We start from the raw sequence: 72,089 nt of genomic DNA, 5'->3' as shown, positions 1-72,089 counted from the left end.
TGGCTACAAAGGAAAGCTACACAGCTTTCTCGGAAACTTCGCAGTTGAAGAAAAATAGGACGAATTTTTCTTCAACTGCGAAGTTTCCGAGAAAGCTGTATAGCTTTCCTTTGTAGCCGTATGGCTGCATTTGGGTGGATGTCAAAACTTTTCTTTACAGAAACTTACTCCACCTTGGGGATTTCCCCTAAATCTGGTCGATTAACGCATTGAATGAGAAGTGAAGAAAGAGAAGTGGATAGGGGCCCGGAAATGAAGGGTGTCTATATTCACTGCAAAAGAATAATCTTGAACCTAATGTTTTTTGGGATAACGCCATCAGCAGTGCTTTGGTTTCTCAGTGTAAATTAGCTGAATGGGAAGAATAAAGTAGAGATGATAACCCCACAAAACCATAAAATGACTCTAGAAAATCCTTAGATAAGTGTCAACAGAAATTATGATGACTTTTACTGAATGGTACAGGTTTCAGTGACACAGATTCAACGTTCACCTTCCTGATGCTTAGGATTTGAACATACTAGAAACGTCTAATAGTCATCAGTGGAGAATAAGTGGTGATGAGTTTGTTAAAACAACAACGCTAAAGCGACGCAGTCGTCCCATGCCCAGGTGATTGGCATGGATATGTCTTCGGGGAACGCCGATATGAATTTTAAAACATTTGCTTGATGGCCAAGCCCCGCGACAGTGGATGGCCAGCGAACGTTTTTGACATTCGACATGAATAGGGCAAGTAATTTGGGTTAACTGTACAAGAAAATTTTATCTCTCGCGAGAATCGGTGGCGGTAATCTTAAAGACAGACATACACGCAAACATTTGTGCATGGACTCTACTGATATTGTAACTAGGGCTTATTTATGATAACGAATCCACTTATTATTCATTATGTCGAATGTATCGCATGCTGAAGATAATGCATGTGTGTACACATTTGCATGTATATCCATGTGCGCATGGGTAAATATATGCTTATGTGTTAGTATGTAATCGTGTGTATTCTGCATATATACATAATTGTATGCATGTATGTGTAGTATTTGTACACAAACGTTGATGCGTATTTGCTTTGCTTCTTTGTCCCAACGTATAGCCGATAATTGTCTTTTCCGATGTCAACAAATTTGCATACGGACACCCACGAGCTTCGGCTATAGGCGCAGCTTTTTTTAATATATTTTATGGGCAGTTATGAGCATTTGAAACACGATCGCAAAAATATGACCAAGAACACACAAACAGTACTATCTCTTTACACGCAAGTCCTATTGACACTTAGCTTAATTACAGTAAAAACGCGAGAAATGTGGCTTTCGAAATATACCAATACCGCACCATTATTGGGTTTCCACGAACGGTATTCGGCAATTTTGCGTGTTCTGGTACATATTTTGATGTTCGCGTTTCATTTGTTCACAAATGTATTACCTCAACAAATAAACTCAGGCTCAAACTTGCTCTGAATTCATATACGAAGAATGAGACGCGTAAGCCTGAGGTCAACATTGTGCTTTGAAGGGCGTGGGACTTTGGCTGTGAACGAGTTATAATATCTCACACATTAGGACGTTCGGTTTCCAAATCCGTCTGCTTGGTCTCTTTATCAGGAGCACACTACGTCACACTATACGTTATACATTCACAGGTACATAGCTGCAACGCGAATGGTGATAAGCATTTGTTTTGCCGATATGCATTTGGTTTTGGTGTTTTTTTTTTTCATTCTTATCGACTCTGCCACTCTCACCTTTTACAGAAAGTTTACGCTGTGGCGCGAGCCGCAATATGCGTTTGCTTTGCCAGTAAGCTTGGTCATTGCAAGCTACTTTCAAACTTCGAGGTTTTCCAAGTCCCGATAACACCACACAGTCCCGGGTTGTAGCCATTGCAGCTCCATCCAAAAAATACATAGCATCAAATGCTCTGGTTCGAAAAAAAAAGAGCTGTATGGTTTTCATTTATTTTCGGGTCTCGTTTTATTCGTTAACCGAAGCGAATTCATCAAGGGCGTATGACTCGTGAGATAAACATTCTGGGTATCAGCCCTTTTGTACATAGTGTTTTTTTGCCTCAATACTGGAACTTAACACGAACGAAGAAACAGAAATGTTTTCCAGTCCTTCCCTCTTGAATCTTGTGAAATTTTCTTTGTTCTTCAGCATTTAAAAGCCACCATGAAAAATCAATGACAGTTATCAGGACGTATATATGCATTTGAGAAGAAAAGTTTGAACAACTTGCTCGTTTTAGGAAAAGCTGTCTAAAAAAGCAGTTTATGCGCGTTGGGAATGCGCTTTGTGGTGAAGATAAAATGCAAGACAAGCAGAAGAAGCATGCCACATCCAGGAGCTCTGTCTTGATACACTGAGATGGTAATTGGGTTTCCGAGATTTTCGCAAGCTCATCGATGCGCAAAGCTTTGGAGGAAAACTTGAATTGAACACACCAGTAAATCGTATTTCAGGAGCCTTAGGGAAGACGGTAACAATAATACATTCACTCGACTTCTTTATAAAGGTATTCGTCCCAGCCGTTAAATCGATATATTTCTATCGTGAAAGAATTTTCAGGCTCTACTCCAAGTAATAAATGTCAAAAAACGAACCATTGCGGCAGTGGGCGTTGCCAATCGAATGAGGGCGTCCTAGTATATACAACGCACACTAAAGGGAGCACATTGCGAATGCCTGTACTCATAGCCACAAGACTCAACACCTTAAAACTAACGAGATCAGGCACATAGGCTGAACTACTTAATAGTGCGGTTATATTTTTAATTTACTTTTATTTGATTTTACTTCTTGGCGAAACCCAAGACGAGGCTGAGACTAAAGACGTAAAGGGGGATTTTTAGAAGGCTGCCGTAATGGCCAAGTTAACTAAAAGTATCTAAATCTTGAAAACTCTATTCCCCTGCGGTCTGTCGAAAAAGACTGCCAGATACAAATTAGAACAGCTGAAATTCCAGCGGGCACTTCGGAAACGACCAGCAAAAATCTGCATCGAACAATAAATCGAAACTATAGTTCATAAATGTACCCACCTTTTTCGTGCAGCATAAACTAGCAGCGTCAAAATCGGACAGCCTACACCGAATACGTCCCGGAAAATAAATTGTTCGTTGTAAATATAGGGGGTGAAATACAACCATTAGTCTGCGTTCTGGTAACTGTTGTGAGACATGCGGTTGAAGTTTTCAAGAAGTCACCAGCCGAGATCTATTTTTTTATGTTCCTTTTTTGTTTTAAGCCCTTGAAGTTTCAGGAGCTGAACTATTCTATTGTTTTCTATACCTACACGCCAACAGTAAAGTGACAGCCTCAGCCGAATGCTCATCTGTTCCAATGCACCTGCCACTCAGATGAGTTGCCTAAGGATCCTCGGATTTTGCTAGTGAATCATGAGATAATGTTATAGCCGGACTCTCTCGTGCCTCGGTTGCGCAAAGGGCTGGAGTTTTGATGGAAAAATAAAGTTAGCTGCGCCAGAAAAGGACACTGGATGACGCACACATAATTTTTTTGTTCAGGAATTACCCCTAATCTTACAGCTTCGTCCCAATACACCAGAGTAGTATTTATTCGGAATCTTCGGGTACTCTTCTTGGCAGGCGAATTTCGCCATTTCCCTTGTGGCATCACGAGTAGGCAGGGGGCCTTAGCGGCTGGGCACACTGTCGACGCCTCTGATGAAAGCGCAGTGCTCGAAAGACGTACGCCCAAGCTCGGCACCCTACTATTCGTAGAAACGTCGTGACTCGAGGCTAGGTGCGAATGCGAGCTGTGGTCACCCGCTCCCTCTCAGCCTACCGGCTGATACCTTTATGCTCTCGCACTGAATCGCATTTACCGAAGCTATGCAGTCCTTCAATACGCGCCACTGATGTGATCAACTCGCGCTGCAGGCGTGCGTTATTTTTCCGGTTAGCCAACCTATCTTAACGTTGAGCATTCGACTGGACCCTTTGCGAGTGTTTCCATTTCTGGAGATAGCCACTGAATGCGACAGTACAGGAAAGGATTTCGGACGCTATTTTCAGCATATCCCCGTCATAATACTTGTGCATGTGGTAGCTTGCCTGTGTTTTTTTCCGGTTGTGATACAGCCTCCTCGAGCTCAATCACTTCCACTTCAGAAGTTTTGATTAGGGATTTTTGAAGCCGCAAATTATGCCACTGCCAAACGATTAAGATTGCGGGAAATGAATGAGCTGTGAAGATAAATTTCGTCGACGACGTTTTTTTATGTTAATTTCAGCTCGTTTTACCGAAACGTCAGTTATCTCTCACAACTGTTTCCACTTTTGGCACATAACTACAGGTGAGATCCCTGAGTTTTTGTTAAGCCTAACTGCTGCACTAAGGAAATTTTTTCGGAGAATTCTTTTCGAAGCTCGAAAACCATCTTCAGTGCACGAGTATGCAAACACAACTAGTTATTAACCAAGGGAACATTTTTCCTTCGGGCACTTTGCAGCCTCTCTTAGGGTAACTTACAAGCCTCCGTGACTAATACTTTAAGGTATAAACATGCAGCTGTCTGTGTACTTTTCAGGGCCATGTCATCTCAGTGCATGACCTTAGAGTATTTATTTATTGAGAAGTAGTTCTTTATTGGTTAAGTCACATTCCGGCCTCGTGCTGTAGAGATGTCACACATTATTGTGTTACTTATCTATTTGTGATAATAATTTGCTCTGTTCGATTGCATACAGGGCAAGCAAACCGAGATATGCTTTGCTGACACCATGTGTAGGGGGTTTATGTCCTTCCTCAGCTCGTCTGCGCTTTTAGTCCCAGTCTCCTTTCGCTCAAACAAGAAATTAAGGTTTCTTCAATTAACTAAAATGGCCGACAGCCCAAAAAAGTAAAGCAAGAGAGATAATGCTTTAATTGACGCCAGATTTCTCGGAGAGCTCCTGTACAGAACTTACAGTAAACGAGATGAATGAACTGGGTATAGTTTAGTCCATTAAAGGTTCGAACCTGGGACCATTGGAACGCAAGAGGGGCACGCATTCCTGGCACGGCCCTAAATGAATTGCTGTAGAAGTGTAAAGATAACGCTGAGTAATTTTCTTTCTTTTTGCCTGCTTGGGGTACAACAAAACCAACTGTACAGTGAACAAAGAAAAACTGCAGCTTCCAGTAGTAGTAAGTGGATGACGTAAAACTTGTTAAAGGGGTCATGAAGACAAAATACAAGTTTAGTTCATTACATATGCTTCGTTGCGTTGGTAACAACAAAATTAATTTTATCGCAAACTAGTAACAAATAATGGATATAAAATGTAGTTCCCTTTCACTCTGTGAAGGATTACCTGCAAGGCTGGACGCAGTCCACGAATTGCATGGAACGAAACACGTTTGTTTGCAATTTGTTACATTTCATACTTCCAAGCCAATTACCTTAATGCAACTTGAAACGACCCGATCTTTATTCTAGCGGACAAACATGCAGCTGTGTGGTTCCCTCCCGCGTCTTAGGTATCTTAAGTTTGTGTAACACGCCAACCCAATCCGCTCGACCACTGAGCAGACCGAACAGATGGCATTCGGCCGTTTGACATCCTGGTTTGAACCTCCCGCCAGCACAACGAACATGTCATCAGTTAGCGCATGAAATCTATAGCTGCGTGTTCGTGCCCCCTCTCTCCTATTTCTATTCCCAACCCATTCTCTTCGGACTTGTAAGTCGGCATGTGTATCGGTTGGCGATCGTCGTTGTCGGATTTTGAGGACGTCGCTGTCGAACCACAGTCAATCGCACATTTCGCAACTGACGTCGAAATGCCAATCCAGTAAAACGCGTTTCAATTTTGAATGCACAACTTTAAATGCGTTTTTCCGGCCTGGCGGCTTGGTAACGGTGCATTCTCGCGGCATTGTCGGTGTCGCGTTATTGTGCGTCGCCTTGATAGTGCAATCTTCGGCGCGTTGCGTCAACTTCCCGGCTCTGATTGGTTCGTGTTTTTTGCCTCGTCTTGGGCTGTCAGAAAGACTGGTTATGTCATGCTTAGGATCCGGCCTTTATTACATCAAACACACCCACACGTCTGTATGTCTGCCATGTGGCGTGATCTATAAGATACCGTTGAAATGTAATATGTGTATATCGGTCAGCCAAGACGCTGTTTGAATATTCATGAACGCGAGCATGAAAGGGCTGTGAACACTGGTGTGTTACATCTTTTGTACTGTATATATTTTGTGTTTTTTTAATAAAGGTGTAGTTGATAGTAGCGCTCAATCCCGTTTTATTTGCTCCTCCTAATTGTTGTTCTATGCGATCCGTTTCCCCATAAACACTTCATTGATTGATTGATTGATTGGTCAATTGATTGATTGAATAATTGATTAATTAATTGATTGATTGATTGATTGATTGATTGAGTGATTGATTGATTGATTGATTGGTTTATTGATTGATTGATTGATTTATTGATTGATTGATTGATTGATTGTAAGGTTTAACGCGCCGAGGCAACGCAGGTGATGAGGTGCGCAGTAGTGGAGGGCTCCGGATTAATTTTGATCCCCTGGGGATGTATAACGTACGCCGAAATCTCGTACACACGGGGATTTTTGCTTTTCGCCTCCATCAGAAAAGCGGCCACCACGGCGGGGAATCGAGCCCGCAACCTCGTGCTCAGTAGTGCAACGCCTTAGTCACTGAGCCACCGCGGCGGGTCACCATGAAAACTTACTAACTTGCCCAGTTTTCTTTGTTACCCCACAACATGCAACGCGATGTTTTCGATTTCGGAAGCGATTTTGTCGATCGCCATTTCGGGGCCACTTTGGAAGCGCCCTGTTTTTCCATAACGACGTCATCAAAATAGGAAGCGCTAAAAATTTAAGCGTAACGGAGGCGGCGGTTCGGGTTCTGGTCAATCGATTCCCGCTAAGCACTTTCACTGTTGAATAGTTCATGTTGTGGGGAACCTGCGAGCCATGAGGCGGCCACGAGTCGTTCGCTTCCTGGAAGAACAGAGACCATTTGATGAACAAGGCCGTGAACATGGAAGGGAGAGTTAACGACGCCCAAGAGAATCACGAACCGACCAGCAACGGGAAGCCGAGGCAAAGTGCCGAAGGTTGAGCCATCAAGGCAAGGAGCAATAACGCAACACCTATAACGCAGCGACAATGCGCCGTTACCATGACGCCAGGCATGAAAACGCGTTCAGAGGTGCGAATTCGAAATTCAAACACATTTTCCTCGATTGCCATTTCAACGTCAGTAGCGAAATATGCCATAGACTCTGGTTCGACAAAGATGTCTGCAAAATAAAAAACAAAAAAGATTCAGGCGGAAAGGAGATCGCCCTTCTGGTGCTGGCTTATAACTTTCCGCAAAGGCTTCCAACGGTAAGAAGTTCATTTTGTGCGGAACGTCCAAGGAGGCCCTACTAAATAGTGTCATTCCCAAGTACGCAAGAAACTGTCTAGGTATACCCTCCGCGCCCGTCTTATCGCCCTAGCCTGAACGTGGTCGAGAACAGCCTTGTCGCACTCCCTTTCGCGTTTGTGTGCATAAGGCGTCTCTCTTACTGCCGCGGTCACTACGGAATCCGAGGCCAGGTGGTGAACGTTTCAATCGATGTGCAAGGAACCCTGCAGTCCCTCCCTCACCACGTCGACAGTGCGGCGGAGGTTCACATTAAGCGCCGACCTATACACAAGCCGACTTACAAGTCCGGAGTGGTCAATTCCGGAGTGAATGAGTTGGGAGCGGGAAAAGCAGGAGGGGGCAGGAGCACGCAGCGATGGGCTTCACGGGCTTACTGATGACATGGCCGTTGTGCTAGCGGACGTTCAAACGGCTGAATGCCATCTGTACGGTATCCTCAGTGGTCGAGCGGATTGGGTTGGTGTGCTACAAAAAAGTAAGATCTCTAAGACGGGAGAGGAAACCAGACAGCCCAACGTTTGTCCACTAGAATGAAAATGGGGTCATTTTAAGTTGCATTCAGGCAATTGGCTTGGAATTATGATATGTAGCAAGTTGCAAAAAAACGTTTTTTTTTTCATGCAATCCTTGGACTGCGTCCAGGTGCGCAGGTTATCCTTCTTCACAGAATGAAAGAGCACTAAGTTTTTTCCCGCAGTGGGAAATTTTATCCATGTAGGGCACCACCGCGATCTTTGAAAAGTGCGTCAGTACGCCCTCTGTATCTGTGTCGAACCTTGAAGTTGACTATATGGATGCTACTAAAAGAAGGCCCGCTTTTGTCTCGCCTAATTTATGCCGTATCACAATTTGTGTGTTCTCTCTTTTCTTTATGTACATATTTTCGTGTTTTTATTAAAACTTTAGCGCATAGTAGTGGTCCATCCCCTTGTATTTGTTCCTCCTCGTTGTCGTCGTTTTCAAGCCTTTTATTTCAGCATGTTGTGAGGTAGCAGCTTTGTGTTGTTTTGGCGTCCATTCGCGATACTCTGCATGCCGATGCTCCTTTAATCGCCACTGATATTACTCCGAGAGAACGACACGCGTCCGCCGCAGTGCGAGTTAAAACTGTAGTTGCTGATACCGGTGCTAGTGCAATTATCAGCCTATTGAGCAACTTCTGGAAGACGCACCGGCGGTTGCGGGGGGAATAACAGTTGTGAAAGACGGGTCGGCGGTGGTGAGAAGGAGCACCGCAGAGGCGCCGAGTAAATCGGCTTCAGAAAACTGGCGGGATAGACGTACACTGCTTCACCGTAATTAAGAGAATATGTGAAGTAGTGGCGACGTACTTGTGACGTTTCGGTAATTTTTGTATATGAGGTCACAGAATCTTGTTTGTGCGATTGACGGCCCTGGACCTAAACCACAAGACACATGACTGGGAAATTGTAGAGGGGCCTGTAGTTCCATTTCATCGCATGACTTGAAGCCTAATGGGCAGTTAACGCACGGATTAAATACGATTTAGGGCTGGTCCAATTGATTTCATAGACTGGCTCCTGCACGCGTCACTGCAGCGCAAACGTTGAACGTTTTTGGAATGCTTTTTGTGTTCTACCGGTTAAAAATGTTTTAAGTGCAATGCACTTCTTAAGCGACCCTGAACCTGCGTCCACCGGCGATGTCCGCGCACGTGGAGATGGGCGCGCGCAGCCTGGCCGCTGACATGGCACATACCCACGTGGGGGATTGGCCAAGAATCGGGCGTGAGAAGGGCTAATGCACCTGCTTAAAGGAGTACTGACACGAAATTTCAAAGCTGAGATCCGCTCTAGCAATCAAGTACAACGACAACACAAATAGGTGTCTGTGAATAAATGCATCTTTCTTTCTTTGTAGTTGTGTGTGTGTGTGTGTGTGATCTCTCTTTCGCGAACATTACCGAACCGCGCAAATTCAACTCGTGCATTCGCACTTTCACATTCTTCCCCTCGGGGAAATGCGGGGATTTTTTTCCTGGTTTGAAAGAAGCTGAGTGGGATACTGAATTGTAGTTCTTTAAACGAACAAATTTCTATCTTGCCTTCATGGCACCCATAAACCTCGCTACTACACCCAGAGTGGGTTACCACTTATGTTATTTGGGCTTCATTTTATTGACTTCTCGTATATAAGCAACACTATCTATAAAATATTCTCGCGCAGTACAAGCATCTTCATCTGCATGTTTAACTTCCATCCGAGTCTACTACATAAAATGTATACTAAGCGCCATGAGCATATCGTAGCGCACGGTACAACTGGCGGACGCTTTGCGGTCTTCAAATTTGAGACGTACTACTGCACGTACTGAGCGCCATGCTAAAAGAGACGTAGTACCATGTACACGAGCAGCACAGTATGCTCTCGTAAATGTCTCTCTTTCTTGGCGATGCTAACCGAGTATGTGCCCATAAGTTGAGCAAACGGAAACGGATGCTATCGCATCATCTATGTCATCAGACGTGCTTAGGTGTCATCGTAACTTTTATTAAATTTGGTTACAATCATCGTCGTACGCGGGCAAAATGATTAATATAAACGTTGATGAGACAAGCAGGGACTACATGAATAACTGAAAAGCGCGGGTATTTGTGTCGTAATTATGGGTGAGGGAAGGGAATGAATGAACGACTTGACAATCAAAATAATTAGTAAGAATCAAATAAGCTGAATTGCTTCGGAGTTGCTTTTGAGCTCTGAGTCAAAAGATTTAAAATACAGCCCCAGAACAAAAATTTACGACGCATTAGGATTTGTATGGAAGTACATTGGCTACTATAATTGTAGGGAAAAAATTGCGCCGCAAGACAAAAAATCGGTCAACACAACTATATTTACTTAAAGTTTGTTTAAATAAAATATGTGCTTGTGGATAGCAGGATAAATGTGATAGAAAGATTCCCTATGGCTACCATGTAATGACGTGCGAAGGATTCGGTGGTGGTGCTCACGACAGCACGCGATATTCGTATCACCTCACTGTTATAAAATTGAGCCTCTTTTCAAATCTAGAACAACCTGTTGATATATCCCTTTTTATGCAAAAGAACATCACTGACACTCAGCAATGTTCAGCGCAATTCGAAACACAGTCATCAGCAATAACGTAATTGACTATTTCAATGAGTGTGTAAAATTGGGCTTGTTCGTAATGCATTCTCGCAGGATGAGCGCGAGGCAGACACAGGACGAGACAAGAGAAGGGACGAGGACGAGCGCTAACTTCCAGCAAAGTTTATTTCGAGAAACAAACGAATATATACCCGGCCCCAAAACAGTGAAAAAAATACACACAATCATCTAGAGATAACACAATTGCCATGGGCGAATATTTTATAGCCTCAGGAATTTCAACTCCTTATCACAAAGTGCGAGCGAGGGGGGGCTGACACATCCGGCCCCACTCTACGAATCTTTTCGGCTTGATGATTTCGCAAGTAAGCCTACTTTTGCTTTTCCCTATCACAAAACGTTTTTGAAAGTCCGGCCTACAACCCTTTACAACACTCGTACTGCACTACAGTGTGAGGAAACCATCGCGACCATTCATGACATTGCGTGCATTGTCGCGGAGCCTATTGTCACGAAGTAAAAAAGGACGCAGTTGTGTTCAAGGAAAACAAGTTTATTAGAGCGAACATGTGCTCCCGTGACAACTCAAGAATACACAGGCGGCGAAGCAGCAGTCAACAAAGTGACGTGTGTAGGCAAGCTCCGGCGATTCGAATGCCTCGGTGTCTGCTCTGCAGACTTTTATTTTTCGGCGCGAGTGTTTCTGCAACCGTCGATATACATACCGAACAATGTAGATCAAAGAAGAATATTCTGGGCTAGTGACGTTAGGGCGAAACGCTCTGCTTATCTGAATGAGATAGCCCGTGCGGCATAAAAATAAAGAATGGAAGACGCGCTTCGCTTGGGACACAGATAACCGAGCCGAGCAAGCCGGACAGTAAACAAACAATAAATAAACAAACCCATACATGGTTCGCGGCACTATTATTTAAACAGCGACCGGTCTGTCCTACATACTGCCAGAGTCCGTCAAACCATTGACGGACTCTGATACTGCCTACCACAAGAAACAGAGATCTGGCACACCACAATTTTTGCACACGAAACGAAGAGATTTTTGTGCTTCTTGGCACAACCTCGGTTTACTTTTGCGTCTGAAGATTTTATCTTTAATAAGGTGGCCAGTTTTTTCGGGGCTGAAAACACTACTTTTACGCTGGCGCGTGCTCCGTTTTTTTTAGGTTGTGCGATAAGCCATGAATATAGGGAACCAAGGCGCATTTAGGCATGGGTAATGACGTTTCTTGTGGAAGCGATTGTTTTGAGATATGCTTTTTGATTAAAGATGCGCTACCGACATCTGTATGTGCGTAGGTTAAAAAGCATTAGAGAGCCTCAAAGACTGCTCATTGAAAATACTGACCATTAGGTGGGGGCACGACTTATGTAGGGCATTGCGGAAGCAGAGGGTCACAATGACTCTTTTAACAAGTTTTGAGTGAGCTTAATGGAATTGGAAAACAGGTTTACCGCTCCTAGGCTGGTACGCCCAGCAGGTGCGGTTATAGTGAAAGGAGAAAGCTATGTCTAATTGTAGGGTATGGTTGGATGGCAACTCGTGGGTTCGATAGAGGGGCTTAAAACGGTCTCTGATAAAATTGAGAGTGAAAAGAGCGTGTGATTCGCAGGAGCTACCCGCCGCGGTGGCTCACTGGCTAAGGCGTTGCGCTGCTGAGCACGAGGTCGCGGGTTCGATTCCCGGCCGCGGCGGCCGCTTTTTTGATGGAGGCGAAAAGCAAAAACGCCCGTGTGTTCGAGATTTCGGCGCACGTTAAAGATCCCCAGGTGGTCAAAATTAATCCGGAGCCCTCCACTACGGCGCGCCTCATCGCCTGCGTTGCGTGGGCGCGTTAAACCCTACAATCGATTCGCAGGAGCTAGGTTCACAGACAAGAAAAATCAAGTAGTCGTCAACAAATCTAAAAATGCGCAATACTTGCTTGTCGTTGAGGTCACAGGAAACGGTTTGTGCCAAGTTTGGCTGAAAACAGGTCGCTTAAAATTGGATCAATGCAGAAACTTATGCAAATTCCCTCCTTTCGGAGGTAGGGATTTTCCATCCCCTTGGATAAGTGTTGCTCGCAAATAAACCGATACAAGTTCCGAAAAACGCCCGACCGACACGCCAACACTGTTTTGGGAAGTAATGCACCCAAATTTGTCGATGAATAATTCAATACAACTGAGAAGCCAGTCATGAGGGATCGAAAAATGCAGGTTTTTTACATCAATGGAAAATGCGTACATGCATTTAAACGCGGTGAAACAAAACCCAGAACCTCCTGTGAATTTTTGACAAAAAAAGGATCGTCTACTGTAAAGAGTCCAAAGCCTACTTTGTAAGAACAATCCAACGCACTTCTGCCAAGTGTTTCGAACTTAGCCTACAAGAATGCATCACCAACAAGCCCAATTTTACCCTCTCGTCAAATATCTTTCTAGTACAACGGTCCCTTTTATAAGCTCGCTTCAAAACCCTTGCTCCACCGTCGCACTGATCGCCTTGACCACTTGCTGTGCGCGTGGGTTGACTTTCTGCTGTCGGAACAATATGCTCCCTAAAGATGTTTCGCGTATTTTTGGTGGGTTCATCCCATCCGTCGGCCACGGCACAAGAGTGTGCAAGGTCCTGATGTCAGAGCGCATGCGACAAGCAAGGCTGCTTAGGTAGTGGCTATCGGCTCAAGTACTTGACAACATGGACGTCTCCGTGGGCAGAAGACCACTTCGCGATTATCAGCGCTTCACTAACCAGACAATAGAAGGCATCTGGACCTGCGAATTGGTGCGCCTGAGGACTGGCAGCAAAGCAAGGTCAACGCAAGAAGAGAAAGGTAAGTGTGATATTCACAAGCTTGCCAGCGTACGTGTAAACTTGCCAGCGTACGTGACAGAGACACTCTCACTTGGACGAAAGTTCGCGTTTGAGCGTATACTTTCTGCGCCTGAAAGGCTGTCGCTGGTGGGTGAAATTTCTAGGAGGTCTGCGGACTCTGAGCAAGGCGGCTTTGTTTCCGCAGGTGTCCACGTTCTTCTCCGTTCGAAGCAGCACAACCTCTTCAATTCACGAGCAAGTGAAGCTCTTTCTCCCGTATTGTAATATTATAAGAATGTAGTCATTTCCAAGGTAAAATCCTAGGCGAAAAAACTTTGCGTAAAGTTTAACCTCACTAAACTGGTTAGCAGTATGGCGAACTCTAAAAAAAACTTTTTAGAAGTTTTTTAATGCAAAAACCCATAAGACAGAGAAACCATTTCGAGTAATCATGTCCGAAAACGGCACTTGCCAGAAGTACGTCGCACTGTCCTCTTGACAGTGGACGATCTGTTTCTTGTCAAAAATTCAGATGAGGTTCTAAATTTTGTTTCCCCGCGTTTTCATCAAAGCATGTACGCATTTTCGATTGATGTAAAAAACCTGTATTATTCGATCCCTCATGACTTACTTCTTAGTTGTAAGTGCATTGACAAATTTGGGTGCATTAATTGCCGAAACAATGTTGGTGTGTCGGGCGGGAGTTTTTTGGAACTTTTATCCGTTTATTTTCGAGCAACATTTATCCAGTAGGATGGAAAGCTCTGCTTTAAAAGGAAAAAAAATTTGCATAGGTTCCTGCATTCCTCCAATTTTAAGTGACCTGTTTTCAGCCAAACTTGACAGAACCTTCTCCTGTGACCTCAATGACAAGCACGTATTGCACATTTTTAGATTTGGTGATGACTCCTTGGTTTTCTTGACTGTGAGCCTAGCTCCCGCGAATCCCACGCTCTTTTTACTCTCAGTTTTATCGAAGACCGTTTTAAGCCCCTCTCTCTAACACACCAGTTGCCTTCCAACAACACTCTACAATTTTTGGACATAGCTTTTACTATTCACCAGAACCGCACCTGCTGGGCGTACCAGCCCAGGAGCGGTAAACCTCTTCTCCCTTTCTATTCAGATAACTCAAAACTTGTTAAAAGAGGCATTGTGAACCACTGCTTCCGCAATGCCATACATAAGTCGTTCCCCCACCTAATGGTTAATTATTCCAACGAGCAGTCTTTAAGGCTCTGGAATGCTCGTTAACCCACGCAGTTACAGATATCGGTAGCGGAGCTTTAATCAAGAAGCATATCTCAAAACAAACTCTTCCACAAGAAACATCATTACCCCCGCCTACATGCGCCGTGGTTCCATATATTTATGGCTTATCGCAACAACCTAAAAAAGATCGGAGCACGGGCCAGTGTAAAACTAGTGTTTTCAGCCCCGAAAAAACTGGCTACCTTATTTAAGATGAAATCTGCAGACGCAAAAGTAAACCGAGGATGTGCCAAAAAGCTCAAAAATTCCTTCGTTTCGTTTGCAGAAAATGTGGTGTACCAGATCCCTGTCTCTTTTGGTAAGCAGCAAGTAGGACAGACCGGTCGCTGTTTAAATAATGGGCTCCGCGAACACACACGCAATGTCATGAATGGTCGCGATGGCTTCCTGACACTGCACTGCAGCACGTGTGTTGTAAAGGGTTGTAAGCCGTACTTTCAAAAAAGTTTTTGATAGTGAAAAGCAAAAGTAAGCTCACGTGCGAAATCATCGAACCGAAAAGATTCGTAGAGTGGGGCCGGAATGTGTCGGCACCCCCTCCCTCGCACTGTGTGATAAGGAGTTGGAATTCCTAAGGCTATAGAATGTTCGCGCATGGCAAGTGTGTTATCTCTAGATGATTGTGTGTATTTTTTTAACTGTTTTTTTAGGGGGTGGGTATATATTCATTTGTTTCTCGAAATAAACTTTGTTAGAAGTTAGCCCTCGTCCTCGTCCTTTCTGTTGTCTCGTCCTGTGTGTGCCTCTCGCTTAGCCTACAAGATTGACTATTTCGTTCGATCTGTTAGCACCTCAGGCCTAGCGATGGCGATAGCCCGCAGGGTTATTCCAGGTACTCCAGAAAAACACAGGGTATTTATTAGCACCGCTTCACTGCCCGTTGAACAGGTGAGGGATTACTGGCCCATGCGAAAAAATAAACCCACTGCTACAGTGAGATAAAGGTGTCTCACCATTATAAAGCGGTCAAATGGATCAAGTTTAAGGCTTTAAAAGTCTTCCAACTTGCCTTCTCTGGTGTTTCTTCATGAAAAAAAGCCTTTGCGCAAGCCTGGACGACGCTGCTGTACGCGAGCTATTATAGCATGTGTTGTGCAGTGATGTCTTTTCTTCACAGGTGCTGGTGAGGCTCGGCGGAGCCTTGTATATGGTAGCAAACGAGCGCAAAGCTATGCAAAGCTAGGCTGGGGTTGCTAGGCAACGCGAGGTGATGTCATCGCTCCGCGAAGTTTTTTGGTGCGATAAACGAATGACGCTTGGCTTAAACAGTTCTTCTGTTAAAAATCAGCACCACTTTACCTTTCAAGATATTACTAGGGCCGCTTCTGTTTTTCAAGCTGTCACTTTGAAACTTGATAGTTGGGAGATGGCGTAGTTCAGTTGTACTTCGTAAATATTACCAATGTCGAATGGTCTCAAATGCTTAGGTGTGATAAATATGCCCCCATGTTTTAACGAAGATTTCTGCGACACTCCCTAAGGCTGGGTTGAACGCATATGTGTAGCGCTCAGTAAGCGCCGTCTAGGATTTGCAAGTTAGGACGAATGCCGACTCAGCAATCCCATATATCTTAGCAACGTGAAAACGTCTGTCTTGTGTCTTGTAGTTTGCACTGTGGTTCAACCCTATAAAATTTTGAAATCCCTAACTTTGCCAAGGATGTTGTTGTGTCCGCTATTCACGAAGTCCCCTCAAAAAGGGGCGCGGTGTTTGCTCTGCCACATAATCCGCATGTTGTTTGATAAGGAGCATATTCCAACAGACAGGAAATTGGGCGCAGTCTTCCCTCTGCACAAGTCCGGGCGGCTCACAATCCCCCAAAACAATAGGCCAATCGCTGTTACGCCTTCATTTCCCAAAGCCTTCAAAAAAAGTCGTTCATGTAGGCCTTTTGGCAGCAATACGTCCTGTAATTCGTTTTAACCAACACGACTCTATGCCCGTATGACCAGTGCAGTACAAACTTGCCTTTTTTGCTGAGGGACATTGGCTCTTCTAAGCTCTCACACCCGAAAATTGAAAAAAGTATACTTCCATGTAGCAATGATGATTTGTAGATTCTTAAATTTGTCTTATGTGGCCTGTCCAACACGCTTTGCCAGTGGTTGTGCAGTTAACCGAATGGCAGGTGTAATTGTGTTTGTTATGAAGGCGCTACCACCGTGCCTTTTGCAATGACTTGAGGGTAGCTTCCAGGCTCGGGGCTAGACTATCTTCCCTTGAACGTTTTTGTCAACGACATCCGTATCTTTATTAGGCACTCTTTACTTTCTCCCTACGCCGAAGATATGAGGCTTTATCGCGCGGTCTCTTCTTTGGAACGATAGTCCGGCTGAACGATACCAATGCAATTTCGGCCTGGTATTTCTACCAGGCAGAAATTGCATTATGTCCAGGAATCATTTAAAACTGGATCTTTTCAAAACTATCGTGATACCACAAATTCGCAGGACTTTCCCTCTCATTTTTGCATACTCTCTGGACGGTGGCCTCGTAAAATGCGAAGCTGCAACGCAGGGTTTTGGATGCAGGATAAAAAACGGCTTTTCATCTCGCACCTAAACTTTCTGACCAACTCTTGTTTTGGCATGATCTCGTCTTGGCATGAACAACTCTGCTTCGCGTCATTTCTTGGGAGACCGGGTGAATCACTGAAGCCACTGAGTGATCGTTCGTGCTTCGTCTCACTCTACCATGCCCTAATTTTACATAATCTCGAATTTGCCAGTGCAACTTGGAATTGTTTAAGCCTTTCGTTATTTCTTTGACTGGAAAAAGATTCAAAGGCGCTTCCCAAAAATTGTATTGATTTGTTACTCACCACAGAGCCATTGTGCACACGGAGAACTTCTCAAGCTCCGGCATCTGGATCACATTTCTACCAGGTGCTCCAGGCGCGATCTGATTGTTTTTTTCAGTTGTGTTTATTCGATATTTTACTTCCCTTGTTTTTTTAGTTCAGTTCATCTTCGAACGGCAAGCAGACCACTGCACCCGCATGGCTACTTTAATGTAGATAGCACACTGAGTCTACCACACAGCCGATGCTACCATTCGTTTCCCAGCTTATTTTTGCATTTTATTGACACTATCTGTGATGACTCAGTTTTATTTGGGCACTCCTCGAAAGATATCATATCTACGCATGTCGGGGCATGGCCGTATCTGCCCCTTTCCCTCTGTTCTTGTGCGTCTTACACCAAAATTAACCCGCCCCCCTCATTTTCTCTCGCCACCCCCAGTCCGATGGGGTGGCTCAATGGCTAAAGCGCTGTTCTGCAGAGCCCAAGGACGAGGATTGAACTCCCGGCCGCGGCGGCGGCTTTTCTGGTGGATGCCAAAAGCAAAAATACATGTGTTTTCAAGATTTAGGTGCAGGGTAAAGATCCACAGGTGCTCAAAATAACCCACAGCCATCCACTACGGCGCACCTCATTGCCTGTGTAGCGTCGGCGCGTTAAAAACCACAAAATCCACCAAAACCAACCTGCTCGTGCATTCCCTAACTTAACTTACGTTTTCTACAATCTCTTCTTTAGAAATCCTTTTTTCCATTTTTGTTAACACTTCACTTTGCCAATATCTGCACATTTATTTTCACCCATTTCTGATTTACTACGCTTTCTTGTATAATGTCTGTTTATACGTCTTATATTTTTCATGTACCCAGTGCATCACCCGAGAAGGTCCCACGATGTTGGTGAGCACTCAAAATAAATAAATATAAATTATAAATAGGTGCACAGCACGCCTAGCGATACTTCACGTTTCCCTACTTCGTTTATGCCGACTCTACAATTTCTCATACCGGAGCACCGGCGGTGCAGTGCCGTTAGCACACATTTCCCGTTGCGTTCGCATTAATGAGCCCGTAACTCAGCAAGCTTGAACTTGTTTCTAGGACATGCAAAGCAAACTTTGAAAACGCCGCGCTGACCCTTTACCAGGAAGAAAGACTGGAGAGATACAAAATGCACGCACCCGAAAGCGCAAACAGCAATTACTTTTAAAGCGAAGCTTCGTTGTTCGCACTGATGTCGTTGTACGCCATCACGCAATGCAGGAAAGTCAAGTTTGTCTGACGAATATGATCAGTGATCGTGGGGGAAGGGAAAGAAAAAAAGGATTCCTGAGGGCGGAATAGCACCGGGGTATCTCGATTTATGAAGCCGGCGTCTATTCGATTGCTCCATTTCGATATTTTTTTTGTTACTGCATGGAAAACTGCACCTAATACAGCCTACTAAATCTATCAGTCATCCCAGAAGATGCAAATCAATGCAGCTAAAATAAACCGTCAGTCATAACTCCAGCAAGCAGACGCACGCTTACAATAGTTGCAGCCATTTAGGTGGGTTACTTTACGCCGCATAAATGCTCCTCACAAACGTAGCCGGCCCCCGAAAATTCAACTTCGTTCTTAGAGGGGGTTCCGCGTGCTTGTCAGTCATGCGGCACTTCCACAAGCTATACAATCCCATCACAACAAATATACCATAGGGCACTCCAGTAGCATCTAGAAAAGGCAAGCACCGAATTGTATAAGGGGTAATGTCCATATCCTTTTTAAGAGTTCGTTGCGAAACATCCCAGAAAAACACCACGTTCCGGCACAAAAAAAATGGCCCCGTATCTGCTCCTTTCGTTGCAGATGTCGCCGAAAGACGACTGGCGCCCCTTCCAAGTAAAGGCCTGCCTTCTCTTTCTCGCTCTGCTCTTATGCTGTTCCTTTCCCGTCTCGCTCCTCCCTAGATAAGACGCCAGAGGTTTGCTCATGTCAATTTAAATTTACCGCGTTCTACTGCTCCAAGTCGGGTGTCTCGATTCCAGCGCTGCCGTACGGCGAAGACGGGCGTGAATTGAGGCACCATACTACAACATTTACAGAACCACGATGCCCTACTACACGAGTGTTCCAAGCGGAACGTACATCCCATCTAGTCGAACCTTTCGTTGCTATTGCCTTATGATTTCTTAAATGCCACCAGGAGGTAGCGGTGCCAACAGCAGGCGACGTTGTTCTGCCGTTGATGTACTATTTTATTTCTATCGCAAAAACGAACCATCCATACACTTTTTAATAAAAAAACACTGGAAATAGTACTTATTTATTGCTTTTCTGCCTTAAACTTGCTTTATGTCTTGTTCTGGTTAAACAATGTTGACAAGTATGAACACTGACACCGGACTTAGACGTTTAGATTTGGCTGTGGGTATATCAGACTATTGCGCAGACTTTACTTAACTTTTGCCTGATTGCTGAATCGAGTCACATACAGGCTACAGACAGACAGGCCAAAATTGCTGCGTTTTAGTAGCCCAGGAAAGACGGTCGTCTTTAAAAAATAATGATCAATGCTTTCGGGTTGATTACATAGGTGGAAATTGTCAGATTAAGTAAAAGACATACCTTTCTCGTGCAACCATGTTTTCACTGGGAGCGTTGATCGCTTCTCGGTCTACTGGTAAGATCAAAGTGTAGTTCCATTTCGACATGGTCGGAGTGAACGCCAAGCAGCAGGTACCGATTCGCACCCTACACCCCAAACCCGAACGTTAGGCCAGCGGAATGCACACCCGGGAGTTAATATGGGTATCCTAGAAGAGTGGTGCGTACCTCCAGAGTAGCACATACTCGCAGGGTGGAATTGCCCAACCAAAGACTCTATTACTATCAAGTTTCGCTTTAAGCCGCTGTCGTCGTTAAACAAAAAGGTTCATGATTTTTTTTCAACCGTTTCGGAAAATGCCGGGAAAGTGGTGGCATCGGGCAGCCATGGCGCATGCATCAGCCACCTATCCTGTGCTCTCATAAACAAGAAAATTTGCCTCACGGAGGCAGGCGCGCATTGTGCGTGTGTGCGTGTGTGAGTGTGCGTGGGTATGTGTGTGCGTGTGGGTGCGTGGGTGCGTGCGTACGTGAGTGTGTGCGTGTGTGTGTGTGCGTGTGTGTGTGTGTGTGTGTGTGCGTGTGCATGTGGGTGCGTGTGCGTGTGTGTAAAGGGGGCGGGGCGGGGCGGGATGGACGAGTGCATGAAACGAGGTCTGAGCGTGACGGGAAAGTACCGTCTGACGATTTAAATTATCTGGCACGCGAACCGTGTTTCAATCAATCTGTGTTTTCTGCGTTGTTTGTTATTACTTGTCTCTGTTCATCCACCGCTTTCCGAAGGAGTCGGAAACAAACTTCAAGGAAGGTTTTACTCACACGCGGAACTTGAATCGCAAAGCTGTGTTAGGTGATTGATGAAGGACACGAAGTTGAGTTTCAGTACCGTTGTGGCGTCGGGGCGGACGTCGGCGGGATGGCATTTCGATGGCCATATTTTGAGCAAGAACACAATGAGCTCGTCATTTTGGTTGAAGCTTTCGTACACCATTCTGCAAGCGCGACTCATCGTCTCTAGTGGATGCTTTGCACGCCGAGCTTCTCGAATCACGGCCTCTTCTTGAACCGTGCGAACTATCCGCGGCCGGGCCGTGTGGAGTGAATGATCACCTGCAGCAGCTGTTACATTGAAGTCGCGGCTCTTCTACGGTACAGAGCGGATGCGCACGACGGCACTAGGACGGACGAACGACGGGCGTACGCTAAGACGTGTCTTTCGCATTCCGAGCAAGTGTTGCCACGATACGGTTAACGCTGGAGTTTTTGGTGGCCAAAGTTGGCCAATATTTCTGGGTGGGCATGCTTAGCTTAACGAACGCTCACTCGAGGCACGCGCGCACGAGCGCTCCGCATTATCTTCGTATTTAAAACTGCGGACATCATAGACAAATGATTTTCTCAACCGGTTCACTGTTTAAAAAGTCAGTTGCCAGTTGTGGTTTCCTGTGCGTGCATCGTGTGTTCCTCCAGTCTTTCGTACTTTTAAACTTAGCGCACCATTGTTAGATTTATGTATACCTTCTAACACCCGTGAATTCTTTGATCCCGTGTTGCGGCCTATATGGTAAAATACCACTTGAACGAACATCGTTTAAACGAACTATTCAGTGGTACAAACTTCTTGAAATCCGTGGCTAAACCGCCATTGAACACAATGCAAACGCCCTTCGGTTGAACATAATTCACCGCAGTGCGCTTTTCAGTTCTACGAACATATTTCATTGCACCATCGTGTGTGTTTCGGGCCATATTTATCCCTTCAACAAGCACAACCCGCATTCTTTGTAGCACAATGTTTGTTGAGGACACCACATTGTATTAACTCGCAAAGAATGATTGGCGCCAATTGAACTTTTGGCTGGATTGGTAATCTATATCATCTCGTAGCCGGCCGAAGTTATAGCCATACCCACAGCTACTTCTTTAGCTGTGCAACCGGCAAGACTACAATAAAAAACATTCGCGTGCTGGTTAAGGGTGAGCACCGCACGATAACGCCTGCCTCTAGGCAAAAAATTGATGTTGCGCGCAGGCTGGACTCCGGGTAGCGCCAAGTCAGAGTTGGGACGGCATTGCGATCTCGGCGTCATCATTGTCGACGATTAAGAGACAGCGACAAGTAATCGCGGCTGCATAGGAAAGTGCGCAGCTTGGCCCTTTGTGCAAGAGACTGTGCGGTGGGTATTTCAGTAAAGTCGAAATAATTGAAGAGCTTGGGCGTAGTGGCTGAATTCATGATCACTGCCGTCGTAAGTGCACAAGTACAGCAAAAGATTGCGGCATTCTACAAAAGGTGCTAAATATTGAATAACCGCTTGCAAATACAGAGAATGGCAAACAAATGGTTTCAGATATCGTTTGAACACACGATGTTTCTGGCAGCTTGTGGTCACAAGCTGCAAGATGCTTATTACAGTTGAGTTAACTTTCCCGGTAGCAAACATTTTCCTGAGGTCAGTTGTGGTTCTTTCACGCTAAGTTTCACTGTATTTGTGTTTTTTACAATACTACCCAGCCAAAAAACTGCCACCACCATTGCTGTTCTAAAAATTTCTTCACTGTCGCGTTATTTGCTTGGAAAGAGCGGAGCACGACTCAGGACGCATTTAAATGATACTTTATACCACTACCGCTGTTTACAATGCTAGCTGCTTTTTCAGTGTATAGTTTTTAACTCGTAACATTCTTTGCCGAGTACGCCTGCAGCCAGGACCATGTAACTACCTGCCTTTCTGCAAAAGCTCAGATTTGGTGGAAGTTATATCTGCAATAGTTATAATAGCGCATAGGAAGATAATTGGTCGAAAAAAGTTTTGAACTACCAAAATATAAGAAAAACAGAAAAAAACAGATAAAGGTGGTGAACCGTTTAACAACCTATATTTTCACAAAAATGGAAATTTGTTGGAAGTTCAACTTGCAATCTTTTAATCTTTATAATAGTGTAAATGGAGACTTTGTTTGAACAGAAGTAAAAAACGAAGAATAGAAAAAATAGCGAAAAGTGGCGAACCGCGTAACTTCCGTATTTCCACAAAATTGCAGATTTGGGGGAAGTTTCACGTGTATTCGTTATAATAGCGTAAAGGGCGACAACTTTTCAAACCGAATTTTCAAATACAAATATTTTAAAAAATATTAAAAATGGGAGCAATATGGCGAACTGTCTAACGCCCTGCATTTCCAGAAAATTGCATATTTTTCTGGAAATGCAGGGCGTTCTGGAAATGCATTTCCAGAAAAATGCACAAATGCAAAAAAGGCTGATGTGGAGAAAGTGCCGCCGGTAATCGTTATAACCGCGTGTTTATAGAGAAAATTGGTCACGCAAAATTAAGAAAAACCCAGAACTTTGTTGCAAAGAACTCACACTCTAGACAAGCGTAATAAGAATGCTACGCATGAGTAGGAAATATACTGAACTTCTACAGATTTTTTTTTCTATTTTCGATTAATGGCTGCGTTTTACGTTGGGTATACGTTGAGAATAGCAGATTTGAACATACTGTAGTTAGCCACATGACTGAAGCGGCAACCAGTGCAGTTAGTTTGTACGGGAGTAAACTCTCCCACCGAGCAAGGCAGTGGGGATGGACGGGCTGCACTTGTGTTGATTGACACCGGAGAATGCATATAACAACCCCACTGTTACGCTCAAAGCCAGCAGGTTATGAAGCAATTAAGCAGTCGAGAAGCAAGGCAGAGGCAAGAAGTTTAAACACAACGCTCGGGATTTTCCGTGAAAAGCAGTATTACGCAGTAATAACGTAGTATTCACTCTGCTGACACTTAGATGTTATCGGGAGACTCATAAAACGATCCAAATTCCGGCAACACTGTTGAACATCCTCAAAATGTATCACTGTCGTGCGCCTTTGCTAAGCTTGTAATGACACCCCAAATTTTGTTGGTTCCTTTCAAAATCAAGTTTTTATTGAAAAAGTAGTTGTAGCAGTGAATACGCTTATTTTGCGTACTCGTAGGCGGGAAACCAGTTAGAAAACAAGATTTAAAAGCACCAAACAGATGACTAAGGAAGAGTCATGAGCGGACACTTTGCAACGGTATAAATGACTGCGTGTGGTTTTTGTTGGGTCGAGGCTAAGTACTTCCGTGGGAGCCTATTTCACCTTCCCAAGACCCCGTGATAGCACTGTGTGAGGTTCAAAACGGGACTGTAATAACCATACGTGCTACACTGAATGAACATTTGGCATCACGTTCTCCACCCACATTGAATTGTTGCGGAAGTTCAAATGTAAACTTGCAGTCTGAGGCAGACCCCAATAACAAAAATTACCCCTAGGCGGTTTTTCGCAGGATAGGTCCAGTCCAAGGCGAAGCCAGATAAGGCATTTTGAGAGCCACTGGAACTGACAGAAGTCGTTTGAGGGAATAAAAAAATGTACATCTAAAACCCACCTGTAAACAACATGTCAGTATAAGCCAGCCGTGTTGCGCCTGGAGTGACAGTTTCGTTTCCCGCTTCAGAGGAAATATGACAGCATGACAGGCGGATGTAACGCCCAGAGCATTTTGGGGGCTCGATCCTTCTGTAGAGATTTGCTGTATGCGGCTATTTCAAACTGTTGAGCCGTTCCTTCACCACACAAAAGTCCACACTGACCGCTTTATGCACTGGCGCAGAAGACGACTTAGGAAACATTTTTCACAGTATCACACATGCAAAAAAGAACTCCAAAAAGAATTCTAGTATCCATACCTCTGCACAGCCATAGTTTACACCTCGAAAGAAGAGTGGGACGCTCAGGCCATTTGCAAAACAATGCCTTGGGTTCTGGATACGGTGCACCTTAAAGTGTCGCATGCTAGCTTATGGTTTAAAGTTGCGTTTTTAGGTCAAAGTTTTCAATTCCTTCCCAACAAGGCCCTCCTCCATCACAGGTACCCCTCAGTTTATCCCTCTCCTTTTTGTCCGCTATACGGAGACAAGGCCCCGGTGCAACATCACATGTGGGCCGGTCCGTATGATCCCCTCCCTCAAATCAATTCCTCGGAGCTCTGGGAGGCAGCGCTGAGCTGCTCTGACCTGGAGAGACAGAAGGTCAAGACATCATGATAGCCCGGGCTACGAAGGTCGCCGCACAGATCCGGATGCCGGCCACCTCCCTCGCTTAGAGGTCTTCTTTATAAAGTGCTTCTTTCTCTTTCTCTCTCTCTCTCTCTGTCTCTTTCTCTCTCTCTCTCTCTCTCTCTCTCTCTCTCGATGCCTCAGGGATGGCGATGTTACGCCAAAACTTATACCAGAAAAGCCAACTGTACACGGGAGGGCAGTTGATGGTAATGATGATGAAGGTCACGGAACTCGAGGCTTTCTCTGATGAAAAGGCGAAGTTCACGATCCAATCAGCCATATTCAAAATCAACAAAATCCCCGAGCTAATCGAGTTAGTACATTCAGATGCCTCTATCTCAATCTGATAGATACAAAATGTTAACACCCCATTCGCTTAGCTCAGCGTGGTGGCAGATTTTGGCTATGGCTGAGTGGATTGCGGATTTGCATTGGTATCGGGGGGAAATTGGCAGTTCAACCATGTTTCTTCAGGAAAGGCCGTTCGACGTTTTTTTGCACAGTTGCCTTTCTATTGTTTCCTCTTACCCATTGAGGCGGTAGTTGCATTTTTGTGTGCGTTTCTACTTCAGTTAGTTTAACGCCGGTAGCAATACACCGCGCAATCACCGAATGTTTAACGTCGGGTTATGGGGATCTATAGGTCTGTTAATTAGAAAACGCGCATTGTTAGCCGTGATTCAAAAATAAACTGCTTGTGTAATGTGAATGTACGATGCATTCCCCATTTGACGCGAAAAAGCAGGAATATACACCGTTTTCTGTAGAGCACTTCGCCCTTCAAGCAGTGGCCCTATTTAAACCAAATCCAAACTGTGAAGTCTAAAGGTGAAGTCTACTGCTATAGAGCCTAAGTTCCAATGAAAAGTTAAACCCCGCCGCAATGAAAGCCCTAATTCAAAGACCAACCATGGTCTGCGAGCGCATTTCAGCGTCATCATCATCACCACCTGCACCACCAACACTATCATCATCATAATCATCATCATAATCGTCGTCGTTGTGGTCGTAGTCGTCGTCGTCTTCGTTACCTCTCTGCTGCAGTGTGTTTAGAGTTGGCTTTCCTGCAGTGCATTTTCTTTTCATCATCCCTTTCCTGCAGTGCTTTTAAAGTTGGCTATTCTACGGTGCATTTCGCTCGAAGGCACGACGCCATCTGCGGGACATAGAAAGCTTCTTTTAAGAAATGAACAGTCAGAGCAGAAACATGTTTTGACCGAGTGCTGGTTTAATAAAGGTGATGAGATTGTGTAGTGTGGTGCGCGCACTGACGTATACAACTTTTTCTATGTTAAGTGAAACCAGATAACTTCGCCTGGGGAGTACAAAAATGTTTAAGATGAGCGTAACAGGATTTAAAAAGTTAGGTAACCACAACGTCATTAAATAAAGATTTTGAAGGACTCACGTGACTAAATTCTCAGGGCGGACTGCGACAAGGGCTCCAACGAGGCGCACAGGGCCGGAAAGTAGAGGAATTTGTATTGAGAACTTCAAACACGAATATTGCAGGAAATACCAACTTCCCTGTTTTTGCGTATTCGTAGTCATAATTACAACCATCATCATTCTTACCATATTTGTTGTCTCTTTAGGCCCAACCAGATCTGCTCCACAATCATCCGACTGCTTCTTTCGTGCATCATAGCTCATTTTTCCCTACGAGCCGTATCATCAATAACCTCCGCCTGTTTTTACATCTTTTTGGCTTGTCCCCTTCTCCATACGTGATGTCCCTGGCTTAGCCTTCTCTGATAAATCCTTCTTCTTTCGCTTCTCTGGACTTACGACGCGTACCACACGAGTTTTTGAGCATTACTCATTGTTCTTGTTTCAGCATCTTTTTGGCAGAAGCCTTCCTAGGATAAAACATGTTATTTATAAATTTTCCTATGCACCATCCTAGGCAGTGACTCCGCTGCTCTAACACGGACGTTAGGCAGCAATAGTGCAGCTTAGCAAGAAGTCATCGGCGCCGGCTGATTTTCCGCTGGTAGAGGTAAATATTAGTGTCCATATGAATTAGAATCTTGTGCTTGCTGTTAGGGGTCCTCAAATGATTTCACAAAGTACTGCATTTCCCTCTACTACGACGTGCAAAGCAGCCCTTAGGAAATTTGAATCCATAGTCTTGATTATGGCTGGGCCGATCAGCCCACTGTTAATAATTTGCTTTTATACATCCTGCATACCGTCATGTATATACATATGGGAACTCAATTCTCAAGGGAGACACAGAATGACCTGTACATCTGGGACGTACTCATTAATTTTCATATCGCCGTTCAACAGGAGTTACTTTGGCACATTTCCTGATGCATGAACCATACCTAATGTTGTCCTCGCAGTACTTTAATGTTCCATAAGCTACTGTCACCCTTGATTAACCTGAATGCAACCCTCACTCGGGGGCATGGACCCATGATACAAGTTTGATATAACGTTTTTACTTTTTTACTTTTGCGGAAAAAGCAATAAAATTATATGTTCTTCGTTTCGGGAAAGTGTATGAGCTCATTAAAAAAAGGAAGACCAAGGCGTGTAGTGAAGCTATCAAAGCAAACAAAAAGGTGATATGGTACAACACGGGGTGCTACGTCTAATGAAGTCGTGCAAGCTAATTGCGCGAAACACCTGCACCAGCAGTGCGGTAAATTGACTTGTGGCACGACAGGGGGAAAATATTAATGGCTTATCGGCGTGTTGCAGTCAAGCCAATTTTCCAGAAGGTTGCACACATGAATTAGGGTCACCCTTTGAGGGTGAACAGCCACGCTAGAAAACGGTGAAGTAAAAACGAAGCATGAAACTGACTCGATGCCAAATTACTTGAAGCTTGCATTGTTTATAAAAAGCCGCTTTTGTCCTCTATCGCAGCGAAGGTAACTAGGGCTAAAGTTCTGTGCATTTTTGGTTTGCGCGAGCAAGTACATCTTGTAAAAAAGCCTACCTTGCATTGCAGAAAACTGCTCTAACTTGTTTTGTCAAAGCTTTAAATAAAGATTTTACCACAATTGGTTAGTGAGATGACTCCATGGGCACTCCGGGTTTCATTTACTAGTCAACTCTAGTTATTTCACAAGGGAGTTTTGAGCTTTACAGAGTTTTCATTGGCTGTCAATATATGGGGATCCATGGCAGGAATATGACCACATAATGCAGGTGTAACACTTGTTTGCTCAACACTATCTCGCAACAAAGCATGTTACAATGAGCCGCTAAGACGAATATTTTGTTAACGCGGGCTTCACCGACTTTTGTACAATTATGTATTGCACAGTGAAGTTGTAAATACCATGCAGTTCCGGTATGTTCAATACATGGGTTTCTACGAGATATTTCTCTGCTGCGAGAAAACTGTCATCTTTCCACATTTCCTTGAGTAATTCCGAAGTGCAGGTCCTTACCATTTATAATTATGAGAAAAATAAATACCGCCATTTTCTTTACGATGGTTCTACTTCACACAGAAAAACACGGCTCCCAAATAAGGACGAAAAGTTTACCTAAGTGAATAGATATTATGAAGACATTGTTCGCACTGAAAGATAGGATATAGGGCGGCAATAGACGGGATGATCGCTAGGAATATGCAGGAGTTTCGTTCATTCCATGCTTCACTCCTATTTTGCGTCCCCTCTTTCCGCGCTAAGAATATTTGCAATGGCTACAAATGTTTTGCCAGCCTACAGCTGGTAAGCATCCAGCATATTCTAAGGCTGGTTTTCTTTTCCGCGAAGTAGGGCGTCATTTTTTCACCAACAATTCATTTCTCTCGGATACTCGCTCGGTGTTGTGTCGCCTATAATAATGTGTAATCGTTACAAATTCCTTGCCCCTAGAAGAAGGCCGGGGAAGATCCAGAAAGAGTTTCGGGGATTTCAGGGATATAGCGTCCAGTCAGTAGGCGCGACTTTCAATCTGCTGACCTGCTGATATGCCAACTATGGCGGTACGGCCAAGACAACTAGGCTGCGTGAGTGTTGCTTGCTGAAAGCAAATTTGCCTTGAGCCCCATTTTGTTTGCAAACTAGTAAAACCACTCTTGCTCATGAAATTGTACGTCCTTGACGTGAAATTATGTAATCGCGATTGTCGGATCATTGTCACCCATCGGTTGCTCGTAAGGCAACTACCACTGAACCACCATGGCACGTGATTATCAGGTTTTGCATGAAGGTTGCTTGGAACACGTCAATGAGGTCATTCAGGGGGTCTCAAGGGTTCGGACGGCTTTCTTCTAATTACGAGTTCGTGTTTTATTTCTGATTACGGCGCCAGTTGTAAAGATGGGGATGAAAACACATGTGCCAATGAGTGAAAAATACAGATGTTTGGGGTACATGTCCACACGCTCTAGAACCCAATGTGCTATAATCCATACCCATCTAGATCAAGTGACACCCTCTTGCAGCTTCTGCGCGCAAAGCCTTCACTTTAACGATGTGTGTGTGTGTGTGATAAGGTTTCACAAGCTTTCTACCTGTAAAGCTCATGCATTACTCACCGATAAAAAAGGAACAGAAAAGAAATTAAGAACGTAATTGATAAGAGCCCCACAGATGAAATAGCAACTGCGGTCGAAGGGGGCGTACAAGAAAGCCATAATACAAATTCAAAAATAGAGTAGGTGTCGTTTCCTGTGTCATGCGTTTGTGGGCATCCCGAAAATGAATAGGTTGTAGTATCAATTCAGCGACAACAAAATCTGAGTTTGCGTTGCTTCCACTGAAACTTGGTGTACAAGTTCGCCAGCCGGGAAATAGAAATCAACGTAGGGTCCAGCAACTTGTCGTTGCATCACATTGGTGCAGATATGTTAGTAATGGAAGGAAGAGCTGTGCTCAGAAATAATAAGTTGAAAAAAAAAATGTGTAGCGAATCACCAAAAGCAAACAAATGATAAGTGTCTCCGCTCAGGTGAATTTATCGCACTACCGAGTTCTCCTCGGCTCAGATATATTCGATGTGCAAAATTCCACGTGAGAAAACACTGCAACTTTTTACCTGGAACTTGTTCCATTATAGTAACGACCTAACCGAATGCTGTAGCCTCAAGGCTACAAATTTAAATTTCCCCAAGATATAAAGGCGTTTATGCATTAAACTGTTTTAACCTACCCAATTAATTTGGCTGAACAAGGTTGCAAAAACGGTTGACGGAATTTTGATCTTCAAGAACTCGATTACAACTAGCCGAAGTTTTTAATCAACCATCAATGAATGGTAGCTTCAGCTAAAGCTGTAAGTCGGAGTATGCCTGTCTGACTGAGGCCTCATGTTTTTCGTATAATACAATACAAGGGGAGCCGTCCCATGACGTTTGCACGTTTTGAGGTCGACATTCTCTTCACACACACGTCAATATTACGGTTTGTGGTGGTTATGGTGGCAGGTAAACCGTTGCGACCTGATTAGTGATTGAGCGGGAGGTTTTAACACAAAAATACGCGAGTGTGTTGCGGTTTAGCAACTAAGGAGTGAACTGAAAGTCCAAGTGAGTTTGCTGAGCGCCTGAATCTTTCCTCGGCTTTTATACTATAGCATCATTCACTGTGCGTTCCAAAAGTCGAACATCGCTCAAAAACGCCGCCAAATTTTTTCCACGGTTGTTCTTAATGGCAAACATTTGAGGCGTTTTTTTCGAAATGAGCCGGATCCACCTAACCCGAATTTCAGAAACAAGCGGAAGTTTGTTACCGGACCTATATGAAACGCTTTAAAGGCTATTATGTGATATATTTTATGTTAGCTAGGGGAAGTTTATGGGCACTGTAAAGAAGATAGTCACCGAGGTAATGTAACGGACAATCTAGTGTTTGGGGGTATGCGCCAGTGCGAGGACAGTGCTACAGATAATCTTCCGTCTGCGGGCATGCACAAGGGCCAGGACACTATCTTGGTTCAGTTTTGGTCACGCCCTATCGCACCCGCTTGTCTCGTGCTCGCCCTGTTCCGCCAGGCTGAAACGACCGCTTGGTTTGGACCCACTCATCGTCGTACCCCTTTCTATCTTCCCAATAAATACCATTTCAGCACAAGTAATTAAAAACTCTGCCTTAATTTGACCAATATTGGGGTAATAAGTTTGGATTTGGCTAATATTGAATTGAAACATTCAAGTTGATGAGGCACTATTAAGAAAACTTTATTTAAATTGACGTTCAAGCATGGTGCTATGGAGGTTTAGAGGAAAAGGCATTAAAATATGCAACGGGGCCCCCACAGCAGCAAAAATATGCAAGGAGAGCAGATGTGTCTTCTTGGCACCATTAGCAGATCTTTTAGAATTCTTCCCTAGGATTATCTTCCTGAGCACGCGGAGTAAGCAACCGTCCCATTAATTTGCCATCAATTTCGAAAGCGCTTCACAAAAAGGCGGCAAATATTTTATTCGTCAGCTTGATGAAGTGGTTCGTACTCTCGGGGGGGGGGATATTTGCCAGGGCTTGTAAGCGGCAGCTATTTAGTTAAGTAGTAACGTATTAAATATGGAAGTAAAAAATAAATATAAACAGAGTTATTTCGTAGGGACGGGTGAGACGAAATGAAATCATTTTTTCATTTCAGTTTGGTCTCAGTATCATCTTGTTGTATTCGTCTTCATTCACATCGTCGTTGACATCTGGGAACAGATCTTTCGCCGATCGCCTAATTGCCGTTTGAATTCATAATAAGCCAGATCCGAAAAGCTGGAAAAAAAAACTTCCGAGAACATCCACGAAACAGTCTGAACAGTCAAGCCACGGGCAAACTCAAATTGGGCAAATGGATTTGGCTTATTTTGATCCGTGAAACAGCAGGATTTGGCTCATTTTTGATACGGCCTACGATCTCCGTATACGTTTTCAGGGCGTTATCTCAACTATTTCATTGCCACGTTTTTTTAGGGTAAATTTGCTGAGTTTTTCTTGTGTCTGCAATTTTATTCGGTTTAGGTTAGGTTTCTGAATCTGCCTCATTTAAAAAAAAAAACGCCTCAATGGTATGTTTACAATTTGCGCGAAGCTTTACATGTGGATTGCTTCTTGTTTAACGTGGATTGCTTACAATACTGCTTAGCAGTAAAAAGTGCTTTCTTGATAACTTTGTATTACTCTTCATACCACTTCGTTTTCCAGCGTAACATTTGAGCGCAAGAAACTCAAATGGTGTTCTGATTGCATCTTTCGCAGGCATGCATATCGATCCACGTTGTTCTGCTTTCTGTGACAAGGAACGCTTAGGAATACGTGTTATCGAGTTTATGCGCTGAATGCCTAGAATGGCCGACGTACTGCGCGGTGTTCAATCCAATAGAAAAGAAAGAGGGAGTCCAGTCAGTGAATCTTTGGGCTTGGTTTTTCCTGTAGCAATAATAGCTATGAAGCTACCTGTGCAACTAGGCAACCCTGCTTATCCTTGGAATATTCTACAATGAACAGTTAATAGGTGCAGTGGGTACAAGTTATTACTTGTCTTTTTTCATAGTGCCTAGAAAACCCAAAACCCAAATCTCTATATGAACATGCTGGTAACTTAACTTGTGTATGCTAACTATGAAATTCTCCCTCGCCAGCCGAAACCAGGAAACACCGAAATTGAGGTTTAGTGGGCCTGAGAAATTCTGCAGAACCATAGAACCATCACGTTATTTAAACAGCAGAGCATAGTTTGTTACTTGAGGCGCGCACCCTCAACACCTGTTCGTGTGCTGCTTCCCTGGTCGCGACTTTCCCTCGCACTTCTTGGCCGAGCCATTCCCCCGTCCACTTTGCCGAGCTGAATTTCCTGCTAGCGAGCCGCCGCATAGAACAAGGGTTAATAGCCCCGCTGTAAATATTACAAACGGTGTTGTGTTGTTCGAGAGCTTCATAAAATTCATGATACAAATGTTCTAACTTTTACACATAGCTAAACGATTTCTTTATTCCTCTTTGAACGCATGCCAGACCACTCAGTATGATTCCATTACTGTGAAAGTATCACGTTTCGTGACGTGCTCTCATTCGCTGTCCTCTGGGGAGAAGGAAGGTGTGCGATTGATTAAAGATTAGCAAAATAAAAGAAATTCGTGTCGTTTTAGTCGGCTTTAGTTTACTTCAATTCAACCCCACAGGAGCGCAGCGTTCTGTAACAATACCAGAGACGGAAAATATTGTGTAGCAGACTAGCCACTAGCTTAACCAAAACGTAAAGAAAAATATAAAACGAGTAATACTTACCAAACAAGCTACACATAAACGTTCGCGGGTCACAAACTCACGCGGACAAATCGCATTTTCTGCACCATGTTTTAATGGGTTACCAACGAGGCAAGGCAAGCTTAGTATAGAAAACCGCGCCACCCCGAACAATAAAAACAAAATTTTAGACACACAACAACTTAGGCTGTGAAAAAAAACCCGCCTGATTTGCCGTCTCACTTACTGTACCCTTACCTCTCTGCTGCCTGTCTGCTTGGTTTCCGCTTGCCTTCACGCCAAACACTGTCTGGATGTCATTCTCGCGGCTGGTCTGCGCTTGGCGAGATAGTTACCGCTGCCATCGCATGGCTGGCGGCCAGTCTATGTACGTAGAGCCTGCCCATTGCGTAACCGCGGCTCCGCTTCCAGGGAGGCTGCCAACGCCTGCGTTGCAACTTCTCGCGAATACCGCCATACAGGGATCGAAACTTTGGTATTTGCACTGGGCAGCCAATATCTCGAGACCGTACACTTCTTCCTCTTTTCGCCTGGCTGTCCTCCCTGCGGATTCACGGTAGTGCGGCTTGAGCAGTCTCTCTCGGGTGGCTGTAGCCACAGCGAGACACGAGCGTAGCTGTCAGCGCGAGGTGCCGTTTGATTTAGGGCTTTCGACGAGACCTCCAGCAATACAGATGCTAAAGTTAGCCTCATGCCACCCTGCCAGCTGTAATTAACTTTCGCGGCGTCATCTAGCAACTTCCTCAAGAAGAGTCGTTTCTTGTGGCCGCCCATGGTGAGTCGTTGGATTTTTTCTTGCCGCAGTCGCTAACTTACATATATTAAAGTATAATTAAGAAGAGGAAAAAAGGAAGCAATTTATTCTTGTGTAGGAGAGGCGATAACCTTGGTTGAAGCATAAAAGGGAGCTGTGGGAACAGCCCTTAGTACTGGATCCTGTAAGTTTACTACCCAAAGTTTACAACCCAAAGCTGCTGATAAAGGGCTCCATCAGCTCTCTAACCCCACATTCCTTTCCTGTAGTGGTATTCGGGGTACGTGAATTGCTTAGTCTAACATTAAAATTAAGAATGAAATATTATGAAAACATGAAGCCTAAACTATTGAAAACCCGATGAGTAGGCTCACAGAACCCAAAAGCCAGAAACAAGACGTTCAGAAACCAGAGAGAGAGAGAGAGAGAGAGAGAGAAGATAGAAGAAGAACAAAGTGTCACTAGTACTATTTCAACATTATGATATTGCGGCGAATTGAACTGGTTTTGCTCTTGGCGGGAGGCCAGATGGGGCTTTAGGACAGTAGTTTTTTGTGACCAACAAAAGCTGGTTTACATCGGAAGTTCGATTCATCTTTCGTGCTCTCTTTTTGACAAATCTGACTGGCTACCTCCTTAAAATTCGAGCGCTGTAGGCGGGCACTATATCTGTAAGGCGACACACCAGTGCGGCCTATAGGACGTCGACGCGTGATCTGCGCCCACCGCTCCTTAGCTTCACCTTCCACGCAACGCAGTGGTGGTTGCCTAACTTCTCGCTTCTAAACGCAAGTAATGGGAGAAACCAACAAAAAAAGCGATAGCAGCAACAGCTTCGGACATGATTTGGTTCCCGAATGCCTTTCGGCCGAGCCGCATATTTATCTGTGTTAGGGAAATCTCTGGGTACAGGAGCATTTCCGGGTGCACACTTCGGGAAAAGATTTCCGATACCGTATAAGCAGCTAGGAACGGTATAAAGAGCCCGCTTGTTGTGATTGCAATCAATGACTCCTCGAGGCGCGCAGCCTTCCCAAATGCACAGTGTGTGCTTTTGGGGATACATTTTTCCCCCTCCTTAGAATATATTTTTCTCGACGCTGCAATCTATATTTACTTTCCCACTTTCTGTCTCCCTCATCATTTTTTGCCTATTCTATTTTTGTCTACTCTTTATGCCAGCCTTCATTACCGGCTTCGATTTTTGTACTTAAGGAGCAGCGCTGCTCCCGCCATAGGTCAAGAAATACAATGTTTCAGTATGGAGCAAAATCTCGGAAACAAGAATTTCATTGCGCGGGTTTTAGAATTGTTTTTGTTCAAGTTTTTACAGTGAGCATTCATTAATAAGCACCACAACTATGGGAACAGAAGGAAAAGATTAACGTCCCTCTTTGGAACGCCCATGCGTAAGTTTATTGATTCGATAAAAAATATTTTGGAAAAACCCACTGCGGTGGCTCGGTGGCTAAGGCGTTGCACTGATGAGCACGAGGTCGCGGATTCGATGCCCGGCCGCGGCGGCCGCTCTTCTCATGAAGCCGAAAAGCAAAAACGCGCGTGTGTACGAGATTTCGGCGCACGTGAAAGATCCCCAGGTGGTCAAAATTAATCCGGAGCCCTCCACTACGGCGCGCCTCATCGCCTGAGTTGCGTCGTCACGTTGAACCCTACAATCAATCAAATATTTCGTAAATCACAAAACAGAATTTTCCTATAAAACGCAGTTTCTAATAGAGCTAACGCACAACATTAGGGGCATTCTGATTGTGATCGCCTTAGAAGTAAAAACAATACAGAAAATTCAGAATCAATTGGCTGGTGTTATAAAAAGTTCTCATCCTAGCTCTTAGTGGCTACCTGTTGTTACGGGTTTGGCTTCAACTGCTTCCTAATTACTACACGTACACGAGTTAACCAACGTAAACCTTGTACTTACCCATTCATAAACCTCTTTTCAACCGCATTCTTACAGACTATATTGGATATGCCGAGTTAACCAATAACGCTTGTACTCCAACAAAACATCATATTTTATTCGTATCATTGGCTTCTCCTGCACCTCCCGCCGATGTAAGGGATTACTTGAAGCTTCCGAACAGGATTTCTTCTCGCCTGAATATCTTATCATGCTCAACAGATGGAACGGGTGATCCCTTCAGAAACCTTTCAGTGTGTTATAGCGGGAGCTCAACTCAGATCTAATTCCGGAATGCAAGGCGCAGAATCCCATGTGGAACGCAGCCCAGTCAATAAGGCACGCTGCAAACGTCATCTTCAGATATTGTGCTACGTGTTCACAAGAAGCAAATAATTGGCGGTGTACAAAACATGACACAAACACACTTCCGCTGCTCCCAGGAATGTCCACGCCATGCTTCCATCTCGTGTCTTATGCCATTGAAGATTTACAGCAAATCTCAGAAATGCATCGCAGAAGCCCATGGGACACGTCACCCCAGGACTCATAGGCACGTGGGAATCGTTTCTCTGACTGAGTCTCCAAATTTTTATGTTTGCATCGCGCTTCTCTACGACGGTTCCTCAATAACGGCGATTTCTTACCTGGATGTTGACCACCACCGTATTCAGATTACGGGAGCGGAAATGGAGTAATGGGCAGCCTGCGATGCTTGCAGGCCAACTATCAAAATTAGGCTAAACCGAAGCAAAACCGAAGCAAAAGAGTGCACACAGTCAGCGAATCGAAAGCTTATGTTGGTGATCATGGGCGTTTGAGCGTCCGGCCTTGTCTAAATGACCAGTGGCTCCAAATATATTCCTTCGGTTGACGTTTTGGCGGGCTCAAAGCTGTTCACGACAACAAGGGTCTGGGTGCTGCACTTACTGTTCTACCGTTCGATAGCGGCTGTCGCTAGCAAGGCCAAACAGTTTAAGTAGGCCACCTTCTTCACAATTCATTCAGGAGCAAGATCTGCTTGGATTGATAGGAACGCATTGCGAGGGCAGACAGCGTGAAACTGAAATGAAGCCTCACGCTTCCCCTCACGGTGCAGCTACGTTTGCTCTCAGTAGACTCCAAGACGCATTTTAAAACTTGGTCTGGCACAGCACGGCCGATCACTTGGAAAAAATGCGCATTCGTTTTCGCTCTCTACTGCATTATTTACAATGCGCCCGCGTCGGCGAGTTATTTTCGAATGCCCTCGGGCTGTGCAAACAGCCTGTAGCGAGCGACTGTGGCAGCTGAAAACTTCAACTTTGTTTTCTTTGCATCGACGAGTGTTGCGGCCTATCTAGGAAGTCGGATAAGCGCAGGCCCCTGGGCTGTCTTGTTTTAAATGCAGGACGTGCTTCTTCAACTTAAATCACCATACGTTGGCGCGTAATATAGGTAGTGAACGCTCTTGAATGCATTCCATCAGCATTTTAGCATTTGAAAAAGAAGTTAGAGCATTGTAGGTGACTTTTAGTAAAACCTAAGTTTGTTTTCGTAAGTTGTCGGGGGCTTTAACTGTTATCTAAAAACATTTGGGCAGCTTCGCACGAGTGGCGCGAGTACTGCGCGAACAGCGAAACTGGCGGCCCCACCTCGCTTTTTCTTGGATCGGCTAACTTTATGTGCGGTTATGCTCGGTGACTCGTCCAAGTTTTCTGCGTGGTTATGCTCCAAACTCGGTAGTTTTCTGCGTCGTGTCGTCGTTTGGGCCCCGAGGAGCAAAGAGCGCTGAGTCATTAAAGCACAATATAGGCATGCCACCCGTTGTGCTGTGTGAGAGAGAGAGAGAGAGAGAGAGAGAGAACCACTTTATTTTACAACTGAGATGGGATTTAGGGGAGAGGGATGGCCGAAGCCCATACGGCTTTGGCGACCGCAAGGGCCCATGCGGTTAGAGTTTCCTAAACCGCCAGGTCTGAGCTCCCCAAGGCGTGTTCCCAGTGGTGGGGCATGGGGTAGCAACGGTGTCCCGACGGCTTCTCATTGTGCACTTCTAACATATCGAGAAGTCGCCCAGAGGAGGAGGAGAAACACTTTATTTGCAAACTTGGTCTAGGGGAGAGGGGGGCAACTACCGACTCCTCCGCAGGCACTATCCCCCACCGCACCCATCGTTAATCACGCTGCCGCCAACATGTGGCGCATCCTACAAACTCACTGGTTCCCCCACAGAACCACGCTCACACACACGCACCCACACAAGTTTCCAACACCACACTTTCCTCAATGCCACAAGCTCCAAGAGTAGCGGAGGGCGCAGCGGGACGATTGTTTGCTGAGAATTTTGAACTCGTTCGCGGGCCACCGTTTGGCTTGCGTGGTCTGTCGGGTGGGACGTTGATTATGAAGGTGATTAAAGTTTTCGTTTCGTAGCCTTTTGGCTTGTTTCATTTTGGCATTATTTCTTCTTTTCGCACCATTGGAACTGCACGACTTGTCGCAACCAGTGATAGAGCGAGCTACCTCGCGAGGCATTTCTGAAGCCGTGTTAGTACTAGTTGCTTCGCGCCTCCGAGAGGTAGCGACATGTGCCCCGCCCGAGCGCTGCGAGGAAAGGCTACCGTAAAGCTGCTGTGCCGGCTCGGCTGATGACGTCATGGCTTGGCGAGGATTTTCTGCGCACTTTCAACAGCCTAACCACCAGCCTAAATAGCATCGTTGTTAAAAAAATTCCGAGTATAGATTAGCACTTCTCATGGGTTCCGGCTGCGACGTCAACAAAACCAACAAAAATTCTCACATTTTCTCCGAGCGGAATCGGCCAGTATCAATGCCAGCTGCAGTCGGAGGGTCCGTGGCGCTACCACAACTTCCATCGGCCACGACGTCAACGTACTCACTCGAGCAATCAGTCTACGTAGCTCAACTATGAAATATTTATTACTTACTAACAACTCATAAGTGCTTCGGTGTCCTGGATATCTCCTTTTTCAAACTGTGGGCCCCTAACATTTGGAAAGACCTAGTTAGTTTGATGGATTACATTATTCCAGGCTATTATTGGCTGTGTGTTGTGTTTACTGTACTAAATGCGAAAGCCTTAATTTCCTCGTGAAAAAAAAAAAAAAAAACAGGCGTTGCTATTTTTCATTGTTTTTTCAACGACAGCAATCGCTGTCGTTAGACGGAGGTGTTTATGTTCTGTTTAGTTTTGACATTCATGCATTCCTCTCCAAATTCATACTCCTTCGACCATGCCGGAATGATGCAATTTAATAGACGTCGGCTTCATAACGCAAGGCAGCCAGATTCGGTTCCGACCACATGATGTTTTTTTAATTGCTCTTCACTTCACCCACGATCATTATCATCTACCGAGAAGGTTGGCTTGCCTGCAGTGCGTGATGGGTGAAGAACACAGGGCATTAGGGTATAGGGCACGAAACCAAGAAGGAAAGAGATGAATAAAAATTGGCCGTGTATCTGCTCCTTTCGTTGCAAATGACGTCAAAAGACGATAGTCTTTATCGGCTTTTGCGAAGTAAATGCCTCCCTTCGCTTTACCGCTCACCTCTCATGTTGTTCCTCCTGCGTCGCGCTCCTCCCAAGGTAAAGACGCCAAATGTTTGCTTAAATCATTTTAAATTTCCCGTGTTCCACTGCTCCAAACCGGGTGTCTCGATGCGAACGCTGCCGTACGGCGAAGACGCGCGTTAATCGAGGCACCCTACTTCAACGTTTATAGAACCGCGTTTCCCTACTCCACGTGCGTTGCAAGCAGAACGTGGAAACTATCTAGTGGAACCTTGCGTAACTGTTGCCGGTTGATTTCTTAAAATGGCGCCAGAAGCTATAGTGGCGCGGGCGACAGCAGGCGACGGCGGAGTGAATTCTTTTTCTGCAGTTGATGAAGTATTTAATTTCGCAAAAGTCAACAATGTTTGAATTTTTATAAAGGAACACTGAAAATATCACTTCTGTATTTATTTGTTGTCTCATATTTGCGTAATGTCTTGTTCTTCTTCAACAATGTGGACAAGTATGAACATTACACCGGACCAAGTCGGGTAGATTTAGCTGTGACTATATAAGACCATAGCGCAGGCATTGTTTTGCTTTGGCCGGATGGCTGAATCGAGTCACAGACAGACAGACGGACAGACAGACAGACATACAGACAGACCAAAATTTCTGGGTTTAAGTAGCCCAAGAAAGACTATCGTCTTTAAAAGTATGAGCGTAAGGTGTTGCCGCATTCAAGTCAGCCAAGAACCCAGGGAAGGTCCGAGAGGGAGTAAGCGAAGGAGGCGGAAGTTCACGCTGGAGAAGACGCTCCACGGCGGCACATCCAGGGTGTGCCTTCCGGACGGCCAGGTGTCCGGCGGCCGTCGTAAGGACTCCGACCGGGCACCTCGTTGCCACCAACGCTGGGCTGTGGCGGTATTTTCATCGCCACGGACCTCCATCATTTTCGTTGTCCTGCTCACCTTGTCCTGCCAGCGACCCTTCAACAACTGGCCTCATCAGTCCCGCTGCCGGTGAGACGCCTGTCCTACTAATCGCCTGAAGGCCTCCACGTCGTTTCCTCCGCCACAACCACCGGTAGCATGCCGTGTGAGACTTGCCCTATTTCTACTTCCTTTGGCACTAATTTTCCCATGTCATCTGACTTCATTTTGATACGTTCCACGACACAGCTTTTGTTTTCCCCATTCTTGTAAGTTTTACCGTCCCGTCCTTGCCTATCGTCCGGCATAAATGCAATCATCCTCACTTACACCAAAACCCGTGCTTTGATCTCTCATTCCTGCGTCTCTGCAACTAGACCTTGTGTCTTCCGAACCACAACAACATCACAGTAATCAATAGGAGGCCGAAAACTTCGCTTTAAAAACTCATTCGAGTTCATATGGGAATTGAAGCTGTGTTTACAGAGAAGGAGCCGAGTTTCTTACTACAGGGCTACCTACCCCCGTTGCAGCGGTGGACCAAGAGTAAGCGTAAGGCATGGTCGCTCACATCATGTCACGTGACATTCGGACGTAATGGATTGGTAATACACCGGGTGCAAGCCAACCTCGGAGAACTTTGGTAATGGGGAAGCGGGTGCAATGGAATATAATGGATATATAATGGACCTCAAGCCAAGGGCTTCCGTCTTGTAAATCGTGAGAAGACTTAAGTGTCCGGAGAAATTATACAATTTTCTTGCTTCGTATGACCATGTATTGCTGCCGTTTTTGCACAAAACTATTTGCATTTTGTGTACACAAGGCAGTCTCTCCATCTTGTGGATACATTTTTGTGTACAGCAGCGGCGAGGTTTTTCCTTCCACCAACTTTATTTCATCAACAAATTAGTCACCTATTTAGCTTCACCAAGGAGTAGACTGATGTGATATAATTTACCTAAAAAATTTATTTTGCGCGATTATAAACATCGACGGCCTCAATTTCAGTGGATTTTTTTAGTATTATACACATTAATGAAATGCAGATTTGTATGCTGGGTATCAGAAGAAATGTGAATCGGTTGGTTTCTGTACAGAAGGTTTAAATATAGTCTTGTTTAGAAAAAAGCCATTGCTGTTCTCTTTTTCCTTATGAAGGTGCAACAAGTTACGCCTACACAAAGGACGAAAGCACTGAAAGGACGGCCATTAAAGGAGCTCTGCATGGGAATAACACGAAGATTGCGGTTACGGCATTTGGTTTTTGGCGCGGCTGCACGACCTTGGCTCAATAGATGGTTCTTACAAGAAGAGATGGCGTTCTTTCATCTGCAATCAGTGCAAGAAAACGTATTAAGGGATTCGCAAGCCAACATTTGTGCGCTTGTACCCCTCTATTTCTTGGCTTCATAACTTTTCCCCTTCTTGTAACTCTGTAGTCGTAAGCGAGAAGTAGCAACTACGGTGCTATGCAGGTAAAGCGCTGGTCGTTTTGGTGGAAGTTTTAGTCGCCAACATTAGAGGGCGCAGGGGTTGACGAGAGCACGCAGCTTCGCCTATTCGCTTGGTTGTCTGCTGGAAGCTACCATACATCAGAATGATTTTCATCGCAAGCACGTTTTAGCAATTTCCATTTCTCAAACGTTGTTTTTTCTAAGCGGTAGTGCTTGAATCGAAGCTTTGAGCACTAGTAGTAGACTTACAATAAGTGGACCCCATTAAGCTCGATATTTGCTTAATTTGTACGAACTTATAGCGACCGGCAAGCGCTCGTGCGTAGCTACTGACGCAAAACCCGTTACATCGAACGTGGAATTCACGGCGAGTCGGTGAACTGAAACCTCAACCAAAGTTTCAAGGTCGTTAGATCTCGAGCGTAGCGCGCACACCCTCATAAAGAGCCGTTACCTTGAAGACCCTATTCAGCGCTGATTGATATCCTATTTACGGACAGGCCTTCCGCAGGCTGCTTTTTGTTAATTGTACGTTGATGCACTTTTCAACATATCGGCACTGTTCGTGGCATGATGCCTCACGTTTCAGGACTAATACTATGTTTCAAAGAACACAGCGTATACCGCTTGCTGCAATAAAATGGATGCGAATTCCTTCACGTTGCTGTGATTTGTACAATCTGTCGTTCCGGATAATTTTGCAATCATTTTCCGTCCCCTAACAGGAATAGGCGGTTGACGGTTGCACACATGCCATCCTTAGAGTGAGCTCGTAAACAGCGCCGAGCATCGGCATTCAAATTGCCAATTTCTTTTGGCTGTTGAAGAAGCACTTGAAACGTTGATAGTTTGGTATCTTTTTAAAGTGAGCTTAAGTTCTTTCTTGTTGTAGGTCTTTTCACACTCAATAAATAATATATATGATTCCATGATTTTGCGAATTTGCATCTGTCCATTCCATAGCCGGTTGCTGTATATGTTTTAGAAGTGCTTGCTTTAACGTTTTATGGCGAAAGCATTAGGTACCTCTCCTTTAGGTAGAGTTGAGAGGCACAGAAAAGCGTACAAAAAGGCATTGTGAGCTACAAAAAATAGTAGGGAAACCGCAGTTCCTGTTCAGAAATAGAAAAAAGCAGTACCGGGGGAGGGTTCTGATAGGGGGCGAAAGAGCGTGCAACGTTGTGGACGGGCCTTGTATACGCTGCAGCATGGGCTCAGAGCCTCGTTCTACATCGCTATTGGCGATGACGCAGCAGGCCCTAGTCGTGCGCGGGTAAGGGCGAGGAAGTGCGTCTTGGCGGAAGAGGCCAGAGCAGTTTGAAATGCCACTCGCCGTGACCACAGCAGAAAGAAAGCGGATATCGACGAAGCCGCAGAGCTGGCCCCACGAGAGAACTTTGAACGTTCTGCAGAAGGCTCAACGGCAGAACAGAACGATGTCCAACTAGTCTTTCGCATTCATATCAACGCATAAATGTGGGCTAGTTGGTTCGACCTGCGAAACATGGTTAAGTATCGCGATAAAGACGGGACAATAAGTAGAGACCATAAAGGAGTAGCGCTAGACAACCACTGAAATTTTTACTACACCGCAGGAAGATGAACAGGAATGGCGCATGCCTCAACATGGCCAAAGCACCAAGAAAAAATCACGACAAACTGAAGTGGTGCATTTTGTTACGCACGTGACAAGTTCGCACTCTGATAATCTGTTTGTTCTTTTTGAGAAACCTATAGATGTCGAGGGTGCACAGTTATCAGCAGCTTTCATGATGCACCACGTTTCAAACAATTCACCGCTGGCTTGGCCCTTGAAACTGCGCAATATCAGTGTCTTTTTAAAGAGTGGAACACAGTGTGGAACGCACAGGCAGCGGCGGCAATGTTCAGCTAAATGGCCTTCCGCAGCTAGCGCTTGGGCAGCTGTATGGTGCTCTCGGGGCCTGTCAATAATGCACCTACCACCCTGCCCTATATAGTATCTTCCACAAGATAGAGGCACTTTGTATACAACACCTTGTTTGCACCCAACAAACAGCGTGGCATGCCCCTTAGCACAGCGGTTGCCATTTTCTTGCCGTTCACAGCAGGGCACATTCGTGCTAGTTTTTCAGGGGCGGAGAACACAACGTTGGCACCAAATTTCCCCACCACCTTTTTAAGGCGGTGGGAGAAATAGTGCACTTAAGGGGCGACCACAGGCCTCCTCTTTTGGCGAGTTTTGCCTCGCCCTTGACGTCGTGCCCCGGACATAACGTCACGCAAAAGGCTTTCCACCACTCAGGTCAGGGGTAACATAACCCCATGAAGTAAAAATATAGCGACTATATTGCCGCGAACCATACATTGGGTTTGTTTATTTGTGTTTTGCTTTTAACGCCCGGCTGCGCCGGTCTGTGTTATCTCTGCGCCAAGGGAAGCGCGTGTTCCATTCTTTCTTTCTGTGCCGCATGTGTTATCTGTTCTGATAGGGAGAGCATTCCGATCTAACGTGAACATCCCGGAAACTTCGGGAGGTAAAGTTGCACAACGGCGGAAAAATGAAAACCCTCCAACGACGCAGCGACTCGCTGAAGACCATCATTCACGACATGCCCTCATCCCGACGACCCGACCTAGCCCTAACGAGACTCCTGAACACGACGACAGCTACACGGCGCGACGCGTACCCGACCTGACCAAGACGTCCGTTGAGAAGACGACGACAACGACGATGCACACTGCCCGACCGTCAACACGTACAAGCAGAGATACGACGCCCCGACGAACCCGGAACTCGAGGAAGACTGCATCTGACGTCAAGGTGTCCATCGACGGCTTTGACGTAGTCGCCTTCGTAGACACGGGAGCTGACTATTCGGTAATGAGCGGACCATTTGCGTCTAAACTGAAGAAAGTTATGACCAGATGGGACGGTCCGCACATACGCACAGCAGGAGGCCACCTCGTGACGCCAAGTGGAACGTGCACATCGCGCGTCACCATAGACGGCACAACGTACCCTGCGGCGTTCGTCATTCTGCCTAACTGCTCCCGCGACGTAATTCTTTGAATGGACTTTTTGATGGACAACGGTGCAATAATCGATCTGCAGACCAAGTCAATAACTTTTTCCCCCAATCACTCCATGACGCCGGAACCGAACGCCGAACGACGGGCTGCTGTAAGGATTGCCGATGATCATGTCACCCTGCCACCCCGCGCAAGCTTGATGGTCGCAGTCTACTGTGAAGATGCTGCTCCTGACGTCGACGCTATCGTAGACACTGATCAAAGGGTGCTTCTCGACCGTGGTGTGTCGGTCGCAAGAGGCATTGCGCGCTTCAAGGAACACCAATCCCACATTCTGGTTACTAATTTCACCGAGGAGTACCAGCATTTAAACAAGGGCGCGGCAATTGCATTCCTCGAAGAAGCGCAAGAAGCAAGTGACGTGATCGCGGTCGCCGACTTTGAACGCACACCCGTAGAAACCTCCAAGCTCCCGTAGCCCTTCGACGTGAATCCGGCGCTACCGCAAGAACAACGGAACAAATTATTGGCTTTGCTGCGTCGCTATAGCGAACGTTTTTCGTCGAGCGCAAAACTACGTCAGACCCCTCTAGCGAAGCACCGAATAATAACCGAAGATGGAGCCCGACCTACCCGACAGTCACCGTACCGCGTCTCTTCACACGAACGGGAAGCCATCCGGACTCAAGTCGACGACATGCTCAGCGACGACATTATACAGCCATCGAAAAGCCCCTGGGCTGCGCCCGTGGTACTCGTAAAGAAAAAAGACGGCACATTAAGGTTTTATGTTGACTACCGGTGACTGAACAAAATCACGAAAAAGGACGTGTATCCCCTCCCCCGAATCGACGACGCCCTCGACCACCTGTGCCACGCGAAGTACTTCTCATCGATGGACCTGAAGACCGGCTACTGGCAAATTGAAGTGGACGAGAGAGACCGAGAGAAGACTGCATTTATAACCCCAGACGGTTTATACGAGTTCAAGGTGATGCCGTTTGGGCTGTGCACAGCACCAGCGACGTTTCAGAGAGTCATGGACACTGTGCTAGCTGGCCTTAAGTGGCACACCTGCCTCGTATACCTCGACGACGTAGTGGTATTCGCCCGGACTTTCGACGAACACCTTGCAAGGTTGGAGTCTGTACTCGAGGCCATTCGTACGTCGGGGTTGACGCTGAAGTATGAAAAGTGCCGTTTCGCATACGGGGAACTCAAGTTCTTGGGCCACGTCGTCAACGTCGCGGGAGTCCTACCTGACCCGGCAAAAACTTCAGCCATTGCGAACTTCCCAAGGCCGAGAGACAAGAAGGGCGTGCGAAGATTTCTCGGGCTGTGCGCATACTACCGGCGCTTCGTCGCAAACTTAGCACGCATTGCAGAGCCACTCACGCGCTTGACGAAAGATAGCACCCCTTTCAGCTGGGAAAACGACCAAGAAAAAGCATTCTGCGAGCTGCAAAAACGCCTGCAAAGCCCGCCCGTGCTCGCTCATTTCGACGAAAATGCCGAAACGGAAATGCACACGGACGCCAGTGATATAGGCTTGGGTGCCGTCCTTGTCCAAAAGCAAAGCGGCTGCGAAAGGGTAATCGCCTATGCCAGCCATGGTCTGTCGATGGAGGAGAAAAACTATTCTGCCTCTGAGAAAGAGTGCCTGGCTATTATATGGGCGATTTCAAAATTTCGCCCATACGTGTATGGAAGGCCATTCAAGGTTGTAACAGACCACCATGCGCTGTGTTGGCTCGCCAATTTGAAGGACCCCTCCGGCCGTCTTGGGCGGTGGAGCTTGCGCCTGCAGGAGTTCGACGTTACAGCCGTTTATAAATCCGGCAGGAAACACTCCGACGCCGACTGCCTGTCCCGCGCCCCCGTCGACCCACCACCACAAGACGCTGATGAAGACAGCGCGTTCTTCGGGATCGTGACGGAGAGCGACCTAGCCGCCCAGCAGCGTGCCGACCCCGACTTACGCGTCATAATCGAGTACCTCGAGGGATGCAACGTTGCCGTTCCTAGGACCTTCAAACGCAGCTTACCAGCATTCAGCCTCAGAAACTCCGTCCTCGTGAAGAAGAATTTCAGCCCCGGAACAAGAGCGAATTACCTTCTCGTCATCCCCGCGGACCTTCGTGACAAAATTTTGGAAGCGTGCCACGACGACCCGTCTTCTGGACATCTTGGCACAGCCCGCACTATTGGAAAAATCAAGGCGAGGTACTACTGGCCCGGCCTTACCTCTGACGTCACCCACTACGTCCGGAGCTGCCGTGACTGCCAGCGACGAAACACGCCGCCGACAAGACCCGCCGGACTTCTGCAACCGATCGCCGTCCCTTCGAGACCATTTCAACAGATTGGAATGGACCTTTTAGGCCCGTTCCCTACGTCACGATCACAGAACAAGTGGATTGTCGTAGCGACAGACTACATGACGCGCTACGCAGAGACCGCCACTCTTCCGAGGGGGACTGCACAAGAAGTGGCAAAGTTCTTTATAAGCCAAGTTGTGCTGCGACATGGAGCCCCGGAAGTCCTAATCACCGACCGCGGAACGGCATTTACTGCGGAGCTGATGCAAGGAGTATTACGCTACAGCAACACGGATCACCGAAGAACGACGGCGTACCACCCCCAAACGAACGGACTAACAGAACGTCTGAACAAGACAATCGCAGATATGCTGTCAATGTAAGTCGACGTTGAACATAAGACTTGGGACGAAGTGCTCCCGTATGTCACGTTTGCGTACAACACGGCTATCCAGGAGACGACGCAGCTGACGCCGTTCGAGCTTGTCTACGGTAGAAGGCCGACTACGATGCTCGACGCCATGCTTCCGCATGTAGAAGACGACGACCTCAACGCCGACGTCCACGGATATCTTCAACGTGCGGAGGAGGCCCGCCAGCTCGCTCGAGTTCGTATTACGGACCAGCAGCTGGTGGATGCGGGCCGCTACAACCTCCGACGCCGAGACTCCGAGTACCAACCAGGGGATCGTGTGTGGGTTTGGACTCCCATCCGACGACGCGGACTCAGTGAGAAGCTCCTGCGACGGTATTTCGGACCCTACCAGATTCTGCGACGTGTTGGCCAACTTACCTACGAAGTGATCCCCGATGGTGACTCCGGCACATCACGACGACGTACACGTCCCGAAGTCGTCCACGTGGTTCGCTTAAAACCTTTCTGCGGTCGATAACGAATTTTATTTTTATTTTTGGACTGTCGCTTATGTTAGCATCGGGTCGATGCACCCTTAGAAGGGGGGTAATGCCGCGAACCATACATCGGGTTTGTTTATTTGTGTTTTGCTTTTAACGCCCGGCTTCGCCGGTCTGTGTTATCTCTGCGCCAAGGGAAGCGCGTGTTCCATTCTTTCTTTCTGTGCCGCATGTGTTATTTGTTCTGATAGGGAGAGCATTCCGATCTAACGTGAACATCCCGGAATAATCTTCTTGCATCTACAATGTTCTCGATGCGAATCGACGGTTCCAGAACCACGCGCGCCGAAAGATAAAAAGCCTGCAGAGCAGACGCCGGGGCATTCGATTCGACGCCACTCGCCTGTGCAAGTCACTTTGTTGACCGCTGCTTCGCCGCCTCTGTATTCTTTTGAGTTGTTAGGGGAGCACAAGTTCGCTCCAATAAACGTGTTTCTCATTCAAGACAACTGCATCGTCCTTGTCTTCGCGACAATATTTCAAAGGGGACAGGTCTGTAAACAGGCTGGAACTAACATATAGTTACAGTACAGTCATTCATCAGTGCGCGGCTTATTGGAATTCCTGGGCATTCCCATCTCAAATTTTTCTCTCCAGCTGCATTACTAACAAATGTTTGATCCATCTTTTCTAATGTAGTTCCTTTCTAGCTTCTCATTATTTCCATATTTCTAGGTCATCTGAACGAGGAAAGACAAATAGTAGTAGTAAGGTGGGTCTAGCTACTCAGCAAGTTTTCCAAACCACTCAGTTGCAACGGACTGTTAACATATGAAATTTAAAAGAAAATTATATTTGCCCTCTGCAACAACTTAACAAGCATGACATACGTCCTGCCATTTGTGTAAGGCATAAAGGCTTCCTTGGCAGACCCCCCGCCCCGCCCCCCTTCCCACAATGAATTTGAATTTTTAAAGAAGCTGGAAAATTCAATATCCCGCGACTGAAAGAATTTCTTGAAAGTTAAAGTGCTGCGCGGTTGGCGCAAAAGCTAGATAAAGTAAGCGACTGCTCGGTTTGGGTACACAATAACTCAGTTGGCAACGCGGCCAATTTAAACTGCTTACCGGGAAATATTGCTGCGGTTGAAACTTACTGCGCAGATTAGTTTGTGGGCTCTTTTTTACATGCTAGCCGTTCTAGTTATCCCTAAAAAAAATACAGAACGTGGGTCTTCTTGAGGCTTCTGCCTGCCACCCAATTACGAGTCCCCAAAAAAGAGTCTGTACTCTTGAAATATGAGCTATTTCCTGAAAGGTAATTTGCAATGCGAACCATGTCGACTGAAAAGATCCAGGCTTTTTCAGATGGAAAGATCTTAAGCACGGTATTTATGTTTAGCACGGGGACGCCCACTGAAGCTGACTCAATAGTCAGAACAGCTGCGATGATATTCCACCTCCTCCACTTCAACTTTGTGAAATGAGATTAAGGCAAGGAAATTTATTTCAATCTCTGATTCTTATATATTCAAGACAATATTGTCACGAGAGAGACATGTGGTGTTAGTTTTGCTAAACAGAAAACTGAGCACACGCGGCACCGAAAAAGCAGGCACAACCTCTTCTTTCTCTAGGAAGGTTCCTGGCTCCGCGTAGTGTTTATGGTTTTCTGTGTTTTTCCATTTCAATAAAACTCCCTTCTCTCTCTCTCCCATAGTCGGCGCATACCCTTGCGGGCATAACTACTGTTCGTAGTGTGGCACTATTCAAGTTTTATAGTTGCAAAGCTTCAGAAATTCAGCGCGCAGTCTTTTTGTTTAGTAGGCAAATCTGGTCGCCGCTGCTCCTTGGAAAAATATGCTCAGAATCTGTGCAGATATAACAAACCCTCCCGGTTTTTTTGTTTCCTAGACGCTAAATGAATTGTACTGACAAAGAAGAAAATCCTGCCTCTACTGAATGCTTTCTTGGGCCACGTAGCTGCAAAAAAGGATAGTCGTGCAGTGTTTCCCTCCGCAGCGGACTTCAAAAGGTTTTCATTCTTTTTCAATATGGTCCGAGAATGCTTTAGACCCCTTGGCTTACATGATTTCTATCTTGCTATTCTAGTAGCATTGATTTATCTGGGCCTACCGGACACAAAAGTTTTATCGAAGGCAAAAATGTGAATTGCTTAAAAAGAACCTATTCAATTGCTTAATTAGCCGAGAATGTGTGGGTTTATTTTGTCTGGTTGAGCAAGGTATTGTGGGACATTTGCCGATGTTTTTTTGCTAAAAAACAAAACAAATTCCCATTCAAAGCCAGAAAGTAACTTTATCTTTTAAAATAAATCCACTTTTGAAACTCCCTGAATGGACACCATAGCCATCTCTACATGTACGAACAGTCCCTCAGTACGTCCGCCCTCCATCCGGCCAACCTTCTGTGCTGTATGTGAGCGTAAGGGCAGCTATTGTTACTATGATATTGGAAATGGTAGGCGCTCAGCATCGTCATTGGTGCCTTTTTTATATGTTCATGGCTTTTTATTAGCGGCGGGAGTACCCATTGTAGAGCCTGAATTGTGGAGTAATGTCCAGTAAAATATTGTGCTGAACGTCTGGGCTTTCAGGGAGTTTTTTTCTATTACATGAAATCTTCTGTAGAAAATGTATTTTTTAGCTACAAATTGCTACCACTAAACACTCATGCACACATAGTTTCGGGGAACGATGGCGCCTTCTGACGTTGATTTTTATATACAATAACGCAAAACATAGAAAAGCGTTATTGAAATAGATTGACGGATGTGGATTGTGCAGGCGTCACGGACAAAGCAAACCAATTTGAAGTTTTCCATTGAACAATTTTCACTAAAGTCTGTAAGCTTCCCGCATGTCTTTCTGAGAAAGACAAAACAACAGGCTGCTATATCTAACTTGAAGAAGACGTTTTGGGGCAAACAAATCTGCGCCATATTTTCTGTACCTGTCCAATTAAAACACTGAAATATTTGTAGTGCAATATCTGCTTCTTGTCAATCAAGCCGGTTTTATTCCTTGTTTGCGTGAATCTTCACTAAAGGTGAATTGCGGGATTGCCTGGAACACGTTAAAGCACCGATCACAACTATAGCATCGCACTCCAGTATTGCAGTGAATGTTTTGGTGTTGAGAGGTATGAGCTCAAACATGTCAGGCGATGAATATTTATAGCGGTGACTATCACAAATAGGCAAAAATAAACAACCGAATATTGCAATCTGCGGATGACTAGAAACTAGCGAACGCACTTCGTAAATGCGGGAGAATATTTTACAATACGCAATCAAATCTGGCAAATCGCACAAGGCCCGGAACACCGAAAAACATTCAAATAAACGCGCAATAGTGTCTGGCCTGCGGGACAACTTCAGGCCCAATATTTATTTTTCATTTTGTCAAAAATGAACTGACTAAATTTCTTACAAGCAACAAGACAAAAAACTCGCATCGTGATAGTGACGACGTGCAACAGATACACCTTCAAATTTCAGGTACGTTTGGCGCTACAGGAGATATTACTTCCGATTGGCTTGAGACAGACAAGACCAATCAGTTACCTAGCACGTAAGGGAAGCAGCCTGATTCGTTTATTAAGGCGAAAGACTTAAATGCCGCATTCCGCAAACATTTACCACCCCTTTGTAAAGAAAGTTGAGAGAAGCGTAAAAGCTTACAGCGCGTCCAAACTTCTCTGAAAGTTCACCGAATCGACCGTTAAGGCTTCAGCTACCCAAATCGCTAACCTAGAACGAACCCATGCGGCGATTTTTGGCGCAATAAGTAAACGTATCTACGAAATATGTAAATGTATACCGAAACGTGCTCAATGAGATAAAGGTACGCCATTGTACTCTTTCTTAATGATAGATGCATTTATTGTCGTACGTAGAACCGTTAATTTTTTGCGATTGTCAAAGAACCGTTTTTACAGAGAGTGGACGCCAGGGTTCACGCACGCGCGGTGTGTTCAGACATCTTATAAGAGCTTTTTTGTCGAGCTGCCAGTCTCTAGGCAAATGCATTATTTTTTGCACAGAACGCCATCGTTGCTACTAAGAAACCCTTCGCTTTAAAAAGACGGGAGTCCGGCGTGACCAATGTGTGGTACTTAAACCGGCCGATTGTGCAAGGACAGGATAATTAAACGAAAAAAAACTCAGCGCCTGGGATTCCAACGAGGGACCTTCGTATCGCAAGGCTATAACGCATACCGTGAACCAAAACAAACACGCGGGCGCCGCTTACAAGAGTTGGACCGACGTGATGGTTTGCGGACTGCGATTAAGAAGTACGCGATAGAGACCTTGGCCTACAGGAATAATCTGTACACGCTAATTACACAAGAAAGGCTATTTACGCCAAGATTGTGTATGTACGGCGAACGGCTACTATTGGCCAAGCGTCTTATAGTGTTCGAGAGAGAAGCAGAAAACGATTCAGAAGGCAAAGGACCACGTTGATGATGCTGAGAGAACATGATACATTCACCGGTGCGGTGTTCACTACAATGTACTCTCAATGCAACGTCATGGTTGCATAAATTGACAGTACTTTCACTATCGCAATGGCTAGAGTAACATGCAATGGTTTCTTAATACAACACATATGCAGTCCTAGGTGTCTGAAATTTTCGCCATCTTGGGGTTTAGCGTAGCTCAAGGAGTGTTTGCCATGATGAACCAACTAGCCACAATTAAATCCTTATTTTCTGGACGGTGCCGAATTAAACCGGTCTTTTTCTAGCTGTCTGCGTTCTCTTGGTCACAAAAAAGGGAAGACAAACACGAAAGATAAACTGGGGACATTGATGCTTGTTTGAAATTAAGTATACTCATCGTATTACTGAACAAACCAACGCAAGACACAGGACAAGTTTCACTGATAAAAACATGTCAACTTCGCTTTCTTTGAGCGTAAAAAAAGCCGAGCCTTAATCATCTCGAAGCAAGCGTCACACGCAGGATAAGAAGAGGGCATTGCTATTTCAGAAGAGGTAAAAAACGAACGTTTCATTGAAGGACGACAAAATATTTATATAAAGCTAAGATACATGTGTAAACACATCGTGAATGACAAATATTAATAACGGGAACTTCTAGCCGTAAGCAATGTTTTTCATATTCTTGATCCTACAACAAACACAGCTAAAGAGCGTGTACATGGTCAAATAATAATGATGTGTATATATTTTGCATTCCAAAGACGACGACAAAATATGTTTTTTACTCTTACTGGGGTAGTGCAGTATTTCTTTTTACAGAAGCAACCATAATGCAGTGTTCACACAGAAAATATTTGGCGCAAAGCCCAGTGGTTTGGAACAATTTGAAACGCTCACAGTTTTCCGACTTTCGGAACAAAAGTAAAAGTGTCTCGTGGGCTTTGAAGGCCGATATTTGCAAGTCCGGGATGTTCTATGCGTCTCTTTGTCATGGAACTAAAGTTACGTTGTCATGGAAATAAAGTTACATGAGTAGAATTTAATCTGCGTTCATAATCTTTGAGAGGCGCAGGTTTTGGCGCCTTCCGGAAGCACAGTACAAAAATTGTTGCGAGAGCAACACTGCGCTTGCAAGATGAGTTTCTGAATGTTATTGCACCAGGGAGCAAAACCAAAACGTAACATGTCCTCAAATTCTGCTTCGCTACATTATCGCGAGCTTTAGTGCTAAAATATGCCGTCTTTACCCGTAATCACTCATAGTTTCGCGCTTTCATTAATCTAGATGTGATGACACTGATGGGCCGAATAGCAGCTGACGGGCGAGGTAATGCGAGTCTCTGGTAGCACGTGACGTAATTACCAGAAACCAGATTAAGCGTATTTTTTCTGTTTTGCTTATATGGCATGGAATGATATTTAAATGTGTTTCTGCGTTGCCTTTTTTTTAGCGTTATCGCGTTGCCGTATCCCTTTCTCAGAATTGAAAAGTTTATAGTGCCTAATTCCGCCTGACCGCTTGCAGTAATGTCAATAACCAATCTGCTAACAAACACACACGCCATCCTGCCAGCTATACAGTCTGTCAAGTAATTTAGGTTTATTATAAGCGAGAACACATAAGGAGAACAACAGCCTGCTATATACTTCAAGTTCAAAATTCTCAGGCGAGCGAATTGTCACGCCATTGCCAGAAGTTTATTGTGAATCCCTTCCACCGCACAGTGGTACTGTACAAGTGCATTTTATTTCTTTTCTTTTTAAATTTTTATCGCTTCAGAATTGTTAACTACTTCACTCCAGAAATGGGGCTAAAAATGAAGCCTTTCCTTGCTTTACAAATGAATGTATTGGTACTGCTTCGACTGCGTCATAAAGCTCTTGCTAGCTGTGACGTAAGCTAAAAACAGGAAACCATCGTCCCAACACAACAGCACAATTCATACTAATTATCATACGATGTCTCAATAAAACAATTTAAACGTAAAACTGGGTACTGGACACATTTATTTCAAGTTGTCTTTCTTCACGGTGAAAGTCGTTGCATTTGTGTGTAACCGGGTGTTTTAGTCAATGCGTTGTCAGTCTGTAACCAGAACAGCGATTTGACGTAAATACAGCTAACGCACTCACCTGGTCTGTTTCTCTAAAACCGTACTACGGTAAGGGCTTACACACCGCCTCTACGCGCAGTATAAACAGCCAACCATTATGCGTGCTAACCTGGCAATATAGTGAATTGGTGTTCTTCGGGGATAGCACGACTGATGCTAAGCATCGGCCGTGTTAATCCAGGTGACCATTCACGCATCTACGTGCGATCAAACCTCGGTGGCGAAGCCACTCCCAACAAGGCATGACTAAAAATAGGAAGGAACTGCAAAGAAGGGAAGTTTGTTGCGGGCATTTCCAGAGAGAACAAGTTTGAGCTGTTTTCTTGTTGATCGCAGAGGTTGCTCTCGGAACTCTCGCCGGCAATTTATCTTGTAGCTGCCGCTCGAAAGCCGCTCTTGACGGCTGTTATCTTTTCTGAAGCAGGCGAGTGGTCTCCTCTCGCTCTTCACTTCCGCTTCGAGTAAAGTGCCAAAGAAAAGAAGCAAACTGCCAATTTGTTTTTTATGAACCCCGCCCTTTCTCAACACTTCCCTTCCGGCAACTTTTTTTTCTGGTGCGCATGTTTTTCTGGTGCGCAAGAAAGAACAAAATGTTCATGACAAACGCTGAGATCTCATTAGCAAATTAGTTCGGTTTGCTTTCACACGAGTAAAATATTGGAACTCAAAGCGAATTTGTCATTCTCTCTGTGATACCATTGTTACAGGTAATATAACAGCTTTGTCGTTTAATCATGACAGCAGGGCTCAGTGTCAAAAACTGCCTAGGTTGAACGCGGGTAAACCAAGTTTGTAGCGGCAGCTCGGTTTTTCTTTCATTTGAAAAGGGAGTGAATGTCGGCTTCCAGAGATTGCTTGTTTTTGTTTAGGCGAAGGAGAGATTATTGTTTTGCAGAAAAAAATTCACCATCTTCCCGTAGCGGAAATCTGCGTAGTATGCGAAGCAGCCATGGGGTCGACTCAAGTTCCCATTCAGTTCGATCGCGGCGTTGCGGAAGGAAAAGGAAGATAGCGGAGCACGCGCGCGTCATTTATACCGCGGAGTTACAGTGGTACCCCCAGCTGAGTATGCAGCGGCTTCCATCGCGTCTCTAACCCTAAGCTTCTTCGCATTATGGCGTGCGGAGCCGCTGGTGTTGCGATTCGTTGCGCAATTCTGGAGAGGAGAGGAGCTTCGGAGAGGAGAGGAGCGTCAGAGAGAGGAGGAGGAATCGCTCGCATGCTATTCAGGGTTTACCTACAAGAAGATGACGACGGTGGTTGAACGGGAAGCTATCTCGTGATGGATTCTTTGGTTGGCCAATCCCTAGGGGAATCCTGCCACATTAATCATCAGCGGTGCCTAGCCAGGCATGCGCAGTGGGGGTCTGGACGCAGCACAACGGCACCCACACAACTGCGGAGGGAACAGGCTCGACCATAAGCTGCTTTGCATCTAAAAGTGCCGCTTCCGGAATGGTACCACGCACAGCAAACGGACGCTGTGCATCGCCGTCGGCTGTATTGCCGGGAACGCGCCGTAAACTTGAATGAAGCCAGCGTGTGTGATTTGAGCGGTACGAAAGATTAGCTTCTGTTAGTTCTCACTTCGCAACCGCCAGAGGCCCTGGCTGCCTACAAAAGTGGCCTTGCCTGACCTTGAGGGCCAGGTTTACGGATCGGGGCCTATTATGGGTTTGTATCCGGATTAGAAATTCTCTCAACGTGGTAAAACGCATATGTGGTGTTTGAACACATATGTGGTTGAAACACATATGTGGAGGCCGCGCTTCTGGTGCTGGCCGAGAACTTCCCGCAAATGCTTCCAACGATAAGTTTATGCTGTGCGGAACGTGCAAGGAGTCCTTACTAAAGAGTGTCATGCTCAAGTACGCGACCGCCTTCGCCGCGCCAGTCTCAACTCCCTCGCCTGAACTCGGTCAAGGAGAGCCTGGTGCACCCCGTCTGCCATTTATGTGCATAAGGCGTCTCTTTAACTGCCGCAGTAAGTACGGCATCTGAGGCCAGATAGTGAACGTTCCTATCGATGTGCAAGGAACCCTGCAGTGCCTGCCTCGCCACATCTCCAACGATTGCGCGGTGGAAGTTCAGATCATGCGCCGACTCATACGCAAGCCCACTTACAATTTCGGAGTGGTCAAGTCCGAAGTGAATGGGTTTGGAGAGGAAAGAGGAGGGAGGGGTGCGCACACGCAGCTGTAGGTTTTATGCGCTTACTGATGACATGTCCGTTGTGCGGGCAGGACGTCAAAACGGCCGAATGCCATCTGGTTGGTGTCCTCAGTGGTCGAGCGATTGGGTTGACGTGTTACACATACGCAAGATGCCTAAGAATCGGGGGTGGAGGAGTGGGGTAAGCGGACAGCTTAATGTTTGTCCGCTAGAATAAAGCTCGGGTCATTTCAAGTTGCGTTAGGGTAATAGGCAAGGAAGTATAGTCTGTAGCAAATTAAAACAAACTTGTTTTGCTTCACGCAATTCATGTGCTGTGTCCAGCTTCGCAGGTCATCCGTTCTCACCGAGGGCAAGGGCCCCTATTTTTTGTGCAGGACCAACACGTTTAATTGCTTCTTTTATAAACGCGCTGTTTCGCAATGAAACGCGCTTCCCACCCCAATTATTGATTGTCCCACGGTTTCATCATTTAGTTCTGCACTAGCAAATAAACACCAGCTTTCATCTTTCGACTTTTACCGTCAAATCAGGGCAAAGAAAACATTCTATTGTGCTCAATATCGTAGTTTTTTCATTGTCTCCTACCTTGTTGGATCTTTATTTGTTCCGAATTGTCAAGAAAAAGGTTTTGTTCGGATTATTGTGCAGCTTCTGTACATCGCCAACGATCCCGTTTGATCTTTGTTAAAAATGCCCACTCCTGCTTCTTAATGCGTGGCATTGAGACTGGCCGTACTTGTAAAATAAAATAAATAAAAATTATAAGTATTGGTGCAGTTTTTTTATAACACTGGACTACGCAAAATTACGCCCACCTCCCCTCGCGGGAACTCTGGTGTGATGCGACACTGAGGGGGGTTCAAGCGCATTCGGAGAGCAACCGTCGCCCGAAAGGCCGCCGGAGAGCGGCACACCGGTTATATGCGCAGCGCGCCCGAAGGAGAGGAGACCGCGGAGAGAGAGAGTGCCGCGGCTATGACGCAACACAATCCAACACACTCCACTTTAATCCAATGCAATCCAATCCAATCCAAGCCAGGCCAAGCCAAGCCAAGCCAATCCACTCGAATCCAATCCAATGCCCCTCGCGAGAGAGTGTTCGCTATAGGAGAGGAGAGGGGGAGAGTGGCTGCGGACAACAACAACGGACGCACGCGGACAACAACGGACGCACGCAGGACGGACAGGGCCGCCGACAAGAGATGATCTCACGTCGCATCTAAAAGTACAATGGTGGGGACCTTTTACGTTTTTGAAGAGCTAGAAGGAGTTACTTCATATGGTGCTTCGGAGCTTCACTATTCATAATGCTAGGAAACTGTCATTGGCTAAATCTAAATAAGAAAGTACAAAGCCCTGGATGGTGCTCGGAGTTGCAGCCACCCGAGATCAAGGAGGCTGACCGCACTCCCCTGATTTCACTTTACGGTAAAAGTAGTTTTCTTATCGTGATCTCTCTCCGCATGAACTGCACGCATTTCTCATTTCTTTTGCCCTATACGTATTCAGGATTTTTTCTACCCGGTTTGCTCCTATTCTCGTCGTCCTACATGCTTCGTGGCAAAGACTGCATGAATTTCGCACATTATTATCGTGTATCCGCATTTGTGCCCGCAATGACTGCACGTGAACTGTCGCTACAAGTTCTTGTGTTCATAAAACAGTCCCTGTGGACTCGTCTCGAAAGATTTAAGCCATCCAGCTTCGTTCCTGTATGATGGAAGCAAAAAGATTTGCACTAGCACCTAGATATGATGAGCAACGAAAGTGGTCGCAAAACATTGAAGCAGCTTTGTGTGCGTCGGTTGCTTCGATCCGCAAGACGTCCGCGTAAGGGAAGCATGTTTCCAAAATTCTGCATGCACTTCAACCCCACAAAAATAAGGATTTCCATTTGAATGGAGTTGGCTATTTATTTTTTTTGTTTCTCGGGGCTGTCGGCTTCACTTGTTCGATCCATGAATAAGATTTCACCCTATCGCTGGTTTTGGTAATGGTTATTGTAGGTTTTATCTAAATTTTAAACTCAGTGGCTGATGCAATTGCTAGCAGATTTGTATTTTACATCGGTGACGGCGGAAATATCCACAACAGTTTTTACTCGGTTCTGTTATGCTTATAGCCAGTGGTTAGAACGTAACGAAGTGAAGAGATTTTCTGAAGGCCCAATGGAGCAAAATAAGGAAACATTTTTTCTCGTTTTTCTTGCGTATGGATGAGAAAATGGGGCGCTAGGTTTTTTCTTGCTTTAAAAGGCACTAACCGAGCGAAGAGTGGCTAAGCTTGTGTTGTAGGTTGTACGAAAAAAAAATGCTGCGGCGTAGCTCAGCCGAACACAAATATGCATAGCGAAATCTTGGCTTTGCCTTGTTAAGTCTTGGTTTGACTTGGTTAACGTTTGAATTAGGTGTAACTATTGTTGTATTTGTCCAAGACCTGCCTTTGTGGTTTTGGTCCCGCTTCTGGTATTTTCCAAGCCGAGCTGCTCCCTCTTCCTCAGTCTCCGGCGCTAGCTTCGCGCGCTTGGCATTCGGGACCCTTTACAAGGAAGCAACTCGCAGGGCGATCGATATCTGAGGGGTGGTAGGAAGCCACTTCCGGACGATGGCTCAACGCCCCAAGCTTCCGCGCAACGCTCGTAGAAGAGAAGACAGCAGCGCATCGCTCTCATTTGTGAACAACCATGCACGCGGCCTGTCACGTGGTCAGGAGGGGATTCAGCTGCGGAGAGCGCATGCACCAAGCCGGCAGCAACGGGGGAGGCGACGGCGGCCAGCGAACGCGATTGTTGGTAGAGTTCGGCCCGTCGTGTCACGTGGTGGGTTGCCAAGGGCGCGGCGGAGCTTCGGTTATATGAGCGTCGAATCTTCCGCCACGGTGAAACCGCTAGGCATGATTAGTAAAGCGTTGCATTAAAACTACGACATGAAAACAAATCCAGCTTGTTATTCCGTGCCTACCTATGAAAAGACACGACCTGTCCCAAAGAATAGCAGCGTGTTATTTGCAGGAGCGACCCGCCGCGGTGGCTCAGTGGCTAAGGCGTTGGGCTGCTGAGCACGAGGTCGCGGGCTCGATTCCCGGCCGCGGCGGCCGCTTTTCTGATGGAGGCGAAAAGCAAAAACGCCCGTGTGTACGAGATTTCGGCGCACGTTAAAGATCCCCAGGTGGTCAAAATTAATCGGGAGCCCTCCACTACGGCGCGCCTCATCGCCTGCGTTGCGTCGGCGCGTTAAACCCTAGAATCAATCAATTATTGCACGAGCGTGCGCACAGATGCACGTTTTGGCCGGATGTCTGTGGGAGACAAAGTTTTCTTCAAGTCTCTGTGCTTCTCAAAACCACCGTTCGCAATAATTTGGAGCAGCAGGATAACCTCAAACTGATCTTGAGTTTAAATCAAACATACCAACTGCACTCAAATGGTCGCAGCGGAAGTACCTCCCGGCGTATGCGCACCCTCCAAATTAAGAGCAGCTTACTTTGTAGAAAGAGTCTGGTCTTTCCAACGAGTTTCACGTTTATATACACGGCTTGAGATGAGAGTTGAAGTCGTTCAAAGAGAAAAGTCAGTAAGCAAAATTTCTCACAAAGGCGGTTGCGTGGGCTAAATTTATTTCCGAGGGTACGTTGCGCGGGAACTAAAGTTAACATTTCTATTTAAGCAACCGTAAAGGGAAAAAAAAGCTACCCGTGAAAAACGTTTGGAAAGAACGCGTACACCACCACGCTTCTAAGTAAATGCGAGAAGTACACGTCTATACTTGCACAGCCTCCATATAATGGCGAAAGTTGCTACAGCCATACGTAGAAACCCCATTCGCACTCTATTCACATCCTTTACGCGACTTTTCGCCAGGCTTTCCACCCGTACGAGATACACCGCAGCATCAATGCAGTCAAAAGAAACAAAAAGGGGCCAAGGGGCGTCGTTTTCTGTGAAATGGCTATCCCAAAACGTCCTCCCCATCGACAATGCATGCAATGCCTCACCGCAGGCCGCTAACCACCATCACGCTCTCCTACATTATTACTGACGTCACGTGCGGTGGTTTACGACATGTGTCAAGAGTAACGACGCGAGCCGCACGCTATTATCTGTGACGGAAGCAGCTGGGTGCTAATGAGCGTATTAAGAATGCCGCGTAGGGCGCGATAAACCGCACCGACTGCGCTTCTGGACATTACGTGAAGGAAGGCATAGACTTCTTGTGGTTTCAGGGAACTCTGCTTTTGAAGCAATCTAGCTAATGAGAGCGAATAAATAGGCTTGAAAGCTGGCTCAGCAAGTGAGCATAACAAGGTTGTGCTCAGTGGTGAGTTTGCTTTGAGCCGGGCATGTAATCCGCGTCGTTTACTACTGCGCAGGCAAAGGGTATACAGTGCAGGTTATGCTTCTGATGCTGTTATAGAGAATACGTTTTATGTTGTGAACAGAAGCCTGGCACCAGGGCACCGCGTTCATGATGTCCTTTAGAACCAGCGAACAGTACTTCCAAGCTGACTGAAAGCCTAAGCAATCTCCTCAAGCAAAATAAAGCTTCCTTTACAACTGGAAGCCGGCGCTTCAAGTGATGAGAAGTGCTATTACTGGCTCCTAATAAAACTCCCTGAGGACGGAAGTGACACAGAGTTAATTGTGTAAAACTCAAACCTGAGCTCCCATTTAAAGGGTCAATGCACTAAAGTGCAGTTAGGAATAAAAAAATGCGGGCTAGGTTCAACTGCAAAATGATTCAGCTGCCTTGAAGCATTTTAGGATTTCGCTTTGATCCGTTGCGAACATAATTTTCTTGCGTTGTTTTTATATAAATAGCGTTGAAATTTGCAAACAATTTTGGCGTGCACTGCATCCACAGCTTAAACGCATGTTGCATCCGATGTGGCATTCATGAGTAGGCTCGTGTAGCCTTAGCTTTCTGCGTATATCGAGACCCAGTCCAAGTCACCGGCACATGTGGTGTTGTTTCCCAAGTGTAAACAGATGAGGCCGTGGTCTCTTAGTTTAGCAAGTCGGTACTCTTACTTGGAAATAGCCGCTGACAGGCCTTTCGTTTTGCTTCATAGATCACATAAGTTACCATGCCATTTTGCTCAGGTGGAGCGACAGCGAGACGTAAGAGTTATTTATTTTTCGCTCGCTTAGAATTCCTTAGGCCCATGGCTTAGTACGTCTGCGTAGTCGCGTGAGGGAGAGGTTCTTTGTTTGTGTTGAACTCGCCAACCTGTCTCATTCTGTACATTGCCACCTCCTGCTTGTAAAAGTTAAACTGGCTTTACACTGGTAATCGGTACTAAAGTGTTGCTCTATTGTAACCCGCCAACGGCGCGGAATCTTGATTCTCGTAATCAACGCCTGAACTGGTTCCTGATCTCCGCCAAGAAGGCACCATATTGGTGAGTTTGTGCGGGCGTTAAGCCGCGGAAGGCCGTCAAACAAACAAAACAAGTGAGGGGATTTCTTACTGGCTTTCTAGCACTTTCTTGCTTGAATACCAGGTCGTGGTATTTTTTTGTGAAAGCATCCCGTATGACTTTAAATGTCAATGCACTTCCACAGCTTCTGTTCCAAACTTAGCGGAAATTTTTAAAACTGACGTATGTTTGTCATCAAGGAAGTTGCGCAGTCCATTGCTTCAGCTACCCGGGAGTGTATTGCACAATGAGTTTCATTAAGCAGTTAGTAATAAAGGCGGCACAAGCCTCAACTAGAGAGGAAGTAGGAGAGGCTCTCAAAGGCATGAAACTAAAGAAAAAGTAACCCAAGAGAAGGTAGGAGAGGGTCTCAAAGGCATGAAAAGCGGAAAAGCTGCAGGTGACGATGGCATAATCGTTGATCGTTTGAAGGAAAGAGGAGATGTTGTACTACAAAAGCTTGCTGTACTATTTGCGGAATGCTTGAAGACTCAAAAAGTGCCCATAGCCTGGAAAAACGCCAACATCATTCTGATTCACAAAAAAAGGAAAATCCCAAGGACCTCACCAATTACAAACCCATCAGCCTACTCTCAGTTTACAAGCTATTTACCAAAGTTATAATAAGCCGCATAGGTGAGAGCCTAGATTTCCAACAATCGAGAGAGCGTGCTGGGTTTAGAAAAAACTTAACCGTGAATCTCATCCATGTTATAAATCAAGTATTAGAGAAATCCGCAGAATAAACTAAACGCATTTACACGACAAAGATTGACTATGAGAAAGCGTTTTATTCCGTAGTCACCGCCGCCGCGCTAGAAGTAGTAAAACACCAGGGAATACAGGAGACCTACATACGTCTTCTAGAACAGATACAAGGAATGCACGGGGAGGACAATCCTCCCGAAGCAAAGCGATAAATTCCCGATCCGGAAAGGAGTAAGACCGGACGATACTATCTCGCCAAAACTATTCATGGAATGTCTGGAGGGGGCGTTTAGAAAGATTGACTAGGAAAACCTAGGATTAAGGATAAACGGGCACTTTACTTTAGCCATTTGAGGTTTGCTGACGACAGAGTCTTCCTCAGTGAGACTGCAGAACACTTGCAAAGAACGCTTGAGGGGGCTAAAAATTAATATGAATTAATCTAAAGTAATCAGAAATAAGCATGACAAAAACGTCCAGTTCAGCTTGCGAAAGAAAACGCTGAAAGAATTAAAAGAATATCACCACCTTGGAGAGATGCTTAGTGCTGCCCCCCAACTACAAGAGAGAAATCCGGCGCAGCATAGGTGTGGGCTGGGGAGCACTCGCCAAGCATGCCTAAATAATAAAAATTAAGCTACCTCTGTCACTACAAAGAAAAATCTACAACCAGTGTATCCTGCCGGATATGACAAACGGACCTGAAAGTTGTTGCCTTGCTATACAACAAAAAGCAAACCTAAGTCGACTCAACAGGCAATGAACGAATAATGTTAGGAGTAACACTCAGAGACAAGAAACGGGCTACCGGGATCAGATAACAAATTACAGTAGACATTATTATAGTCCAAATAAAGAAAAAAAATTGATTTAGGCTGGACATGTATTGGGAGCAACCGAAAACCGGTGGACAATAAAGGTAACAGAGCGGATACCAAGAGATGAGTCTAGAAGAAGGGGAAGGCGATTAGTCTGATGTAGGGATAAAATAAAAAAAGATCGCGGGTAAACTCTGCAGTCGGGAAGCGCAGGAGAGAGAGAGAGAGAGAGAGAGAGAGAGAGAGAGAGAGAGAGAGAGAGAGAGAGAGAGAGAGAGAGAGAGAGAGAGAGAGAGAGAGAGAGAGAGAGAGAGAGAACTTTATTAAGAGAAGGAGCCCATATTCCGGGGCTCTGCGTATGGAGCTTAGGGCCAACTGCGGTTGGAGGTCAATGGGAGGAGCCTTCGTCCTGCAGTGGACCTGAGTAATCTGATGATGGTGATGAATGCAGGTTGTACACGCGCAAGCAATCGAGCTCACGTTGTGCCCCTGGAAGTCAGCGTGAATCAGGAAACGCCCGGCAACGCGCAAATAATCAGGAAATACAGGCTTCCTGCTCGCCCAAACTTGTTACTGGTCGGCGAAAACAACACAAACGGCAGATATCCAAGTGGCTTCCGAGAAGGGAAAAGCAGGAGCAAGAAGGCGAATTGGTGGAAATGGAGAAAGCGGTGGTGGACCTATTTTCGCATTGCTGTGCAACAAAAACAGTACAGTTAATTACATCCTAGGATTAAGTTTATTGCGGGAATAGCAGACGGGAAGGAAGCAAGAAGGCGACGTTTAATAAATCTTACGGAGGAACACTCACGTTAGTTCGGGCGCCAGTAACGAAATGCCGGCAGACAGCAACTGTTCAAAACCATAAAAAGTACGGCTGAGGACAAAGGTACGAACAGCAACATTGAGGTTCCCAATGTTCGTGTTATTTATGTTCCCTCAGAAACTTAATTTTGCATGCATGTAAAATGCTACATGAATGAAATACTATACTGGCGTTTCGAAGAGGCAGATAGGTCTTAGTATAGCATCTGGACTCACCCGTGAAGCATTTGGTGCCTGAGACCTTGCGCAGTAGCCAGAGCGCGGCGTAAATTGAAAAGCGGGATTTCATCTTACGCCTGCATTGTGGCTTGCTTCGCGCAAGTCAATATACATGATATCATTAAACGAACGTAGGTATTCTTGGCTGCACCGTACGGCTTTCCAGGCTACGCCAAAGCCACCGTGGCACGGAGTTGAGTTTCGTCAGAACGTGTGTATAGATGCACAAAAAGCGGTAATTTATCTGGTGTATGATCAATTTACGTTAAAGCCGTTCAACCTGTGAAAACACACCAGAAAATAATGTTTTTTCTTACGTTTGTAAAATGTTGTCTACGGCGACGCGTGCACATATAGATGTGTCAGAACGCAATGTTTTAGAAGATTAATGTACAAAGCTCACCAGAAAGGCTTTAAAAAAGCATACATTTTGCCACTTTCTATTCTAAAAATGACATTAATCTAACGTTAATAAAATTAGAGTGTTTGTGTACGTAATGCGAGCGCTTACAATACAAGCCAACGGCGTTACGTTGGCGGTAAATGCGAGGAATGCACGGTTGTTGAATTTTTGGACATGTTAAAAAAAAACACCATTTTCCCACGTGGGAACCCTGGGGGGATGGAAAGCCGTGGAGTAGTAGCGTGTTAATTGGTTGTTAGAGTAAAGACACGTGTAGTAGCGTATTAAATGTCTTCTTTATTTATCGAGTAGTGGGGAACGTTTTGCGGCTTCGCGTTCTCGAAGCGAGAAATCCACTGTTCAACGCTGGCGTTTCGAAGCGTTGTCACGTTGCCGAACGCCATCTGGATCAGCTAGTCGCCGCTGGCATTTCAAAGCAGCGTTTCGTTCTCGAAGCGAGGAATCCGCTGCTCGACGCTGTCGTTTACATTCGGCGTCGCGAGCTCTCCTCTGTGCAGCCTTGTCTTCGGAGGTGCTCGCGGTTCTGACAGTGTGCTGGCTGGCGCTAGTTGAAGGTGTGCCAGCCAGTTCGCTGACGGAATCGTTGGCGTCCATTTGCAGTCATCGGACGGTGCAGTAGCGAAGAAGCAACTGAGCGGAGCGCGGACGGGTTTATTTGCAGAGCACAGGGACTGGAAAGGAGGAGCAGAGCGCATGCGCGTGATTGGGCAGCTGGTGTGCAGAGTGGAGAGGAGGAGCAGCGCGTGCTAGCGCACAGGTGGTGTGGAGAGAGGATGGGAGAGAGAGCGGCGTTATCACAGCTGTTGTGGAGAGGAGGAGAGGTGCGGACCACGGACGACGGAGGGTCGACAAAGAGATGCTTTGCATGTAAAAACTTTGTTCAGTACGAATATTTCACCACCTTTTAAACTTCATAACGCGATGTGTTTCTTTGCTTCAGTGATTCTCTTATTACATTTGGGGTCATCAGCGCCATCAAGTCCTCGCCCGCTTTAAGGCGCACGCAGTAAGTGCCTCGACCAATGATATTGAAGTGTGTACGCACGCCAGATGAAGTGCATCCTTAAATTTTATCCCACAAGCACTGTAATTAAAATTGCATGCAGTTGTCCTGATTACTATCTTCTTTTTTTTCTATCTTCTATCTTCTATTTTCTATCTATTTTTTTTACTATCTTCTGTATTTCGTTGATGTGAATCACATTACTACTCAAAGGACTCTGAGAAGTGTTGCTCATTAGACTCCGTGCTAGAGAAGAGAATGTGGTTCCGCTTCGTTCTTCTGTTACCCCACTATAAAAGCTACTATTCTACCACGACTGATGCAAGAAAACATTACGCACTGTTTTTTCGATCACCATTTGGTAGCTTAAAAGCCGTCCAAATTACCGTGCCTGTGGCCAGAAAAATAAAATTCCCGCGCCTTCCCGCGAGGGGAACACGAGTAAATGCAGAGCATTGGGGCCTCAGTACTGATTGAAGGCAGTGTTGCTTCCATCGCTTCTTCCGTGATGCTGGAGTAGCAGACACGAGTAAACGTGGGCACGAGCGTCAACCAAGGAAGGAAGGAGCAACGCAGTGACTGAAACACGAGCGACCGCTAGCCGCTATATTGCCAGCGCGCGCAGTAGAGGGAGAGCAGTACGGGGGGGAGAGCGCGCATGCGCAAGCAGCGCGCGCCCTTCCACGCCCCACCGCGCTGCTATCACGCACCTGTTACGCCGAGACCATGACGGGGCGAACGGACTGACTACGACGCATGCTCGCGCCAGCTGCTGTTGAGAGAGAGGAGGGAAGGAGAGGCGCACCTGCTGCTAACGCGGAGCTGTTGACACCGTCCGACACAGGAATAGGCCAGGCTAAGAAATGCTCTGCATTTTAAACTCCTCACTGCCAAGGATCGTGAACTTGTCGGCCCGTTGTTCCTTCGGGCTGTTTATTGTACAAAACCAGATAACCTTCGCGGGAAAAGTAATTTTCGACGTTCTTGCTTCTACCAAATCTTCAAATACATCAGAGATTCTCGGGCCATCAAAAAAACAACGCAAAATTTAGGCTTCTTATTGTTGCTGAGGAGCAACCTACCCGTACATCTTCTACACTTGTCGCAAGCTTTGAAAGTTAGTCCCAACTTCGCGCATTACAAAGAGAGAAAAAGATTTGAATCTAAAACTGGTGCCGCTCAATTCCACTAGACTTCAAGTTTAAGAAAGTTTCCGCAAACGCGGAACAGTGTGAGGCAAATGAGTAAGAGGGGATTCAGGTAAACATGTCGAATTGAAAGGACATTCCCTGGCTTGAAAATAGCGCAATTTATGAAACGTTTTTATATGTCACCTTTATTACCTTAAATTATGATCCACAGAACATCAGCTTCTCACAAGTTAGGCATCACCGCTTAACTTTTGCCTCCCATAAGCCGCCACTCCTGTCTGTATTGAAAAGGTGTAAACTGCGCTAACGAAGACGCCACACAGGGAAGTACACGAACTCAGGCACAGACATTGTGTACCTGTCTTTGTGTGGTGCCTTCTTAAGCGCAGTTTACATCTTTTGATAATATGCACCAACTCACCCCAAAACAAGTCTTTCTATACACTCCTGTATCTTCTGGTGTTTACCTTTTTCACTCGGCAGCCGATTTTCATGGTGCTTATAAAGTGACGGGACTGCGACATACTGTACCCTTCGATCTTTTTCCATTTCAATGGGTGAATTTGTTGCACACAGCAAGGAAGTTTTATACCAGAGGGCTTCACGTAAAAATAGCCTAACCATCTCCGGCTTTGTTCTCATAATACGCTTTCATTTACACCTTTTGCAGCTGTGGGCTCAAGCATTTCGTCGGTGTTTCGCAGCCTCCTTTATAAAGCTAAATTATGAAGTAGTTATAAGGCGGTATGTGGACCGTAGCGACCGGTTTGGTGTTCCCAGACAATGCAGTCGTCACGTATAAGTAGCAAAGAGAAACATCCGGCGATGGCCAATAGGTTGGCCAACGTCCCATTTTCTACTCTATCTCGTCAAGTACCAACAGCAGCAGGTAGAACGTCTTGCCTGTTTGCTTGCATAATTAGATGGCGTACTTATCTCGCGAACCAGAATTGTAAAAAATGGGGTACCTTAGTTGCACAATGATCTCGAGGTCAAAATTCACCTGTCATACTTCGCCCAAACCTTTTTGTGAATACAAAATACTTGCCTTGAAATAGAGCAAAATGCGTTAAAAATTGCGTGATGCGTACTTGGAAGTACAGCGTAGTTCAGGTTGTCCAGCTGGTTTCAGCGGACCATTATTTTTGTTTTTTCGTGTTCCGCGCTTCATAGGATGAGTGCGCGAGAACGCGATGTGGCAGCTGTCGGAAGTGCAGAGCATTAGCCATTATGGGCTGCAGCGCCGTTATACCCTCAGTGCTGCCACGCAATGCATTTCAAATTTCCCGCCTTCGCAGTGCTGGCGCGCCCCCTGCCTGAAACTGAGCCAGCGGGAGTTCTGTTCTTTTTGTGCTTGCTTTAGTTTCGTATGCTGGAGATGTTTTGCGACATTTCGAACACGTAATTTATTTCTTGCGCGGCTGGAGCCTTTCTGCCTCATTTCGAACGCGCCTTTTTTTTTTTTTTCTGACGCGGCCGCTTTTTTTGCTTACTATCGTAAAAAAACAACCCAAGGAGCGTTCCTAACTAAAGGAATGCGGGGGATGCCGGTTATATGCACAGATTTTGCCTGAAATGTACCTGCAGTTTTTTTTTGCGCTAAACAAAGGGGGGATGTATGACACGCGCGAGCACGTCACGAGGTTTAAGCGGTTATGATTACCTTAACCGCGTAGTTTTCCGAAGCCCCGGCGTGACTCCCTGATCCCGGTACTGAACGAAGTCTCTGGTTCGGTCCGTTATCTTGCTGGGCCGCCTGACTCCGGCAGTCGCATCGACCGTTAGCGAGCAGGGTGTCGAACCGGAATTTTTTCGGGTTCGGTTCTGGTTCGGGGTCACGCCTTTCGTGTTCGGTTCCGCGTTCGGTTCCAGAGCACCATTTCGTTCGGGTCGAACCAGTTCGAACCAGTTCAAACGGGTTTTAAGGGTTCGGAGAAAAAAAAAGAGGTGTTTTCTTGTGTATTTTTTTTGTGCTGCTTTATCGGTCATCTGTCAAGTCACTATAAAAACAAATTTTTAATCTGGCTTTCTTTGCGCAAATATTCTGACTTGGCAAACTTGAGTGTTTTTCATGTGAGTTCAACGATTACAGCACTAACTGAACCGAAATAAAAAGTTCGTGGGGACACTTAAGGATGCTGCTGTATGGCGGCTGCTTTTGTCTGTTACTCTTTACTATGTGTGTTAAGCATTACTTTTTGTTTCCGCCCGTTTACTTTCTTATAATTTGGTTTACTTCATTTACATAATTGTATTTATTTTTGTACCGACTCATAAACGTACAGTTTTATACCCCGAAGTTGTGTGATCGAGGAAACAAAAAATGGCTGGCGATTGGAATACTCCCTAATGCAAATTTTGAATGCAGCGTGAACTGCAGTCTTCTTGGCGACGGCGCGTAGCTGCTGCATCTCAGAAAGTGATCGCGTCATCAGTGAACGAGCGGTTGCGTGCGCTATTCCCTGGCGTTATATCGTAGCGCGTTTCCGCCGGAAAGCATGTCTCGCACTGCCTCGGCATAACGCCCTCCCCCTCAGACTTTCTCCATACTTTCCAACTTTCCTCCTCCGCTTTCCTGCTCGCTCCATATTCGATGGCCTCTTCGTTGTCCCGGTTACAAGAAGGCCGACGCTGAAAGGCGATACGCGAAACCCCTGGAGCAGGCGCTTCAGGGTTGCGCTCTTAAATCATGACTCTTTGTAGTCGCCGCGGTGCCGCCTTGTGATGCAGTCTCCTCGCCGACTAGTGACGGACCGCTCATCGTCTCCAAATTATGGGCCCTCACCGCAGTCTTCTGGCAAGCAGGCATGTAGCCTTCTAGGCCTCCCTCCTTCCGCCATCCCATTCTCGCGTACTCTCCTGAACCTTCTGGCAATGGACAGTCTCCCTGCAGGCTGCCTATTGCCCGGTTAGTCCACAAGGCAGCAGGTGACCCTTTCGTCCACTACCGTTTAAGGTGGCATTGAGTGTCACCGTAGTGCGGCTTGTACTTTGTCGAAATGGAGCAATCGGTTAGACGCTGGCCCCATAACGCGAGGCACCAAGGTTGGACTTCTGCCACTTCACCCACCATCATTGGTCACCACCGCCAGAGAAAGTGGGCATTCCTGGAGGGCATAATCACGTACAGCGGCATCAGTGGGGACACTAAATCGACGCTATAAAATTGGGCTCTGGGGCGAATTGGACATTTTTTGCTCAAAATTTATATTCTTGTCAGCGACAAAACTTTTTGTAGCAGTTTACATCTGGCTTAAATTAAGCATAAATATGCGAATTGCTCCTCATGAATATTTTCGTGGATAGACGTCGATAAATTGATTGAGGCGCACGGGCGGTTAGCGACGGGGGCCCACCTTGCCGAGTTTGATTTTTACAGTAAGAGAATATTTTTACAAGGAAAAATATTGGCGAGTCTGAGCATTAGAATAATCAGGGAATAATATCAATAAATTTCCAGCAAATTGAAAAGGTAGTCAAGGCACCCTTTGTTCGTTTTCAATTGAAAGCACGGGGTGTTGAATAAACGGGGTTTTACTGTATACCTGTTTTGAAAACCCTTGAATGAATATAAATTATGCTTTAGGCAAATATTTATTAACTTAAATACGACATGTCAATTTTACACTAGAAACAACATAACCGCGCAATACGTGCACAAAGAAAAATATTTTATAGCATTGAGGTGGTTGTCATGTTTTGTGCGCAACAAAGTTTCGGTATTACTGGAGAGGAGAAGTGCTGCGAAATTTGCAAATGCCAAGGACCCCAAAAATCAGAAAAAGTTGTCTAATCTATATTACTGAATACACCCATCCCACTAATTCACAATAGCTCACCCAGGCATCTCACTAGTCGACCACAGATAACCGCTTACTCGCATTAATCGTCTTCAATGTATGCACCCTTTAATTTTAAGGTTGAGCATATTGAAGATGATAAAAAATGCTGGAGCATATACTTTAAAAGGGGAGTTGAGATGGTGCCAAAGTTTTTTTTTTGAATTGTCACTGTCTCAGAGCAGTAAACAGAGCACACAATGTCCCTGTAGAAGAGATCCCAATGACGCAGGGTACTGCGAGTGTTTGTGTGTCACTGCTTTTTGCATACAGCGGCCTTTTGGAACGAGAATAAGTGGAAGATATAGATTTATTGTTGATGATGTACCTGAGGGCCTTCACAAGGGGCCACGGGCACATTAAAAATCACGAACACAGTGAAAACTTTACACAATATTACACACCATTTACATAGGAACCATGAAGTATAAGCCATGGTACGTTGCCACGTAATATACGTTTGAATTAGCTTATTCTGAATGCAAAATAAAACTGGGGGAGATGGGCAGCATCCAATGGAAATTGGTAGCATACACGTACAACTTTGCAATAAATTTAGGGTAATTATAAGAAGATAACCTGACGGGTCGTGGAACTACACACTATGTATAATATTTGGTGGTGCTGTAAGGCGCGTGGTAAAAATAACTTGAGAGGCGAAGCAGAGCACCATAATCGAAAACTACAAATTACAGTTTGGAAGCCCCGGAACCCGTACCGAACGGTTCCTTCGATTCGATCCGGTTCGGGTTCAGTTGCAAAATGGCGGAAAAATACTGGTTCGGTTCGGTTCCCGTTCCGGGCAAAAATTAGGGTTCGGTTCCGGTTTTCGGTTTGGTTCCGGTTCCGCTTCGACACCCTGTTAGCGGGCTACGACGACAAGGCGAGCCAATAAAGTGCTCTGCACTTAAAAAG

This window comes from Haemaphysalis longicornis, unplaced genomic scaffold (genome assembly GCF_048455015.1).
Source record: "Haemaphysalis longicornis isolate Haplotype H1 unplaced genomic scaffold, Haemaphysalis longicornis Haplotype H1 scaffold_10, whole genome shotgun sequence".
In the NCBI taxonomy this organism is placed as follows: Eukaryota; Metazoa; Arthropoda; class Arachnida; order Ixodida; family Ixodidae; genus Haemaphysalis; species Haemaphysalis longicornis.
Note: the sequence above shows the minus strand (reverse complement) of the source record.